The sequence below is a fragment of the Scyliorhinus canicula genome, chromosome 1, assembly GCF_902713615.1.
Source record: "Scyliorhinus canicula chromosome 1, sScyCan1.1, whole genome shotgun sequence".
In the NCBI taxonomy this organism is placed as follows: Eukaryota; Metazoa; Chordata; class Chondrichthyes; order Carcharhiniformes; family Scyliorhinidae; genus Scyliorhinus; species Scyliorhinus canicula.
In genome coordinates, this window is record NC_052146.1 from 139,103,051 (window position 1) to 139,162,312 (window position 59,262).

Here is a 59,262-nt window from a genome sequence, read left to right on the forward strand (position 1 = left end):
CAGGCCGACAATCCTCACATTCTGCAGCCTTGAGCGGTTTTCCAGGTCCTCCAACTTTGTTCGCAGCCCCTGTTGCCCTCAACCACCCTGCGCAGCTCATCCCCCATTGAGGTAAGCTGATTGCTGTGCCGTGACATGGCCTCCTTCACTCCCTTCATCTTCTCGCCCTGCTCCCGCACCTCGGCCAATGTCTTTGCCACAGCCATCCTCACTGGGGCAATTGCCTCTTCCACCAACACCTTCAATTCCACCACCATCCCCCTTCTCAGCAACTCATGTGCTTCGCAAATTGCTTTTCCAACTCCAAGGACATCCCCTCAGTCATCTTCTCCACCGTAAGCAGTACGGCCCCACCCAGCAACCCAGCCTCCGCCATCTTGCCAGCTCCCGGGCTGGCCCTTTCACTCGACGGTGAACCCTCCCTCCCTTCTTCACGGCCGTTTTTCTTTGACTCTTCGACATTCTTTGCCTTCTTTATATTTTCCTACACCCAATCATGAACAAATTTCCCCTGGGACCGGGCATTAATACTCCTAAAAACTAGCCTCGAGCAGGAACCACCCAACCAATATGCGACTTCCCCTCTACATGCCACCACCGGAAGTCCAAATAATTGGCCCGACTCCTGAACCACTCGAGCTAGTATTAATCATGAACTTGTTATTACTTTTTCCATTCAGTTGCAAATTACTGTTACATCACATTGTTAATGATAACTGTATAATTATTAGTCATTACAAATGTAATTGATTCGGTGGTCTCCTCGTTCCAGTTGATCTTCTCAGTGGTATGCAATTGATTTCCCATATTGTCTTGCTGTATTGGTGACAAGTAAGGGAGGAAAGTCAATGCCCTTGAAGATGTCATCTTGATCAAGAACATTTTTGATGTTGAGACGGAACATGATGTTTTATCCGCAACAGTGCTCTTCTATTTCGTCTGAACATAGAACATTGTTCAGTTTGAACTAAGTACAATCTGGGTGCGACTTGGCTTTGAACTTTAGCAATGTGTTGCCATCCACCATCAAGATTCTGTATACGTAAGTAGTCTCCTTCTCTCAATATTGATAGAGGTTTTGTTTGCTTGTCATAGTTCCCTTTTTGTTTCTGTTTTCTTAATCTGATAAGATTGCGTATATCTTGATGATCCATACCTGGAATAGTTATCTCGGGTCTTGTGGTGCAAATGTTTCAACCCATTAACATCTGAGCTGGCGATAATCCAAATGGCAGTGGTGTTGCTCTGTACGTCAAGAGTGCCAAAGATAAGTCATTGATTGCTTTATGGAACAATTTTTTTGATTATTCCTACTCTCTTCTCTGTTTTGCCATTTGATTGAGGATACAATGGACTTGATGTGATGTGATTGAGGTTGTACTTTTCTGCAAACCGTGTCCACTCCCAGCTTCTGAAGCAAGGACCATTGTCAGAGACAACGAGTAATGGTATCCCATGGCGTGCAAACATGGATTTTGCTGCACGCATGACAGATCTTGTTGTTGAATCAATCAGCATCATCACTTCGGGATAGTTGGAATAATAGTCGATGATGTTACTGGTGTTATGGGCCAGGACTTAGAAACTCCAAAGTGCATTATGAAGCACACCTGACCTGTAACCTTTAGGTTGCATTTGGCTAGGATGAGCATAAGAGTCTTCACTTCAGGTGTGATTCATCAGACTTCCTAGATGCGTGTATCAAAACAAAGTGCATTAAAGAATGTAGTTAACATATATAAAACACCTATCAAGAATTTGTTCTCAATTACAAACATGAAGAAAAACACAACAGCTACAGTAATCTATATATATAACTCTTAATTAATCCGCCTTAGCTGTTCGAATTCAATACGAAATCCAATAAAACCAAAATCCCTTTTCAAGGGCATGGCCCAGCGCACTGTAATATCACTTGAATGGGACTGGCCCTTTCCCTGAGATTCTGATCCAGTTTCCAACAAGCAGGTTCTAAACTCCTTCAGTAAAGCAACTCTAGCTTCAAGGTTACTAAGGTGGTTTGCCACACCCAATGTGCTTTCAGTTCGCTGGAACAGATTTAAAATAAAACAGAGAAAACAGGAAACTTCCTGCAGCTTAACCCAGTGCTTTCCAACACTGCTTCCTCGTCTGCAGTCCAAACAAACAAACCAAAAGTGAAACCAAAAAAAACTAAGCTCCCTCTCACCTGACAGCCACAGCCCAGCTCCTTCTTTGAGGTATTTGGAACGTCAAATCCTTTTCTGCTTCTTGTTTGATGATTCATAGTTTTCGTTCAGACACGATAGCATCTCGACAATAAATGAGGCTTGTGCTTCCAGTATGTATACTATATCTGTATCTGATGTGTCAGTATCAGTATTAGCTGTGAATAAGGTATCAACATTAACTAAGTCTTTCCTTGGCTCTTCATGCTGGTCAGTCGAAGTCTTGGTTGTGTGAATCCTTTCAACTCGGTTTAATGTTTTGCAAGCATCCATCCCAATTAGCGGTGACTTATCATCTTCCACTGTCTCAAAGTAGATTGGCATTTTGATGTCGCCATTTCTAATGAGACGGCAGGATCCTCTTGTGGCTATGTTGTTACCATTGTAATTGGTCAGCTGACAAGTAGATTTCTGTAGCGGTGTACTATATGCTAGTCTGAAACTATTTTCTGTGATAATATTTGCGTGTGCTCCTGTATCAATTTTAAATGGTATATCTGAGCCATTTATTTCTAATAATACAGTCCACTCTTTAATTACCTTTGAGAGCTGTTGTACTGGTTTGTTATTACAATCCAGCGCATTAATCCTTGTGACTCCTTCAATCATGAAAGTATCCTTTAGCGTGTATAGTAAGAAATCCTCATTATCAGTTAAGATATTTGATTTTTTATCTTCACGGTGAACACTTTGGATCCTTCTGTAGTCAAGGTAGGATTTTTAAAATTTGGTTACTGGAGATGCTGTTGAGAATCGACACTGTGTTGCAAAGTGGTTGAACTTGTAACAATTGGATCAATGTTTGCCTTTTTGCTGGCCAATTAGTTTTACTGTGGGCGTGGCCACAGCATGTGCACATCATCACACTCGTCATGTCACTCTCAAAATGGCCGCCAGTCATTGTGCGCAGTTTTCTGTGCTGCGACACAGCATTAATGGCATCAGCCAGCCACGTTTCTTGATTGCGCACCTTTTTCGTTTGCCTTGAACTCCGCACATTCAGAGGATGCTCATTCATTCACTTTGAACATATTAATCGCATCTTCTAGCAGTAAATTTGGTCGTCTTAGCACTTTTTCATGCAAACGTTCAGCATTTATCCCAAACGCAATCGGCAGCGGAGGAAAAGTTACATGACTGTGCTCTTAACTCTTACAGCTGTAATGAAAGAATCTACTGACTCCCATTTCAGCTGCAATCTTTTTCTGAACATGTAGCACTCATAGGTCTCATTCACCTGCTCCTTTCAGTGTGCATTGAACTTCTGTAGCACTATATTAAGTTTTGTTTTATCCTTATCAGCAGTAAATTCAAAGGAGTTATAAAGCTCGAATACTTGTGTTCCAGCCAAATTTGGAAGAAGCGCTATTTTTCTCTGATTGGAAGCATTTTCTACCATGGAGGCAGATAGGAAAACTTCAAACTGCTGCTTAAAGAATGCCCAATTTTGACATAGTTTGTCCCGAAGCAGTCAGACTTCTTGAGACTCTCCATCTTATGATTTGCCTTCTGTGTGGATTTTCTGATCTGTGTAGTGGCGTGATTGTTTTCGTCAATATTCTTAAAGCTAATTTGCTTAATCTAACTGCTTATTGCTTGTATAAATAAACTCCAGGTACCATGTGGGAACATGGGTCCCTACAATTTATTTACTCCTGGTACCATGTGGTGGTCTTTGTTTATGCTAAATTTAGGATGCTTGGGGTAGTGTTCACAAAGACCATAAAATAGCTTTAACTTGAACAAAGTTATACATTTATTAACACTACTAATTTATTACTCCTAAATAATACACACTCCTAAATAATACAATTGATAATTAACATATAATCTACACGCATCTCGAACAAATCTCTACACTATTATAAACTATGATCTGCTCTCACTCACACCATCTTTCCTTCAGTCTGTACTCGAGCTATCTTCTTCACTTCCCTCCCCACAAGGCTAAACATCAATGTCTTATATACTTGTAACTCTAGCTCCCTCTCGTGGCTGATCTCGTCATTTCATTGACCCTGGCAGTTCTTACATTCATGATAATACCACACAGAGGAAACCTGCGCACACACGGGGAGAAGGTGCAGACTCCGCACAGACAGTGACCCAAGCCGGGAATCAAAGCTGGGCTCTTAGCGGTGTCAAACAACGGTGCTAAACACTGTGCCACCGTGCCGCCCATCCCATACATCTGCTTACATCCCATAAACAAATAAAATAATGTTTGTGTGATTTTTGATCTGGGCCAGGGCAACATGTTCCTGGTGCCTCCAGTGGGGTGCAGGAGAGGCCAAGGAAAGGAAGCTACACCATTTTTTATGCCACTAGCTGCCACTGTTTAATGGTCCAGCCACTTTGAGAAGCCAAGCAGTACATAAGTGTGTAAGTTAGTAGCATAGGGTTGTCTTGTTATGGTCTTAGTGTAGCATAAGCGGCTTCCTTGATGTGCACTCTGTCAAAGGAAGGTTCAGACGTGGAGATAACTTCAACACGTTTATTGAACTATTTACAATTCTCCTACTCTGAGTCACCTCTACTGTTAATCCTTCTATAGCTACTCAGACTGACGAACCAGTCTGCTACAATCCACGTGGTTGGTGTAATGTTGAATCAACCCTGTGTCTGTACTCACTGAGTGTCTCCACTGGAAAGAGGAAGATCATGTGTGCTGTGTCCTTTTATATGAATTGGTGTGGTAGTGTCACCTCTGTGTGTATCGTGAATGCCCATGGGTCGTGTCCTATCTTACTGACCTATTGGTTGAGTGTCTGGGTGTCATGTCTCTGGTGCTCCCTCTAGTGTCTAGCTAGTCTACGTGTATTTACATTGACCCTTGTGTATCTACAGTGATGCATATCACCACAAGGGTGAGGTGATAAAATGAGTCATGGGGTGGGGGTGGGGGTTGTGTGGCTGGTCCGTGGGAGGGGGTGATTAGCGCACAGTGGGGAGGGGAGTTGGCTGATCAATGAGGGTAGTGATCAGTGGGGTGGTTGGTTCAGAGGGAAGTCGGGGTGAAGGGTTAGGTGTAACATTTGGGGATTCCTAGGGGATGTTCTGGGGATAGTTGGGGGTGGGGGGAGTAGTCAAGAGGTCCGGAGGATAGTCAGGGGTTTGGGACAGTAGTCAGATGTGTTGGATTCGTAATGGGGAGTTCAGGTGGGTAGTCAAGGATGGGGTATTGCTGAGGTGTGGGGGGTAGTCAGGAAAGTATTTAGAGGTCCAATCAAAGGTTGGTGAGGGACAGTACTATAGTTACCCAGGAGTTAGAAATGGTGGACAATTGGAACCAACCAAAGTCACCCATTTACATTTCAAAATGTTTCAACTGGTTCCCAGGGCAGGGGAATTGCCAATAGAAGTTTGAATTTACTGGGCAACTGCTGTGCAAATCTGCTGGTCTTTCACATACCCCCGCCCTCCCCAGTAATGCTCTTGGTCATCTGAAGTCAAGAATATATCATCATTAAGACAGCATTGTTAATTAACATAATTACTAACCCGTTATTCTACACAGAAGTGATACTAATAATGTTGAGATCATCGGACCTTTCACTGAAACCCGGGTGGTGTAAAAAAAAAGTGACGTGCCTTAACTTTGCACGAAGTACTGGGCGTAGCCTGTTGACTTTGGGGCGGGGAAACAGCAACTCTGTGTCCTTAAATTGACAGCATCGCCGATCCTCGGCATTCAAGGTCCAGTATCTACACAGGGAGTGTATGGTCAACTGTGGCTCAGTCCTGTGGGTAAGTCTAACATATATCAGGTTTGATTAGGATATGAAAGAGATATGTGAGGTGGTGATTTGTTGCAGCATTTTTTACATCAATGTGAGACCAATATGTTCAGAAGCTGTGTGTATTTTCGTTAGTTGCTCCGTCGCTTGTGCAATGTTGAAGCTGAAATGAAATGAAAATCGCTTATTGTCACAAGTAGGCTTCAAATGAAGTTACTGTGAAAAGCCCCGAGTCGGGGAGGCTGGTATGGGAATTGAACCGGGCTGCTGGCCTGCCTTGGTCTGCTTTCAAAGCCAGCTCTTTAGCACTGTGCTAAACCAGCTGCTCCGTTACTCAAAAAACAGTAAAATTCCCAACTTTGTCAGCTGAAGATGTTTATCTTCTCCAAAAATTCCTCTCTTTGCATTTTTTTTGGTCTTGGCAAAATCCCTTTCATATCTCTCCGGATATTGTGCGCAGATCAGACACGACCTTTGATCAGATAATAAAAGAATGCTGATGGATATAGTCTTGGCAAAAGTCCCTTTCATGTCTCTCTGATATTAAGTGCAGATTAGACACGACCTTTGATCAGATAATAAAAGAATGCTGATGGATATAGTTAATTGAAATTAGTTGATGAGTGACTGAGAAAAATATCTGACCAACTGACACATCTTCGAAATCTAGTGAACAAAGAAATTGGGAGCAGTGGATTGTGTCATCTTGTACAATCATTTGAGCCAGAATTTCAGCTCGAACATGGAGATGAGGGAAAGGGTCATAGGATTGGGAACTAGGATTGAAATGCTGGTAGAGATAAGTGAAGATGTCACAGAATACTAGTAGTTTCACCCAAGTGATGAGCCATGAGCTCAGATGGGGATTTGGACCAACTATGAGAGATAAGAAAATCACTTTGTTGATAATGGTTCAAGACACTTGTTAGAAATGACCACAGGTGGGCAGGATGATACATGGAGTGGGCGGTGGCCCTTCGAGCCTGCTCTGCCATTTGTCACGATCACGGCTGATCATCCAATTCAATAGCCTACCTGCTTTCTCCCCATATCCTTTGATCCCATTTGCCTCCAATGCCCTATCTAGCTGCCTCTTGAATGTATTCCACGTCTGACCCTCAACTACTTCAGGCTCACAAATCTTTGGGTGAAGAAACAACCCTCATCTCTATCCTAAATGGTCTAACCTGAATCCTCACAATATGACTCCTAGTTCTGGTCACACTACCACCAGAAACATCCTATCTACCATCGGAAACACCCAGGTCCCGCTGCACACTCCCCTCTCCCACTTTACACCATTCGAGTAGTAATCTGCCTTCTTGTTTTTGCTTCCAACGTGAATAACCTCACATTTATCCAAATTATACTGCATCTGCCATTGATTTGCCCACTCACCCAACCTGTCCAAATCATGCCAAAGGATCCATGCATCCTCGTCACAGTTCACCTCCCACCCAACTTGTTATCATCTACAAACTTTGACATGTTACATTTTGTTCCCTCGTCCAAATCATTATTATATATTGTGACTAGCAGGGGTCTCAGCACCAATCCCTGCGGCACCCCACTATTTACTGCCTGCCAATTTGAAAATCACTGTGGCACCAAACTATTTACTGCCTGCCAATTTGAAAAGGACTGTTGATTCCTACTCTATTTCCTTTCTGCCACCCAGTTTTCTATCCATCTCGATACACTTCTCCAACCCCATGCACTTCAACCTTGCACAATAATCTCTTATGTGGGACTTTGTCAAACGCCTTCTGAAAGTCCAAATATACCACATCGACTGGCTCCCCCTTATCAATTCTACTTCTTACATCTTCAAAGAATTCCAATCGATCTGTCAAGCATGATTTCCCCTTCGTGAGTGGAAACGCTTTGTTGAAACTGAGTGAAATGTCAATGTTAGGGCCCAGGTCAGTGAGGAAACCATGTTCTCATTACAGCAGCACATCCATTTGTTGGGAGTGAGAGCAAAGAGCCTGAGACAGCATTACTGACTTGGTGGGGGGTGCGAGTTCAGGGAGAATTGGGGGCTGATTGCAAGAGGCACGGCAGAGCACGATCTTGTTCCGGGACTTGGAGTGAGCATGGAGGAAGGGAGAGCTCTTTCTGGGACTGGCTTATTTGTCCAATTCTTGGTTAAGATTTGGAGAGTATTTTCTTTTTTTAGTTTACTGATTCAGTTTAAAGAATAGACTGATCTATCATTGGTAGCACAGTAGGGCAGCACGGTAGCACAGTTGCTTGACAGCTCCAGGATCTCAGGTTCGATTCCCGCCTTGGGTCACTGTCTGTGCGGAGTCTGCAAGTTCTCTCCGTGTCTGCGTGGGTTTCCTCTGGATGCTCCGGTTTCCTCCCACAGTCCAAAGACGTGCAGGTTAGGTGTATTGGCCATGATAAATTGCCCTTCATGTCCAAAAAGGTTAGGTGGATTTACTGGATTACAGGGACAGAATGGAGGCTCAGGCTGAAGGACGGTGCTCTTTCCAAGAGCCGGTGCAGACTTGATGGGCTGAATGGCCTCCTCCTGCACTGTAAATTCTATGTAAGTCCATACTGACTGTCTGATCCTGCCACTGTTTTCTAAATGCTCGGTTATAAAGTCCATGATGATGGATTTGAGATTTTCCCCGCTACTGCCATTAGGTTTACTGGTCTATAATTCCCTGTTTTCCCTCTACCTCCCTTTTTGAATGTTGGAGCGATATTAGCTACACTCCAGATTGCAGGGATTGCTCAAGAGTCTATAGAATCCCAGAAGATGACCACCAATGCATCCACTATTTTAGAGCGGCTTCCGTAAGTACTCTGGGATGCAGATTATCAGGCCCTGGTGACTTATCAGCCTTCAATCCCATCAATTGTCCCCAGTACCAATTGTCTACTAATACTGATCTCTCTCAATTCTTCCCGCTCTCTAAATCTTGCATTCTCCAACATTTCTGGTTTCTGATTTGTGCCCTCTTTTGTGAAAACAGAACCAAAGATAGAGGGAGTTTGGAAAAACAAGAGTCACATTTAAAGCAACAAAGAGCTTTCAGATACCTATTCACACCGAGATTCAAGAAAATCCGGTCAGAAAGAATCTCCGCAGCCTCATTTTATTATATGGAGGGTGCCCAGAAATGCATGCATGCATGTATGTAATTTGGTCAAATCACATTCACAACATTTTTATCCCAGTGCTTTGTTTTTTGACCCTGCTAACGTGACGTGGTGTAATATTGCATTTGAACACCTGGGACCCATTAGTTTCTTTATCCCACCTAGCCACTCACCTTGGAGGTATTTGGTGATTCATGTAATCTCTCACATCAAAATATAAATATCTGAGCATCATTCAACGGTTTAATTGTTGGATTTGTTAATGCCATTTTTATTCCCCCTTTGTAATTTGAATGGGATCTTCTGTTTCCAGCCATATGTTTTTCCTGAATTCTTAGTTTTTTTAGTCGCTGCATTCTGTAGTTGCACTGAACAGACAGGGACATACTGTTGGATCCAATAACTCCTCTTGCAGCTGTTGGATCATATCACATATGTAGGTCTTGTTTTGTACAATTAAATCACAATGAGGACCTTCAGTTATAATTGGGTTCAGGATTAGGGGCTGAATTTAACATGTCCATGGGTTTGAAGGTTGGGGTGGCCAGGGGTCTCATGAAACTCAGCAGGTGGACTACACATCATCCCTTAATAATTACAGGGGTGGTTTTGGTCCAATTGAGGTCCTGAAGTAGTTAACCAATGCCAATTTAGGAGCTTATCTCACCACTTCCAGGGTTTAACTTACAACAAATGAAGTCCATGCAAAGTGCCCAGTGTGGCTGGAGGTCTCCCTCTTTAACAGGTCCCCTGGAGTCATTAGTAGGTGCCTGCAAGATTTGCCATCCTCGGGTTTTATCCCTAAAATGGGGGCTCAGACCCTGATCTCCCACCCCCCTCAATGCTCCTTCCTGTGGACTATCCGATTGGCAACGGGCAAGAGTCCAGGGCTTGAGTACAAAATTCAAAGCAGGCATGAGAGATAAACTTTGTTTGCATGAGCCAATAACTGGAGGCTCTGTCTGTGCCCTCAGGTGGATGAAAAAGATCCCAGGTCATGGCACTATTTTGAAGGGGAGATGTCCTCGGTATCATGGCCAGTGTGTGATCATGGCCAGTGTGTGTCCCTCAATCAACATCGTAAATCAGATTACCTGTCCATTATTGCATTGCTGTTTGTGGAAGCTTGTCTGCTCAAATTGGCTGCCGTGTTTCCCACATTGCAACGGTGACTGCACTTCGCTGTGCAATGTGTTGAGATACCCAGTGGCTGTAAAGAGGCTATATAAATGCAAGCTTTCCTTTCCAGATAATTGTACCTGACGTTATGAATTCATGGTAATGTATTGAAATGAAAGAACATTAATGATTGGTCTCTGTGTATGTCGGGAGGGGGAAATGAGGGAGGGTGAGATATCTGCAGTATTTGCCCTCATAATGAGGTTTATGGATTGAGTTGAACATGAAACTTTATTGATTTACAGAGTGAAAATCAGCAGAAAATTATGTTGGGAATTGCTGCAGCTGCAACTGCAGGTAAGTCCTATTAAGCATAAACTGAATTCATCTGCCTCTTCTTATTTTACATTTATGGCATGCCAAGAAGACACGAAAGAAAAAAAAATATGGCGCAGTGATTAGCACTGTGCAGCCATCTGGGATGGCCACTTACAACAAGAAACATGGATGTTCGCAAAGCCTAAAGGAAAATATGGACAATATATGATTCAGGCAGGCACAAAGCCTGAATGTATATTTGTGAGCAGAGAATGCAGACAGCATTGAAATCCCCAAACAATTAGCATTTTAATGACCCATCTCCGGAAGGCAAAGGATTGGTACTCGGGTAACCGATACAATCCCAGACATTTTGGCGCCACTCCCTTTACTCAGGAAGCATAAACAGCAAGGTCAATGGCCGTTTACGACACGCCCAGCCATCAAGGTGCCCACCCCTTAATTAGCTCGGATTGAAGGCAGTGATCAAGATCTGCCCAATTAATTGGGTCCAAACGTAAGGACCGCCCAAAAGAGCGCGAAACCCCCCCAGGATAAAGAGAGACACTGCCATGTGTTTGATCTCTTTTGGACCTGGTGCTCCGGCAACGTCCATCTCCAACTGCAGCACCATGGCCAGAAGCAAGTCCAAGTTCAACGCCCGCTACCAGACACATGAGCCCAGCTGAACAGCAGTTACTTCTCCAGACCCAGCAAATCCAGATTCAAACAAAGGCCACTGTTCCTCTGACCTAGGCCGGGTGCCTGAAGTTAAGTACAGGGTGTCATAGTTGTTCGGTGTAGTTTAACTTGTAGTGTTTATGTTGCATGCAGAAGTAATCTTGTGTGTAAATAAAGTATTATGGTTGTTGGGTCTTTGATCGATATCTGGTTGAACCTTGTGGTGGTATCATTTGATACCTAGCGACTCTGAAAGCCATATATCGAAATCTAGATAAAGGAAGGGCAACCTTATTGACTGCCATGTTTATAGCGAATAAAAAGGGCAACAATTACTACCTACGGCGCTTGAGGACCTGGGTTCAATCCTGGCCCTGGGTCAATGTCTATGTGGATTTTGCACAGACCCCCGTGTCTGTGTGGATTTCACCCCCACAACCAAAAAATATGCAGTTAGGTGGATGGCCATGCTAAATTGCCCCTTATTTGGAAAAAATAATTAGGTACTCGAAATTTATTTTTTAAAGTTGCAGGGATGGATGGATGGAGTAGACCTGAGTGGAGTACTCTTTTGGAGGGTTGGTGCAGACTCATGGCCTCCTTCAGACATTTATGGGCAGCACGGTAGCATAAATGGCACTGTGGCTTCACAGCACCAGGGTCCCAGGTTCGATTGCCCGCTGGGTCACTGTCTGTGCGGAGTCTGCACGTTTTCCGTGTGTCTGCGTGGGTTTCCTCCGGGTGCTCAGGTTTCCTCCCACAGTCCAACGACGTGCAGGTTAGGTGGATTGCCCATGATAAATTGCTCTTAGTGTCCAAAAAAGGTTAGAAGGGGTTATTGGGTGTCGGATGGGGTGGAAGTGAGGGCTTAGGTGGGTCGGTGCAGGCTCACTGGGCCGAATGGCCTCCTTCTGCACTATATGGTCTAAATAAAGTATGGTAAGAGGCAAGAATTGCCATCAATTGGATCAAAATAATTCCTGCAAATTGCTTTTCCAATGTGTCTGCTCATATTGAGAGCATCTCGACTATAATTCCAGGCACGGCACTTGGATATGTTATATAACTATGACTATTAACGATATTACAAAATGCTGGATTGAAGTGTTGAGAATTCTGTTGTTTATTTCAGGCTTTCGGCAAACTTTTTATGTGAAAACAATATCACTTAAATCTCTGGTGTCGGTGAGCATGTGGTTAGCACTGCTGCCTCACGGCACCGAGGTCTTCCAGTTTGATCCCGGCTCTGGGTCACTGTCCGTGTGGAGTTTGCACAATCTCCCTGTGTCTGCATGGGATTTTCCCCCACTACTCCAAAGATGTGCAGAGTAGGTGGATTGGCCACACCAAATTGCCCCTTAATTGGATAAAATGAATTGGGTACTCTAAATTTAAAAATAATCCCTGGTGTTTATATATACAGGTGCTAAATGAAGTCAGTGCCATGTTTAAATTTTTGTCTTTCAGCTGGTGCTATCGTTGCTGCTCCAATGGTTCTGGGAGTAGTAGGATTTACCAGTACTGGAATAGCAGGCGGCTCCATTGCAGCAAGTATGATTTCTTCAGCAGCTGTTGCCAATGGAGGAGGTGTAGCAGCTGGAAGTCTGGTGGCTCTCCTTCAATCTGTCGGTAAAGTTCAGGAACGGCCATTTGTTTAAAGCTTTCTGACATTCATGAGTAGTGCTGAATAATTTTCATATCGCACCATTGCCTTGGAAACATCTCTCCACTAAATTACTTTATTTTTACAATAAATGTCCACCTGTTATATATAGGTTTCATAGAACATACAGTGCAGAAGGAGGCCATTCGGCCCATCAAATCTGCACCGGCCAATTTAAGCCCTCACGATAACCCAATAACGTGCAGACTCCGCACATACAGTAACCCAGCAGGGAATCGAACCTGGGACCCTGGCGCTGTGAAGTCACAGTGCTATCCTCTTGTGCTACCGTGTTTAACATCAACCAACAATTGGCTAATGGTACATTGGTTGGCCTTTTCGTGACTGCAAAAGAAAGATCAAATGTCCATTTTTTACTATGTATTGATCCTATCTTTCCCTGGGATGCTGTTTAGTTCTTGATTATAAGAAATGTTAATTGATCTCGGAGTGCAATCAATTCATTGTTATATTTTCCTTTTTTTTTCTCTTAAGGAGCTCTTGGGTTGTCGGCCGGAACCAAAGTTGCTCTGGGTATTGGAGGTGCTCTTGTGGGTACGATCTTCGCGCGCTAAAACAGCTGGAGATGAATAAATGCCTCTTTCATTCTGAATATAGAGGGAGAACATTTTTAACTAAAATTTAATAAAAATGCTCTGCATAATTTAATTTTGGTTTTCTCTTTTTTTTTGGCTGGAGATGAATGAATGCCTCTTTCATTCTGAATATAGAGGAGAACATTTAAACTAAAATTTAATAAAATGCTCTGCATAATTTAATTTTGGTTTTCTCTTTCTTTTTCTTTATGCGGTAGATAATTTTATTTTAATTTGTTCATCAACAATGTGGATGTCACTGGCTACGCCAGCACTTATTACCCATCTCTAATGACCTGGCAAAGGTAGTGGTGAGCCACTGCCCTGAACTGTTGTTGTCCATGTTGTAAGTGTGAGGAACTGAGTTCCAGGCTTTTGACCCAAGCCCAGCAACAGTGCAGAAAGACGTCAGGATGGTGGTGTTCCTGGCAGATGCCAAGTGGAACCCATGAGTGTCAGGGGGAAGGTTATTGCTGGGCAACTGCTGTTTGATAGAACACTGACGACACCTTCCACCACTTGGCTGATTGAGAATAGCCTGATGGAGTGGTAATTGGCTGGGTTGGATTTGTCCTGGTTTCGTTGAACGGGATATACCCAGGCAACATGGCAGATGCCAGTGTTGTAGCTGTACTAGAACAGCTTAGCCAAAGCACAGCTAGGTTCGGAGTACAAGTCTTAAGTGCTAGTTGCCTGGGTCCACAGCCTTTGCAGTATCCAGTGCCACTAGTCATTACTTGATATTACAGAGTAAATAGAATTGGCTGAGCACTGGCATCTGTGATGCTGGGTCTCTCATGAGAAGGCAAAATGAAATGAGATCATTTTCTTGGCACTTCTGGCTGAGGTGGTTGCACATGGTTCAGCCTTGTCTTTCGCACGGATATGCTGGATTCCCCTATCATTGAGTTGGCTCGGGGCCTTTCTGGAGTCTCTTCCTCCTTATTAATTAGATTTTTCAAGCACCATTCACAACAGTGACTAACTGCAGAGCTTAGATATGTTCCATTGATTGTTGGATCACTTGGCTCTGTCTATAACATCCTGCTAATACTGTTTGGCATGCAAGTAGACCTGTGTAGCTTGGTTTTCCTCCTGTGCTCTTCTTTGAACCAGGGATGATCCCTCCACAGTGATGCTCATTGTAGAGTGGTGGATATCTTGGCCCACCATCTCATTCTGCCCGGATTTTTAAAGTTGCTTGATCTGTTTTAAATCTCTCCGAGTTAGCAGGGCTGGTAGTGCCACAACACAATGGAGGATGTCCTGTGAAGATGGGACATTGGCGCCACAAAGCCTGGGCACGTTATGGACAGATGTGAACAGTAGATTGGAGAAGAGGGAAAGTAGGGTTTTCCATCTGTTATAAAACCCAAACTTAGCTTGGGTTTTTAGCACAACCAAGTTCAGGAACTCCAATTTCCGATGGACCTCGTTGTATGCACATACCAGGGGTGTGCTGCCCATGCGCAGTTCCAGGCTTTCATGTACTTTGGGCCCAGTGCAAGAAGGAAAATTAGGCAACAGCTCAGGTCAGGTAACTGGGTGGTGCGCTATTGTCAGCAGGTGTCCCAGGCAGGGGACAGGGAGAGGACCCAGAATGATGTCCCAGGTAGGGGGCAGAAATCAGTTCCAGTTAAGGAGACCAAGTAGAGCAGAGAAGGTTCCCAACAGGAAAAAGGCTGAAGGGAGTAGACTATCTATTTTTAAAAATGCAAACCAGCTGAAGGTTGGTGAATTCATGCTGTGAGCATTGGACAGTAGAACTCTGCTCTGTGCAAGAGCTGAAGCTGTGCCCGTAACCTGGTGCTTGGGTGCACACTCCGGAATCCAGGGGAATGGAATCTCGGGAGACGGAGGTCGGCTGTCATTGATGCCATATGAGTTGGCGTGTCTTTTGTTGAGATTTTTCCAAGGGTTGGCTATGCCATCATTTTAATTGCCTTTGTGAAGGCAGTGGTGAACCACTGTAGTTCATCTGCTGTAGGAAAACTGCAATCGTCAGGTTTGTGAAATTTAAACACCCTACCTATGCAGCCATAGCAAACCCTTAGACACCATTAAAACTCTGGTTACTTCATTTGCACCATCGTTTGATAGGGCACACGTTCTACCTGTGACTTATTAACAACTTCAAAGCACTGACATTGAATCATTGAAACACATACGAGGGCCCTTGCATTCAGTATCAGACCTAACTTTCTGCAGCCAGTTTAAGTTGTTTTAACAGGGCTGATGTAGAATAATTTGACATTCATAAGGGGGTTATAGACAAGCTGCTGTTCTTTGCAGACTGATGACAGAGAACCATAAATCAGCCTGCAATTTGAGTCAGTTTTCAGCTCCCATCATATCACTTCCCAACTACAAATTGATGGGTTAATAACATACCAACATTGGCTCTGCATTAACCTCACCCTCATTTTCTCAGCATACCGGGCAGCACGATAGCACAGTGGGTAGCACTGTTGCTTCACAGTGCCAGGGTCCCAGGTTCGATTCCCGGCTTGGGTCATTGTCTGTGTGCAGTCTGTACGTTCTCCCTGGATCTGCGTGGGTTTCTTCCGGGTGCTCCCACAAGTCCTGAAAGACATGCATACAGTGATAGAGCTTGGGCAGTCGTGCCGAGTGCCCTTTCAGAGGGTCGGCGCAGAATCGATGGGCCGAATGACCTCCTTCTGCACTGGAGGGACTGTCTTTGGATCTACCCCCCTTTCCACTCATAAATGAGATGATTGCCGCCTGGGTGCCACTCTAAGCTTTTCCCTGCAATCTCATTTAAACTACTTCCCTGTTTTTTTTCTGTTTCTGTTGAAATTGTTGACCCGCAACTCGTTTCCATGTCAGTGCGCCCCCACTGGTTTTCTATCCGCTGGTTCAGTTGTGAACCAGACATGAGGAATTGTGATGCATTTCAGAGGAAACGAAACTGAAACTCAGGTTTGCATTCTTGATTATCTGGTTGACCGCGATGTTGTTTAAAAATTAGACAATGCCAACTAAAGTGACCAATTGGCTTTCTCTGCTAAGCTGCATAAAGTGTGTGCTGCGGCTCCATTGAGCACTGGGAACGAGCAGAGAGCTGCATATCTACACTTCCCTCAGTGTGCGGCTGAATTGAGACCGGCTGGAGGTTCAAGTTGAGTTTGTCCAGTCTCAGGTCAGGTAACAACTAAGAATTTCAGAGAAATTTGGGATAATGATTCAATGCAGTATAACTATACAGTTGACAGTTTTATCAATATTGTTGTCCTAGAATAACAATTATTGCAGGTAAGTATTCATAAGATATGAGGGCATTTTCTTCAGTGTTAATTGACCTATTGTGCGGTCTTGAATATGATACTTTCAAACACGAAATCTCCTAGCTTTGTTTTTTCAACTATGAGGAACCTGACTGTGATGATTGTCCCCTGAAGGGCTGGCTTGAGCTGACAGACATGTCGGGACCTTGGAGCAGTTATGCTGCTGCTGCTGAACAATTCTTATTAGTAAATCCTTTTCTGTTTCTAATGAAGTCTTTGGTTCCCCATTACAAGGTCCCTCTGCTGAAATTTCCCTCTTTGCAATTTTTGACAGTTTTCAAGAATCCCTTTCATATTCTTAATTCACCAGTATAGCAAAGGACATGATGAACTTTCATTGAATAATAAAGAATGCTGATGGAGTTTATCACAGTAAACTGAAAAGTGTCTATGGATTGAGTTGATTAAAGTTAGCTAATGGGCGAGGTTTCATCTGGCTGTTGTTCAAACCTATTTCAGACTGTAAACAAATGAAGGAATTGGGACATCTTGCACAATCATTGTACAATCATTGATGGGGAAGTTCAGCTCGAACACTTGAGAACGTTTTTGCAAGTCATGGAGATGAGGGAAAGGGCAATAGAATTAGGGGCTAGGAGTGAAATGTTGGTCGTGATGAGTGAATTGACAGCAGATAGGAAGTGACCGCAGGTGGGCAGGGTGATTAAGAGAAACCATGTAAAAACAAAGAGTTACATTTAAAGCAACACGGTGTTTTCAGGCATACAGTTGCACCAAGAGATACGGGAAAATGTGGTCTGGAGAGACACCCTCTGCAGTTGTCCAATAGGTTTGAGGTTCTTTCAGCTTGTCTGGATGAGAGTGGGCTGCACTGCGGGTGAGCTGACTGTGGTATAGGATGCCATTCAGATGTGGGGAACACATAAGCATAACACATAATTCGTGGTAAGAGGGGGCAGTATGGTGAGGGTGCTTGACACTATTCTCTGTAGCAAGGAAAGAGTCCAGATGGTTGTGCTGATTGGTACCAGATCCTGGGACATCGCTCAGGGTTGGAAAGGAACTTGCAGTGGGAGGGGGAGGATCCAGTGGTGGTGGTCCAAGTAGGTACCAGCGACATAGACTGGAAGAGGAAGGAGATTGTGCACAGCCAGTATGAGAAACCAGGCATCAAATTAAGAAGCAGGGCTTTAGGGCAGCACGGTAGCATTGTGGATAGCACAATCGCTTCACAGCTCCAGGGTCCCAGGTTCGATTCCGGCTTGGATCACTGTCTGTGCGGAGTCTGCACATCCTCCCCGTGTGTGCGTGGGTTTCCTCTGGGTGCTCCGGTTTACTTCCACAGTCCAAAGATGTGCAGGTTAGGTGGATTGGCCATGATAAATTGCCCGTAGTGTCCAAAATTGCCCTTAGTGTTGGGTGGGGTTACTGGGTTATGGGGATAAGGTGGAGGTGTTGACCTTGGGTAGGGTGCTCTATCCAAGAGCCGGTGCAGACTCGATGGGCCGAATGGCCTCCTTCTGCACTGTAAATTCTATTATCTATGAACCTCAGAGGTATTAATTCGTGGATTATTACCTGAGCAAGTTGCAGATTGGCATAGGACAATATACTCAGAGAACATAATGCATGGCTCAAAGACTAAATCAGCAGGTAAGGCTCGGTGCCAGTAAATGATAAAAATGACAAAACTTAAGGTTCTATATCTGAATGCCCTCGGCATTCGAAACACATCAGATGTGATTATGTGCGATCAGGATGACGAGCCTGAATATTAAAGGGTATGTAACACTTCGGGGACACAGGTAATCGGGGCCAGTTTAGCTCAGTTGGCTGGACAGCTGGTTTGGGATATAGATACGATACACAGTGGGGTTAACAATGCAGGTTCAATGCCCATAACCCCTGAGAGTATTCATGATGGGCCTGCCTTCTCAACTTTGCCCCTCTGCTGAAGTCAAATCACCACCAATCATCTCCCCATCTAAAGGGAAAGCAGCCTATGGTATTGGATCAAGTGGAACCCTTGAAGAGTATGGAGGTTGTCAGAATAGCGTTATGAAAGAAATCAGGAGGGCAAATATGAGACATGAGATTACTTTGGCAGATAAGGCAAATGAGAATCCAAAGAACATCTTCAAATACATAAAGGGCAAAAGAGTAACTAGGGAGAGAGTAGAGGCTCTTAAGGATCTCAAGGGTCATCTATGTGCATATCCACAAGAGATGGGTGAGATCCTAAATGAACATTTCTCATCGGTATTTACTATTGAGAAAGACATGGATGAGGGGCAGCACGGTGATGCAGTAGTTAGCACTGGGACTACGGCACTGAGGACCCAGGTTCGAATCCCAGCCCTGGGTCACTGTCCGTGTGGAGTTTGCAAATTTTCCCCGTGTCTGCGTGGGTTTCACCCCCAAACCCAAAAGATGTGCTGGTTAAGTGGATTGGCCATGCTAAATTGCCCCTTAATTGGAAAAAAATAATTGGGTACTCAAATTTTTTTTAAAAAGAGAAAGGCATGGATGTTAGGGAACTTGGAGAACTATATAGGGATGTGTACATATTACAAAGAAGGGAATGCTGGAAGTCTTAAAGCGCATCAAGGTAGATAAATCGCTGGGACCTGATGAAAAGTACCCAGGACGTTGTGGAAGACTAGGGAGGAAATTGTGGGCTCCTAGCAGAGATATTTGAATCATCATCAGCCACAGGTGAGATTGAAGGGAGGATAGCAAATGTTGCAACTTTGTTTAAGAAGGGCTGCAGGGAAAAGCCTGGGAACTACAGACGGATGAGCCTAACGTCTGTGGTGGGTAAATTGTCAGAAGGTATTCTCAGAGACAGGATCTACCAGCATTTAGAGAGGCAAGGACTGATTAGGCACAGTCAGCATGGCTTTTGTGAGTGGAAAATTATGTCTCACGAATTTGATTGAGTTTTTGAAGGGGTAACCAAGAAAGTAGATGAGTGCAGTGCAGTTAATATTGTCTACATGGACTTTAGCAAGGCCTTTAACAAGGTACCGCATGGTAGGTTGATGCATAAGGTTAAATCTCACGGGATCCAGGGTGAGGTAGCCAATTGGTTACAAAATTGGCTTGACAACAGATGACAAAGGATGGTTGGAGAAGATTGTTTTTCAACCTGGAGGCCTGTGACCAGCATTGTGCCTCAGGGATAAGTGCTGGGTCCACTGTTATTTATTATTTATATTAATGATTTGGATGAATGGCAGATGGAGTTTAATGAGATAAATGTGAGGTGAGCCATTTTGTTAGATCGAATCGGGGCAGAACCTTCTCAGTTAATGGTAGGGTATTGGGGAGAGTTATAGAACAAAGAGATCGAGGAGTACAGGTTCATAGCTCCTTGAAAAAGGAGTAACAGGTGGACGGGGTGGTGAAGGCGACATTTGGTATGCTTGGTTTCATTGGTCAGAACATTGAATACAGGAGTTGGGACATCTTGTTGCAGTTGTACAAGACATTAGTAAGGTCACACTTAGAATTCTGTGTACAGTTCTGGTCACCCTATTGTAGAAAGGATATTATTAAACTAGAAAGAGTGCAGCAAAGATTTACTGGGATGCTAATGGGACTTGATGGTTTGAGTTATAAGGAGAGGCTGGATAGACTGAGACTTTTTTTCCCTGGAGCATAGGAGGCTTCGGGGTGATCTTATAGAGGTCTATAAAATAATGAGGGTCATAGATAAGGTAGATAGCCAACATCTTCTCCCAAAGGTAGGAGAATCTAAAACTAGAGGGCATAGGTTTAAGGTGAGAGGGGAGAGATATAAAAGGGTCCAGAGGGGCAATTTTTTTCACACAGGGGATGCTGGTTGCCTGGAACGAGCTACCAAAGGCAATAGTAGAGGCGGGTACAATTTTGCCTTTTAAAAAGCATTTGGACAGTTATATCGGTAAGTTGTGCATAGAGGGATATGGGTCAAATGTGGGCAATTGCGACTAGCTTTGCAGTAAAAGCTGGGTGGCATGGACAAGTTGGGCCGAAGTGCCTGTCACCATGCGGTAAACCTCTATGACTCTATTAAGAACAGCTGGAGGGGTGGCTGTGGTAAGAATGCTGGTATCATCACACTAGAGAGGGATGACCTCAGTTCAGGAAACCATGATGTCGAAGTTTGGATGAAGGTGCCAAATTATAAAGGCAAGAATCATGCGTGTGAGTGGTGTACAGGCCCCCTAATTGTAACTACATGGTCGGAAAGAGTATAGAGGAGATAAGGAAGCTTGTCAGAAAGGTACTGCAATTATCATGGGGGATTTTAATCTAAATATAGATTGGAAAAATCAGATGAGCGAAAGTAGCGTCAATGAGGAGTTCATAGAATGTCTTCGGGATAGTTTTTGAGAACAGCACTTCCTGGAGGCAATGAGATGGCAGGTTATACCAGACCTGGTATTGTGCAATGAGAACGGAATAATTAATAACTTCATGGTGAAGGCACCCCTAGATATCAGTAATCATAATGTGATTGAATTTTACATTCAGTTGGAGGGAGAGAAGAATTATTCAAGACGAGCATTTTGAACTTGAATAAAGGAAATTATGAGGGCATGGAAGCGGAGCAAGTTAAACTGCACTGGCAAATATGCTTCAGGGATAGATCAACAGAGATCCAGTGACAGGCATTTAAAGGGATATTTCAGAGTACGCTGAATAGACACATTCCAATGAGAAAGAAAAATCCCAAGGGGAGCTGGGGAGGGGTCCATGGCTAAATAAAAAAAGTTAAAACATTTAAAAGAAAAATCATATATGTGCGCAAAGATGAGTGGTGAGTCAGAAGATTGGGAAGAATATAAAGAACATTAAAGAATGGCAAAAAGATTGACAGGGGTGGGGGGAGGGGAACTAGAGCATGAGAGGAAGCTAGCCAGTAATGTAAAGACAGACAGTAAGTGTTTCAATAGAGTTTATATAAATGACTTGAATAAAGTGGCAGAAGGCATGAATGCTACATTTTCTGATGACACAAAGGTAAATAAGAAAGTAAATTGTGAAGAGAGTGTAAGGGAGCTATAACGGGACATAGATAGGTTCAGTGAATGGGCAAAACTCTAGCAAATGGAGTATAACGTGGACAAATGTGAAATTGTCCATTTTGACAGGAAGAATAAACAATAAGCTTATTATCTAACTGGTCAAAAAGGTTTCAAAGTTCTGGGGAGCAGAGGGATCTGGGTGTCCTAGCGTATGAATCACAAAAGGCTTGAATACAGGTACAGCAAGTATTAGGAAAGCAAATCAAATATGTGCAGGTTAGATGGATTGGTCATATTAAAATGACCCTTAGTGTTTAGGGATGTGCAGATTAAATTGCGGGGTTATGGGGATTGAGGGGGGAGTGGAGGAGTGGACATAAGAACATAAGAATTAGGAACAGGAGTAGGCTATCGGGAATTTCGAGCCTGCTCCGCCATTCAATAAGATCTTTTGTGGACTCTACTCCACTTTCCCGCCCAAACACCATAACCCTTTATTCCTTTGACTTCCGGTTGCGGCTATGCGGAGCTAAGCCGCACGTTCGGCAGCTCCCGCTTTAAAAGGACTTGTGGGCTCTTTTAAGGGCCCCAAACAGCGCTGATTCGACGATTCCCGGTGGATAAAGGGGTCTGGAGCAAAACCCCCCGGGATTTATGGTTCGGACTTGAAGTGGGGCGAGGAGAAAAACGGCAGCAGCTCCCCTGGAAAAGCGGGGGAAGGTGGACAAAATGGCGGCCGGTGGAGCCCCTGAGGAGTGGAGGCAGTGGGCTGAGGAGCAGCAGGCGGCCCTTCTGCGCTATTTCACGGAGCTGAAAGGGGAGTTGTTGGAATCCCTGAAGGTAACGACTAGTAAGCTGCTGGAGACCCAGACAACCCAGGGTGCAGCGATACTCGAGTTGCAGCAGCAGGCCTCTGAGCGCGAGGAGGAGGTTTCGTCCTTCGTGGGGAAGGTGGAGATACACGAGGCGCTTCATAAAAAGTGGCAAGATCGGTTCGAGGAGATGGAGCTTCGGTCACGGAGGAAGAACCTGCGGATCCTGGGCCTCGAGGAGGGGTTGGAGGGGTCGGATCTGCCGGCCTATGTGGCCGTGATGTTGAACTCGCTGGTGGGGGCAGGATCCTTCCATCTGCCCCTGGAGCTGGAGGGGGCCCATAGAGTGCTGGCCAGGCGGCCTAAGGCGAATGAACCCCCGCGGGCGGTGCGGTGCTGGTGCGGTTCCATCGGTTCAGCGACCGGGAGTGTGTTCTCCGATGGGCCAAGAAGGTGAGGAGTAGTAAGTGGGAGAATTCGGTAGTGCGTATCTACCAGGACTGGAGTGCAGAGGTGGCCAAGCGGAGAGCCGGGTTTAACCAGACGAAGGCGGTGCTCCATGGAAAGCAGGTGAAGTTCGGCATGTTGCCGCCTGCGCGCCTGTGGGTCACCTACAAGGACCGGCATCACTACTTTGAGTCCCCGGAGGAAGCGTGGGCCTTTGTGCAGGCTGAAAAGCTGGACTTGAACTAAAGATTGGGGGCTGTGGGAGTTTTACTACTCTATTCATGTATAATTGTTTAGGTTGTAGCGGGTTATTCCGTTTGTTTTTGTTTTTTCTCTCGCTTTCGAATGATGTTAGCTATGGTTTTGTGTTTTAAGGAGGGTATTGGGATTTGTGGTTGATCTGTGTCTTTGTTGGTACGGAGTTGGTGGTTGGGTTGGGACTGCTGTTTGGGAGCTGCGTTGGTGGGGTGGGGCTTTGCTCTGGTTTCCCGCGCTGCGGGACGAGGGGGTGGAGCTGATGGCGAGGGGCATGGCTATTAGACCGGGTTTCCCACGCTGAAGCAGTGCCCAGGAGCTGATGCAGGGGAGGAGGGGAGGAGGGGGAACCTCATATCGGGAGGGGTCGGAGTTAGAGCGGGGGCTGCCGGGGTCAGCAGAAGTCAGCTGGCTCACGGGAGTACAGTGGAGGGAGAGTCGCGGCTAGGAGGGGTCCTAGCCTGGGGAGGGATACCGGGTTGCTGCTGGATTGGCCAGGGAGGAGTTCGGGGGGGGGGGGGGGTCGGGGTGAGGTTCTATCACCATGGGAAACGGGCCGAATGGGTGATGGCCAGGGGCGAGCAGTCGATGGGTTATGGCTAGTCGAGGGGGGCGGGGTGCCTCCTGATCCGGCTGATTACGTGGAACGTGAGGGGGTTGAATGGGCCGGTTAAGCGGGCCCGGGTGTTTTTGCATCTGAAGGAGCTGAAGGCGGACGTGGCCATGCTCCAGGAGACCCACCTGAAGGTGGCGGACCAGGTCCGTCTGAGGAAGGGGTGAGTGGGGCAGGTTTTCCACTCAGGGCTCGACTCGAAGAACCGGGGGGTGGCGATCCTGGTGGGGAAGAGCGTGGCGTTTGAGGTGTCTGAGGTTGTGGCTGATAGTGGCGGCAGATATGTGATGGTGAGCGGTAAGCTGCAGGGGGAGAGGGTGGTGTTGGTTAATGTGTACGCCCCAAATTGGGATGATGCTGGTTTCATAAGGCGTATGTTGGGCCGCATTCCTGGCCTGGAGGTGGGGGGCTTGATCATGGGGGGGGACTTCAATACGGTGCTGGATCCCCTACTGGATCGTTCTAGTTCAAGGACAGGCAGGAGGCCAGCGGCGGCCAAGGTATTGAGGGGGTTTATGGACCAGATGGGAGGAGTGGATCCCTGGAGGTTCGGGAGGCCGAGGGCTCGGGAGTACTCCTTTTTCTCCCATGTGCACAGGGTTTATTCTCACATTGATTTCTTTGTTCTGAGCAGGGGACTGGTCCCGAGGGTGGAGGAGGCCGAATATTCGGCTATCGCGATTTCGGACCATGCTCCGCACTGGGTGGATCTGGAGATGGGGCAGGCGCGGGAACAGCGCCCGCTTTGGCGTCTGGACGTGGGGTTGTTGGCTGATGAGGAGGTGTGTAGGAGGGTTCGGGGATGTATCGAGAGGTACCTCGAGGTCAATGATACTGGGGAGGTCCAGGTGGGGATGGTGTGGGAGGCTCTGAAGGCAGAGATTAGGGGGGAGCTGATCTCCATCCGAGCCCATAGGGAGAGGAGGGAGAGACTGGTGGAGGAGCTGTTGAGTGTGGATAGGAGATATGCGGAGGCCCCGGAGGAGGGTTTGCTGGGGGAACGGCGTAACTTGCAGGCCAAGGTTGATTTATTGACCACCAGAAAGGCGGAGACACAGTGGAGGAAGGCGCAGGGAGCGGTCTATGAGCATGGAGAGAAGGCGAGCAGGATGCTGGCGCATCAGCTTCGTAAGCGGGATGCGGCTAGAGAGATTGGTGGAGTGAAGGATTGAGATGGAAATGTGGTGCGGCAAGGGGTAGAGATCAATGAGGTCATTAGGGACTTCTATAGGGAACTGTACCGGTCGGAGCCGCCGGCGGTGGGAGGGGGAATGGAGAATTTTTTGGACAGGCTCCGATTTCCAAAGGTGCAGGAGGAGCAGGTGGAGGGACTGGGGGCGCCGAGCGAGTTGGAGGAGCTGGTCAGTGGGATTGGCCACGTGCAGTCGGGGAAGGCGCCGGGACTGGATGGGTTCCCAGTTGAATTTTATAAGAAATATGCGGACCTGCTGGGCCCCCTGTTGGTCAGGACCTTTAACGAGGCATGGGAGGGGGGTGTTCTGCCCACGTCGATGTCTCGGGCACTAATCCCCCTGATCCTGAAGCGTGATAAGGACCCCTTGCAGTGCGGATCATATAGGCTAATTTCACTGCTGAATGTAGACACCAAGTTGCTGGCGAAGATCCTGGCCACTAGAATAGAGGACTGTGTGCCGGGGGTGATACATGAAGATCAGACGGGTTTTGTGAAGGGGAGGCAGCTGAACACTAACGTGCAAAGGCTGCTAAATGTGATAATGATGCTGGCAGCAGAAGGAGAGGCGGAGATTGTGGTGGCATTGGATGCGGAGAAGGCCTTTGACAGGGTTGAGTGGGGGTACTTGTGGGAGGTGTTGGAGAGGTTCGGGTTTGGGGTGGGGTTTATTAAATGGGTGAGGTTGCTGTATGAGGCCCCGATGGCGAGTGTAGCGACAAATGGGAGGAGGTCCGAGTACTTCAGGCTCCACCGTGGGACGAGGCAGGGGTGCCCCCTATCCCCCTTGCTTTGTGCGCTGGCAATAGAGCCTCTTGCCATGGCTCTCAGGGAGTCGAGGAGGTGGAGGGGTTTGGTGCGAGGTGGGGAGGAGCACCGAGTGTCGCTGTATGCAGACGACTTGCTGTTGTATGTAGCAGACCCAGTGGGGGGAATGCCGGAGGTGATGGAGATTCTTGCTGAGTTCGGGAGTTTCTCGGGATATAAATTGAACCTGGGCAAGAGCGAGCTTTTTGTTGTACACCCGGGAGATCAGGAGGAGGGGATTGGTAGGCTCCCGCTAAAGAGGGCAGTGAGGAGTTTTAGATACCTGGGGGTTCAGGTGGCTAGGAGCAGGGGACTCCGCACAAGCTCAATTTTACTAGGTTGGTGGAGCAGATGGAGGAGGAATTTAAAAGGTGGGACATGCTGCCGTTGTCGTTGGCGGGTAGAGTACAGTCCGTTAAAATGACGGTGCTCCCAAGGTTTTTGTTTTTGTTTCAGTGCCTCCCCATTTTCATTCCGAGGGCCTTTTTTAGGAGGGTGAACAGCAGCATTCTGGGATTTGTTTGGGCGCATGGGACTCCGAGGGTAAGGAGGGTCTTTTTGGAGCGGGGCAGGGATAGAGGGGGGCTGGCGCTGCCCAACCTCTCTGGGTACTATTGGGCGGCTAATGTCTCGATGGTACGCAAGTGGGTAATGGAGGGGGAGGGGGCAGCATGGAAAAGGATGGAGATGGCGTCCTGCGGAGGCACGAGCCTGAAGGCACTGGTAACGGCTCCTTTGCCGCTCCCTCCAACGAGGAACACCACGAGCCCGGTGGTGGCGGCCACCCTCAAAATTTGGGGGCAGTGGAGGCGACACGGAGGAAGTGGGGGGCTCGGTGGAGGCCCTGCTGCGGGGGAACCACCGGTTTGTCCCAGGGAACATGGATGGCGGGTTCCTGGGGTGGCACAGGGCGGGCATTAGGAAGTTGGGAGACCTGTTTATTGACGGGAGGTTCGCGAGCCTTGGTGAACTGGAGGAGAAGTTTGAGCTCCCCCCGGGGAATATGTTCAGGTACCTTCAGGTCAAGGTGTTTGCTAGGCGACAGGTGGAGGGGTTCCCTTTGCTGCCCCCGCAGGGGGTAAGGGATAGGGTGCTTTCGGGGGTGTGGGTCGGGGATGGGAAGGTGTCTGACATCTACCAGGTGATGCAGGAGGTGGAGGAGGCGTCGGTAGAGGAGCTGAAGGCTAAGTGGGAGGTGGAGCTGGAGGAGCAGATTGAGGAGGGGACATGGGCGGACGCTACAGCTTTACCCTTGACACCATGCATATTTATCTTATGCAGCAACCTTTTGTGTGGCACCTTGTCAAAAGCTTTCTGGAAATCCAGATATACCACATCCATTGGCTCCCCATTGTCTACCGCACTGGTAATGTCCTCAAATAATTCCAGTAAATTAGTTCGGCATGACTTACCCTTTATGAACCCATGCTGCGTCTGTCCAATGGGACAATTTCCATCCAGATGCCTCGCTATTTCTTCCTTGATGATAGATTCCAGCATCTTCCCTACTACCGAAGTTACGCTAAGTGGCCTATAATTACCCGTTTTCTGCCTACCTCCTTTTTTAAACAGTGGTGTCACGTTTGCTAATTTCCAATCCGCCGGGACCACCCCAGAGTCCAGTGAATTTTGTAAATTATCTCAAGTGCATTTGCAATTTCCCTAGCCATCTCTTTTAGCACCCTGTGATGCATTCCATCAAGGCCAGGAGACTTGTCTGCTATTCGCCCCATTAGCTTGCCCATCACTATATCTCCTAGTGATAACAATCGTTATGAACCTAGGTAGAGTGCTCTTTCGGAGGGTTGATGCAAACTCAATGGGCCGAATGGCCTCCTTTTGCAGCATAGGAATTCTATGATTCCATAATCCTAATAAAAGATTATCATTTATTGTGATGGGAATTACAAAAGTAAGGATGTTTGGTTTGGGTGTGCAGGGCATTAATGAGATCACTTCTGGAGCATTGTGTACAGTATTAGTCTCCTTATTTAAGTAAAACTATAAATGCGTTTAGGAGCAATTCTGAGAAGGATTACTAATACCAGAAATGGGCCTTATGGGCAAGTTGCCTGATGAGGAAAGGTTGGAGAGATTAGGATTGTATCCACTAGAGTTTAACAATAATAATAAACTTTATTATTGTCACAAGACGGCTTACATTAACACAGCAATAAAGTTACTGTGAAAATCTCCCAGTCGCCACGGTCCAGCGCCTGTTCGGGTACACAGAGGGAGAGTTTAGAATGTTCAATTCATCTAACAAGCACATCTTTCGGGATTTGTGGGAGGAAACCAGAGCACCCAGAAGAAACCCACGCAGACACGGGGAGAACGTGCAGACTCCGCACAGACAGTGGCCCAAGCCGGGAATCGAACCTGAGAATTCACCCCAAGATGGAATTTGACAATTTGCTATGTTATTAATTTCACTCATTGATTCCTATAAGGATCGGGCAGGAGATAAAAAAAAGTCTGAGAACACGCACGAACAGACTCAAAAACAACTTCTTCCCCACTGTTACCAGACTCCCAAAGGACCCTCTTATGAACTGACCTCATTAACACTACACCCCTGTGTGCATCACCCGATGTTGGTGCCTATGTAGTTACATTGTGTACCTTGTGTTGCCCAAGTATGTATTTCTTTTATCTTCTTTTCATGTACTTAATGATCTGTTAAGCTGCTCGCAGAAAATACTTTACACTGTACCTCGGTACACGTGACAATAAACAAAATCCAAATCCATCTTACTCCTTGTCTTGTCCCATTATTATTCTTGGTCACTTCCTTTGTTTTCTCTAGCCCTTGAATGGGGTGATCTGCACACAAAAAAATAACTTTTTCCATTTGAGCTTCCTCTTTCCATAATTTGTGTTAAATTCCATTATATTTCATAATCCATTATAACTTGGGGGAGATCTCTGAATAATGACAACTTAGATTGATGTTCCTTTCTGTCTACCACTCTCCACCTGCAGATCATCTCACTCAGTGGGCGGGATTCTCCAATCCCGCGGCAGAGTGTCCACGGCATCGTAAACGTCGTCGCGTTTTACGACGGCATGAATGGGCCGCTCCCACGTCTAATTCTGGCTCCTATGGGGGGCCAGCACGGCGCTGGATCCCACGGCAGATCCCGGCGCGAACTGTACGCCGTGGGATCCGTGCATGCGCAGTTGCGCTGGCGCCAACGAGGATATGCGCAGTGGCGCCGGCGCCAACGCGCGCATGCGCAGTGGCCTCCTTCAACGTGCCGGCCGCGACGCAACATGGCGCAGGGCTACAGTGGCCGGCGCGTCGGAAAGGAGGCCCCAAACCACAGAGGCTGGCCCTCCATGGAGTATGTGTCAGTCCCTTGATCATTTAAAGGTGTTGTTTCACTCTGCTGGCCCCATTAATCATTTCATGCTGTGCTGTTTGTCAAGTAGTGTGCATGCCTGAGGCCTTTTTTACCATGCATTATTCCAAGTACTTCCAAACCTTTGAACCAGTCCATTTTGCACTGGTTTCCTGCATATTAGTTACTTCACACATAACTCATCTGCACACTTTTGCAGAGCCCCATGTGTCATGGCATACATTCTTGAATTCCATGTGATCTTATCAAAAGATCTCAAAGCTATTGCTTATCTTTCCACCTATGGTGGCCAGAGTATCAAATTCAGTTCTCTTAAAAAATTATATAGACAAGGACAAAGACATGGCCATGAGAAAACTATCAATTTACTGGCCTCATTTGTACTTTCCTTTCGCTGGAATAAATATCAATAGCCAATTGAAATATTCCATTGAATTGCACCCAGTATCCCAATTCCCATTTGCTGTTGTGATTTCCTGTCTCTGTTTTCTACCCTCAATTACTAATTCTATCCAGTTTGATGCATCCCACTAGCTATTATTCCATCCCAGTCACAAGACCTGGAGACATTTTGCAGTCCAATAAAATATTCTTATATCTTTAATACGGAAATTAAATATTTCTATTGAATACCGGGCATTAACATGTTTTGCTTGATTGTTCTTTATGTAGAATCCAATGGCAGAGATGCAGGAATGCACGGTAGAATAGGGATAAACAAAGGTTTATTACGGTGTACACAAAATCACAAAGCTATAACTCCTCTCCTCAACGGGCCACCCTCCTTGACCTGCCTCCAGGTCACAGAGAAGTTCCCCCTTGTTAAGGGGAAGTGCCACTCCCAATTACTGGGGGGAGTTCATACTCTGAGTCGAAAGGGGAAAATCGTGTAGAACACAGTCCTTGGCCCCCAAGGTTGTCGTAACACCTTATCTTAAATGACATCATCATTTTTCAAAAGTAACTTGCTAAATTACTTTGCACTTCTCACATCTCAGAATTGTCCCAAATTCAAACCGCAGTGTTGTTCAGCTGACGGATTTCCATTAATGTTTATTTCATCTCCTCTTCAAAATAAACTTTGTTCTCGTATCCATAGAAACCATCCAGAGTGTGTATGTGTGGCCTTTTAAAAGTTTGTTTTCTTCGAATCCCTTTAAATTTCAAGTAGTTTATCGCTCAATAATTAAACCATCAATTCCATTTTCCTTGAGCCCAGTCTTGGTCATTTTTAGAAGACTGATACTCAGTAGTCTAATGCATGTCGATCAGACGTCCCAGAAGCAGTTACTTTGCTTCTCTGATGAGCAAATGTCCTGAATAGGTTACGGTCTTTGTTTGTTTAAAACAAAACAAAGCCTTCAGCTCACGAATAATACTGTGATATTGAAAATCTGCAGATACAGTCTGGAAGGCACTTCAAAACTGGATCCACTTGCAGTTACCTGTAAAACAAAGCACAGAAGATCCAATCTGCTCAGGGCAAAATGTATTAATTCATCTGAACATATCTGACAATTCAGAAATTAAACTTTTTGTAATTCCCAGCTCCTGTAAAAACATCAATGCAGCGTCAGCTTTGATCAGTTTATGTTGTTCGCGGGCAAGAGTTAGTCCTCTGCTTGTCTAAAAAGGGGTGGAGCAAAACTTCTCGGATGGATATCATTCAGTTACCACCCTTTTATTTTAATCTAACATGAATACGCCTCGGGACTCATTTTTATTTGTTAATCACTCCTTTAAAATTTATTTTTGATTACCCAATCTTAAAATTTTCCTTTTTCATTGTGACAATTGTGTCAGGAACAACTTTTTAAATCTTCCACAAAGTTTTTAACCCAAGATCATTCCAACACTGGATTAGGCCTAATCATATCAAATATCCCAAATTCCAATCAACCCTATCAAATTAAAACTATCTTAATCTCACATGCACAAATTTGTATCCAGATTAGAATTCCCACTTGATTATCAGAATGCCATGGACATATGATTCTGGCCAGTAAGCATGATTCCAGGTTCATAACTTGAAAAAAAATGATTACACTTCGTTTTTTTCAACTTTTTGACTGAAGACACCTAAACTGCTATCACAAAATCACAATATCAGACAGGAAAGCATTAAGGCTTAAAGCATACACCACACAAATATCCATACACAAGCAGAGAAACATAACACATTCTTTAAAACAATGATAATCAAAATGAATTGCCTCAGCGTTCTTGTGGTTCTGTTTTTGAACCTTGAATATGCCTGTAATTAAAATCTCACGGTGAGGTTAATTCCCCAGAAAAAAAAATAAACCTGAACAATTGTAGTTCAGAACAATGATAAAAAAAATCTGTTGACATCCACATGAAACAAATGAAACACACAGGACACGATTCAGCGAACCCGTTGTGCCCGGCGTGGATCCAGACGCAATGGGTGGATGAAGCATGAGCCCCAAATTGGGCGCCATGTCAGGCCGATAGTGAGACACCCGATCATCAGCAACACCTGGGAGAAGTCGCCAGGACACCGTTTAGTACTGGTCCACACAAACGTGGACCAGGCGTAACTGCAGCGGGACGGTGCGGGGTGGAGGGGGAAGCAGGGGTATTTATTTTGGTGAAAACCAACAAGCAATACATTAAACTAACAAGAGATGACAGCCCCTGGTGAGGGACTGTAACATCATTGAAACTTACAAAAAGAAACTTAACAAATCAAATTAACATGGGGTTAAATGTCTCTTTTATATGTGGTAAAGTCCAATCAGTGCCCTGTACCTGTCTGTATTTAATGTGAATTGATAAAATGAACAATTGCAGACCCAGGGCTTTCTCAGAGAAGTATGCTCTGTCAAGCCATCTTCAGTTATTTTCCTTTGTCATCAGGCCAGGAATGGGGATGTCAATTGTGCTCACTTGCTAACAGAGCAAATCTTGCCAGCCCCCAAACACAACCTAGGTATATCCAGACCTGGGCTGAAAAATGCATGAAACATCACATTGCCAAATGCCATATAATAACCATCAGCAGTAAGACCTTTAATAGCATCACTTTAGACCAGAAGCTTAACTGGTCCCACTATATTAACACTGTTACAAGAGTAGAACAGAAGTTGGGACACCAATATGTGGCTCATCTCCTGAAACCCTCAGTGTCTTTCCACTAGAAGGTGAGCGACAACATTCAAATGCTTGACATCATCTTGTAAAGACTTATTCACTTGATTAGCACTTGGGTTTTACATCCAATATCCACCCTCCTCATCACCAGAATTCTGTGGTTGCAGTCTGTATGGTTTACAAGATGCATTGCATCAACTTACCAAGCTTACTTCGACATCCAACCGTGTTACTTTCACAAAAGTTAAGAGCAGCCAGATTAGAGGAACAGCTTCCTCTTGAAGCCGTGTATCATTCTGGTTTAGATGTATACCGCCATTAATTCTATATTGTTACTGACTCGAAATCCAAAATTCCCTAACTAACGCCATTTTGGGAGCACCATCACTGAAAGGACTGCAACGGTTCACGTGAAGGATCTTGGGGCAACGAGGAATGGGTATTAAAACTTATTTGCAGCATTTCTCATATCTCAGGAATAAATAAGAAAACACAACCTATGGCAGCAGCAGTGTGACTACACTTTTATTGGAAGCTAACCATTGATATATCCCAGTAAAATTGAAACACAGTTTAGTTTTTATGTACCAGTCACTTAATAATAAAGAGTTATAATTTCACTGAAGATTACTGCAGACAAAATTTGCAACTGAGTTTCCTGATAACAATTTGAACCAAAGTTCCATGTAGTTAAAAATTTGTTGCCAGATGAAGTTACTGCACATCACAGTGAAGACTATCCTCGTAGCCTTTTCAATTGAAATTGCTTCTTGTCTTGATCTATGCAGGAGATTGGTATTGTATTCCAGCTGTCACTGCAACTGCATTTCTTATATTTGTCATTCTTCAAACTATCGGAAAGATGCTCCACCTGGTCTACATCTTGTTGATCTTGTCTGCTTCTTTCAACACAGGTAAGAGGTGGATTTATCTGGTAATGCTGATGGCTTTCCAAGAATGGCAATGTTATGCTTGATCCTCCTACAATCTTACTAAACAATCTTTTTGTATAAAAGGAACTTCCATTTGAGAAACAAGTGAGCAAAAATGGTTCATTCAGTTCCTAGGAAGTCTGGAAACTCTTGAGTAGGTAACATTAGACTCTGAGATTCAAAGTTCAACACTGCAGAAGGAAGAAACTACACGCATTTTGAGGACATGATCGGGGCTAAATACTTGCTTGGATCCTAGGGAGTCAAGGATCTTGGGCGCGATTCTCCACTCCCCCCCCCCCCCCCAAATGGCGTGTCGCGTTTTGCGACACGCCGCTCGGAGAATCACCGCTCGCCGTTTCTCACGACGACCGGCGATTCTCCGGCCCGGATGGGCCGAGCGGCCTGGCGAACCCGACCGGTTCACGCCGGCATCAACCACACCTGGTCGCTGCCGGCGTGAACATAGCGCGACCGGTAAGAGTGCGGCCTGTGGGGGGCGGAGGGATGATCGAGCACCCCGGGCGTGCTCATCAGATGTCTGGCCCACAATCGGTGCCCACCGATCGTCGGGCCGGCGTCTGTAAACGACGCACTCTTTTCCCTCCGCCTCCCCGCAAGATCAAGCCGCCATGTCTTGCGGGGCAGCGTAGGGGAAGACGGCAACCGCGCATGCGCGGGTTGGAGCCGGCCAACCTGCGCATGCGCGGCTGATGTCACTTCGGCGCCGCCGGCCGCGTCATTCCCGGCGCACCGCTTTGACGCAAGCATCAAGGCCGGGCGCTCGGGATTCACGCGCCGCCGCTCCTAGCCTCCTGGGGAGGGGGGGGAGAATAGGGGGCGAGGAGCGGCCTCCGATGCTGGAGTGAAACACTCCGGGTTTCACTCCGGTGTCGGCTGCTTCTCTCCATTTCGGAGAATCGCGCCCCTTGTTCCTGGCTCAAAATGAAAGTATCTTATGGGAAGGAACAATTAACTTCCCTGAACCTTGCGGAATATGAACTCCCCTGGTAACATCTAAAAAATGTCTAGATGTACGATATGTAAAGCTGGCCAGTTAGGTCCCGGCAAGGTAGATCCAGTTGAGATCTGCCGTGTGATGTATATAATAGTTATTGTAAATAAACTAAATGGACTCCTTCATGGCCTTATAAAAGATCTATTACACTTGAAAGAGATAAAATGTCAATGTCAGTTGAACAGGTAGAAAAACGAATTGCTGAAAAAAAGAGACATATTATCAAAGCTTTTCATTTTGTACTCATCAGGGAAGCTCACAAGTCAAAGGAACAACAAATTATACTGCATGAGAAGATAGTGCTGATTGATTGGCAAGGCCTCTACCAATCAGAGTCCCTTTGGCAACCAATCACCACTCTCCTCTCATGGTAATGATTTCTTCATCCTGAGAGTGGTGAGCCTGTGGAATTCTCTAACACAGAAAGCAGCTGAGGTCAAAACATTACAGGTGGGATTCTCTGTCCGCTAAACCTGTTTTCTGGCATGGCGCACCCCCACCGGCAGTGGGATACTCCCTCCCGGCAGCTGGCCAATGGGGTTTCCCATTGTAGCCACTCTCACCCCGTTGAAAAATGCCCGGGTGTGAGTGTGCTGCCGGCAAGGCAAAGGATCCGGCCGACGGAGAATCGCGCCTCTCATGTTTTCAAGAAGGAGTTTGATATAGCTTTTTGGGCTAAAGGGGTCAAAGGATATGGGGGAAAGAGGGAACAGGTTACTGAGTTGGATGATCAGCCATGATCATAATAAATGCCAGAGCAGGCTCAAAGGGTCAATCGGCCTACTCCTGCGCCTATTTTCTATGTTTTTAAGATCAAATGTGGAGCAGAAAATTAAGCCCAAAGTAAGAGCTAGAGACAACACCATCGGGATGGTGGAGTGGTGGAAAGGAAAATTGATGGAGATTGTCGGAAAGTGACTAGAAAGAAGCACACTGAAATCAAGAAAGAAACTCTATAAGCTGCTTTTCCAAAATATAAAAAAATACATCTGGCAATTGAACCAGTTAATTTGGACGTTTATGAGCTCAAATGAGAATGTAGTGGTTTGACACAGAGTCATCGGACTCGAAACGTTAGCTCTTTTCTCTCCCTACAGATGCTGCCAGACCTGCTGAGACTTTCCAACATTTTCTCTTTCGTAGAAAATGACCAGGCTTGGGCTGACAAGTATCAAGTAACATTCATGTCACACAAGTGCCAGGCAACACCCATCTCCAACAAGAGAGAATTTTACCATTTCCTTTTGACTTTCAATGGCATTACCATCACTGAATCCCCCATTATCAACATTCTGGAGGTTACCATTGACCAGAAACTGAACTAGACTGCGATATAATTAGTGTGGCTACAACAGGTCAGAGGATAGAAATCCCATGGCGAGTAACTCACCTCCTGATTCCACAAAGCCTGTCCACCATCTACAAGGGATAAGTCATGAATGTGTTGGAATAATCTCCATTTTCTTGGATGAGTGCAGCTCCAACAACACTCAAAAAGCTCAACATAATCCAGGACAAAGCAGCCCGCTTGATTGGCATCCTTTCCACAAACATTCTGTCCCTCCACCACTGATGAAAAGTGGTAGCTGTGTGCACCATTTACAAGATGCATTGCAGCAACTCATCAAGGTTCCTAAGGCAGCACCCTACAAGTCCATGACTACTACCATTTAGAAGGCCCAAGACGGCAGGTACCTGAGAACACCATCACCTGGAGGTTCCCCTGCAAGTCACTCGCCACCCGGATATGGAAGTATATCGGCATTCCTTCACCATCACCAGGTCAAAATCCTGAAAGTTTGTCCCTAATATGTATACCTGCACCTCAGGGACTAGCGATTCAAGAAGGCAGCTCACCACCACCTTTTCAAGGGCCACTTGGTGTGGGCAATAAATGCTGGCTACTCAGCGATGTCCACATCATGCAAATGGATTTTTTTTCATAAATCCTCTTGCTATATATATTATATCAAAAATCTTCGACATACCAGTGTCGAATTCCAGACCAGACCTCAATTTTTGTTAGAATATGGACCAGACCTCAATTTCTGTTAAGATACTGGACGAGAAACCGCAAACAATTTGCAATTTGTAAAGCTGAAGATACAGTAAGTATCTTTTATGAAAAAACAAACTTTAATTTATTTACAGAATCAATCACATTAACTTCAAAGAAATGGTATTACAATTAACAGTTAAACAAAAGGAAAAACTTTAACTTACTATCTACATCTGCCACTATAATATTACAACAAAGGTGTCCAAAATTATATGTGGACAAGATAAAATTGTTTCCCTTGGTGGAGAATTCTAGAAGCAGGGGACATAGATTCAAGGTTAGTGGCAGAAGGTGTAGAAGGGACAATAAGGAAGAACGTTTTATGCAGGGGGTAGTGGAAGTCTGGAATTCGTTGCCCAAGTTGGGGGTGGAGGCAGAGATCTTAAACTCCTTTAAAAAGTATCTGGACCTGCACCTTAAGTGCTCTGAACTACAGGGCTAAGGACCGGAATGTGGGATTAGAAAGGGCACCTGGGTGTCCTTGGGCTGGCATAGACAAGATGGGCCGAATGACCTCCGACTGTGCTGTAACTTTTCTATAATAATAATAACCTTTTATTGTCACAAGTATGAAGTTATTGTGAAAAGCCCCTAGTCGCCACATTCCGGGGCCTGTTCGGGTAAGCTGGGACGGGAATTGAACCCGCGCTGCTGGTCTTGTTCTTCATCACAAACCAGCTGTGTAGCCAATTGAGCTAAACCAAGAGGAAAGGGTAGGGCCCATTAGGGACCAAGGGGGAATACTTCACATTTGATTTCACCCAAGAGAATGACGACATAGATACTGAACTCAGGGAGAGAGACTGAAAGGTTCTTGAACACATTGACATAGGGAGTGATAAGGTGTTGGTAAGCTTAAAAGTAGACAAATCCAAGGTCCGGATGAATTTTGTCCCAGGCTGCTGTGGGAGCGAGGGAGTAGATTGCAGGGCCTCTGAGGACTGGGGAACAGCTAATGGGGTACCACTCTTTAAGAAAGGATGTAGAGATAAGCCAGGGTACTACAGACCAATGAGTTTCACATCAGTGGTAGGAAAACTATTGGCGAAATTCTGAAGGAGAGAATCTACCTCCACTTGAGGAGGTAAGGTTTGATCAAGTATAGTCAGCATGGTTTTGTCAGAGGGAGGTCATGCCTAACAAATTTGATAGAATTTTCTTGAGGATTCTGCAGGTCTGCAGATGAGGGGAGTGTAGTTGATGTAGTTTATATGGATTTCAGCAAAACCTTTGACAAGGTCTCACATGGGAAGAAGGCAATAGATGGTAATTTGATGAGGTGGACTCAAAATTGGATTAGTTGTCGGAATCAGAGGGTGATTACAGAAGGCTGTTTTAGCGACTGGAAGCCAGTGCCCAGTGGCAGACCACCGGGATCTATGCTGGGTCCCCGATTATTCGTCATTATTCATCATTGATATAAATGTCACAGGTGACTATGTGGAGTGTACGATTAGTAAGTTTGCCCATGACACAAAGATTGGCTGGGTGATTTACAGTGAGGTTGAGTGACTTGGGTTACAGGAAGATGTAAGCGGGATGGTCAAATGATTAAATAAATGGCAAATGGAATTTAACCCTGAAATATGTGAGGTGATACACTTTAGAGGAAGTAATTTGACAAGTAATTATTCAGTGAATGGCATGACAATAGGAAGTTCTGAGAAACAAAGGGACCTTGGCGGGTTTGTCCATAGATCACTGAAGGCAGAAGTGCAGGTTAATAGTGTGGTGAAAAAGGCATATGGGACACTTGCTATTATCAATCGAAGCATAGATTACAAAAGCCGGGAGGTGATTTTGTGGTTGGTAAGGCCACAGCTTGTGTACTGTGTTCAGTTCTGGCCCCCACATTGTAGGAAGGATGTAATTTCACTGGAGAGCATGCAGAGGAGATTCACCAGGATGTTGCCTGGGACGGAACATCTCAGTGGGCTAGACAGCTAGTTTGTGATGCTGAACAAGGCCAGCAGCGCGGGTTCAATTCCCCTACCAGCTGAGAATTCTCCCTCTGTGGACCCGAACAGGTACAGGAATGTAGCAATTAGGAGCTTTTCACAGTAACTTCATTGCAGTGTTGATGTAATCCCACTTGTGTCAATAAAATAAACGTTGGATTAGCTTGGGTTGTTTTCATTGGAGCAGAGAAGATTGAAGAGTGACCTGATCAAGGTGTCAAGATCATGAGGGGCATGCACAGGGTGGATAGGGCACAGCTGTTCCCCTTAGTTGAAGGGTCAGTCATGGAGCACAAGTTCAAGGTGTGGGGTAGGAGTTTTAGGGGGATTCGGAGAAAAACCATTTTTATGCAGAGGGTGGTGATGGTCTGCAATGCACTGCCTGTGAGGGTGGTAGAGGAAGATATCCTTTGAAAAGTGCCACAATTAGCACTTAGCACGTCACAACATTCAAGGCTATGGACCAACTGCTGGCAAATGGGTTAGGTAGGTAGGTCAGGTGTTTTTCACATTTTGGTGCAGACTCAATGGGCTAAAGGATCTTTTCTGCACTGTGTGTTTCTGTGATTCTGTGAATGCAACACAATGTGGTTCCAAAATGCACTCTTGAATAAAATTAGCAATCAGTGTTATTTACTGTTCTCTATGTAGACCTTTGGTGAAAGACCCTTGGAGGAACAATCTTTCTGTCATCTCAGACTCAAATCCGATGGCACAGCTGCCAAAAACCATAGACAGACTTGGCTCCTCCCACTGACGTCTGTAACCCACTTAGACATCCCATGACCTGCTTAGCGAAGACGAAGCATCATTCCTCCTTAATTATCTACACCCCAAGGAACCTCCGTTCTATAAACAATATTCTGTTAGTCAGCCATATGCAAACAAATAAATGGTTAGAATCGATCATTTTAACATCTTAATAATGGCTTTAGCAGATACACTGCCTGTATGTATTAAACCTAGGCTTTAAAAAAAAATTTTTTATTGAAAAATTTTGAATTTATACAACATCAAACCATACTAAAATACCAACAATAACAATAATGACAACAATCATGAACCTTCGACCCTCCTCAATGAACAACCCAACATATTAACAACAACTTAAATTAGCACAATGTTAAGTAACATAACCGTAGCGAGAGAAATAAAATAGAAATTATTATAAGGAACACCCCCCCCTTTATAAATCCCGCCATGTATCTGCTCCCCAAGTTCCCCCTCCCATTTAGCCTTCAGCTCCTCCACTGACGACTCCTCCACCTCCTGCATTACCTTATAGATGTCAGACACCTTCCCCTCTCCGACCCACACCCCAGAAAGCACTCTGTCCATCGTCCCCTGCGACGGCAGCAAAGGGAATCCCTCTACCTGTCGCCTACCAAATGCCTTTACCTGCAAGTATCTGAACATGTTCCCTTGGGGAAGCCCAAATTTATCTTCCAGTTCCCCCAGGCCCACAAACCTCCCGCCAATAAACAGGTCCCTCAATTTACTGATGCCCACCCTTTGCCACCCCCTAAATCCCCCATCCTTGTTCCCCGGGATGAACCGATGATTGCCACCCAATGGAGCCTCCATCGAGCCCCCTGTTTCCCCCCTATGCCGTCTCCACTGTCCCCAGATTCTTAGGGTTGCCGCCACCACTGGGCTCGTGGTATACCTCTTAGGGGAGAGGGGCAACGGCACCGTTACCATGGCACCCAGGCTCGTACCTCTACATGACGTCATCTCCATTCTTTTCCACGCCGCCCCGCCCCCTCCATCACCCATTTACGCACCATTGACACATTGGCCGCCCAATAGTACACCAAAAGGTTGGGCAACGCCAGCCCAAGAATTCTTGGGGCTCTGTCTGCAACCCTGAGCAACTCCCTCCCCTTCATTGACCAAAACCTACAGAAAAAGGAGAAACCTGGGCTCTGTTCTCCGGCACCGAGATTCAAGAGTGTCCCCAATCAGTTTCTTATCCAGTGTGATTGCGGATAGGGAGACTGTGGAACTCCTGGAGTTGTAACATGTGCTGCTTATTGGATTTAGTTTGCAACCTCTGGAAGGACCCCCATCTTTGGCTGAGATTCCTGTCTTGGGGCCTGTAAGTTTGAACAGTAACATGCCCCTGATATTAGTAGTGCCAATGTTGAGAAGAACTATTTTTTGTGCATTGTGAATACATTAGGAAAATGTATGATATTTAACTTGAATGATTTAGGGCTTCCCAGACCACCCCCACCTGAACCTCCCCCGTATCATTCACCCTCCCCGCCAATGACAATGGCAGCATGTCCCACCTCTTGAACTCCTCCTCCACCTGATCTACAAGCCTGGTGAAATTATGTTTGTGAAGAGTACCCCAGTCCCTGGCCACCTGCACCCCAGGTACCTAAAACTCTCCCCTGCCCGCCTAAGCGGTAGCCTACCAATTCCTTCCTCCTGGTCTCCAGGGTGCACCACAAACACCTCACGCTTGCCTAAATTTAGTTTATAACCTGAAAAGGTCCCAAATTCAGCTAGCAGCTCCATCACCCCCGGCATCCCTCCCACCGGGTCCGCCACATACAGTAACAGGTCATCGGCATACAACGACACCCTATGTTCCTCCCCACCTCGCACCAAACCTCTCCACCTCTCTGAATCCCTCAACGCCATCGCCAGCGGCTCGATTGCCAATGCAAACAACAAGGGGGACAGGGGGCAACCCTGTCTGGTCCCTCGGTAAAGCCGGAAGTACTCCGACCTCCTCCCATTCGTGGCCACGCACGCCATCGGGGCCTCATATAGCAGCCTCACCCATCTAATAAACCATTCACCAAATCCAAACCTCCCCAACACCTCCCATAAGTACCCCACACCACTCTATCGAAGGCCTTCTCCGCATCCAGCGCCACCACTATCTCTGCCTCCCCTTCAATCGCCGGCATCATGATGACATTCAACAATCTCCGCACATTCGTGTTCAGCTGCCTTCCCTCCACAAACCCTGTCTGGTCCTCGTGTACAACCCCTGGCACACAGTCCTCTATTCTGGTGGCCAGGATTTTTGCCAGCACCTTGGCATCTACGTTGAGGAGAGATATGGGCCTGTATGAACCACACTGCTGGGGGTCCTTGTCCTTCTTTAAGATCAGCGCCCGCGTCATCGTCGGGGGCAAAGTCCCCCCTTCCCACGCTTCATTAAGTGTCCGCACCAGCAAGGGGCCCACTAGGTCCACAAACTTTTTATAAAATTCCACCGGGAACCCATCCGGCTCCGGTGCCTTCCCTGACTGCATCTGCCCGATCCCCTTAACTAGCTCCTCCAGCTCAATCGGCGCACCCAACCTCTCCACCTGCTCCTCCTGCACCTTCTGGAAAGAAAGCCCGTTGAGGAACCTCTTCATTCCCCTCCTCTCCCCCGTTGGCTCCGACCGGTACAGTTCCCCGTAAAAGTCCTTGAAGACGTCATTCACCTCTACCCCCTTCCGCACCACATTCCCACTCTTGTCTCTCACTCCAGCAATTTCCTTTGCCGCATCCCGCTTGCGGAGCTGATGAGCCAGCATCCTACTCGCCTTTTCACCATGTTCGTACACTGCCCCTTGTGCCTTCCTCCACTGTGCCTCTGCCTTTCTAGTGGTCAGCAAATCAAATTTAGCCTGCAGGCTGCGCCTCTCCCCCAACAGTCCCTCCTCTGGGGCCTCTGCGTACCTCCTGTCTACCTCCAGCATATTTCCCACCAGTCTATCCCTCTCACTCCTCTCGCTCCTCTCCCTGTGTGCCCGGATGGATATCAGCTCCCCACGAATCACTGCCTTCAGGACTTCCCAGACCACCCCCACCTGAACCTCCCCCGTATCATTCACCTCGAGGTACCCCTCAATACTTGCCCGGACCTTCCTACACACCTCCTCCTCCGCCAACAACCCCACATCCAACCGCCACAACGGGCGCTGGTCCCGCACCTCCCCCATCTCCAACTCTATCCAATGTGGAGCGTGGTCGGAGATTGCAATGGCCGAATACTCGGCCTCCTCCACTCTTGGAATCAGTCCCCTACTCACCACGAAGAAGTCTATCCGAGAGTAGACCCTATGTACGTGGGAGAAGAAAGAGTACTCCCGTGCCCTCGGCCTCACAAACCTCCATGGATCCACCCCACCCATCTGATCCCTAAACCCTCTCAGTACCTTGGCCGCCGCCGGCCTACTACCCATCCTAGAGCTGGACCAATCCAGTGAAGGATCCAACACCGTATTGAAGTCCCCCCCCATGATCAGACCTCCCGCCTCTAGATCCGGGACCCGTCCCAACATACGCCTCATAAAGCCCGCATCGACCCAATTTGGGGCATACACACTAGCAAGTACCACCTTCTCTCCTTGTAGCCTGCCCCTAACCATAACATACCTACCCCCCTTATCCGCCACCACCTCCGATGCCTCAAAAGACACATTTTTCCCCACCAGAATCGCCACTCCCCGGTCCTTCACATCCAACCCAGAGTGGAAAACCTGCCAGGTTCTGTTAGCCATCTTTATGTAAACAAGTAAATGGTTAGAACCAATCATTCCCACACTTTTACACCACCTTAATTACAGCTTTAGCAGATACACTGCCTGTATGTCTTAAACCTAGGGTATTTAATAACATTACTGCAACAAAATATAAAATAAAAGACACAACAACTGCCTACATTTATCATACCAGACACTCTATAAATAACAGTGCACATACAGAGTAATCCATTGGTCGTAAAATGTTTTAGGTCATTCTGAGGATGTGAAAATAAGATGTTATATAAATACAAGTCCCGATGTGCAATCTGACTGTGTATGTCTGTGTGTGACATATATATATATATATAAAAGAAAAATATTTTTAGAAGACAAAAATATTTTTACTGTTATTCATTTTCATCCCTCTGCAGGTTTGTCTTCATCTTCAAGTGATTCAGGTAATTCCCTCCACCCTAAACTCTTTGCCATTGCATCCATAGGGATTGTAAACTACTGTTATTATTTGTGTTGCGAAGAGGAACTTCTTGTTTTCTCTTGAATGATTTATCTTTTTCCCTGTGCTCTGTAAGGTGGGAGATGGCATGGTTGGGGCTGGAACATTTTCCTACTTTGCCTTTGCACCAGTATTGTTCACTGATGGAGCAAAGTGTCAGTTGGACATTTGCGGAGATATTTGTACCCAAGGGCTTGATTGTTTTTCTTAAAGCCAGGTCCCCAGACACTAACCTTTCCCAAATATTGCCTGTAGCTGCATGAGAACTGGTGTCAATAGTTTCACAGTTAGTAAAACAAAATATCTTAATCAGGGCCGCATTAAGAATTCTTGGGGCTCTGTCTGCAACCCTGAGCAACTCCCTCCCCTTCATCGACCAAAACCTACAGCAAAAGGAGAAACCCTGGCTCTGTTCTCCGGCACCGAGATTCAAGAGTGTCCCCAATCAGTTTCTTATCCAGTGTGATTGCGGATAGGGAGACTGTGGAACTCCTGGAGTTGTAACATGTGCTGCTTATTGGATTTAGTTTGCAACCTCTGGAAGGACCCCCATCTTTGGCTGAGATTCCTGTCTTGGGGCCTGTAAGTTTGAACAGTAACATGCCCTTGATATTAGTAGTGCCAATGTTGAGAAGAACTATTTTTTGTGCATTGTGAATACAGAGGGCAGCAGAGCTGAGCTACTGATCAGCTGTTCTGGGAAAATTTGCATACGTGCAGTGCGGTCAGCCTAATTTGAAGGTGAACCTGCGAAGGAGACCCAAGGAGTTTGAGTGAAGGCAAGCATCCAGCAGAGGGCAGCAGAGCAGAGCTACTGATCAGCTGTTCTGGGGAAATTTGCATACGTGCAGTGCGGTCAGCCTAATTTGAAGGTGGTTTGTGGAGGGGCTGTGGTCAAGTGACAGTTATGGGGTATGGGCCTCTGGCACGGAGTCTGTCCCTGTTGCTCTGAAGGGAAGGGGGGAAAGGAGTAGAACATTAGTAATTGGGGACTCAATAGTCAGGGGCACAGATAGGAGATTTTCTGGGAGCGAGAGAGACTCACGTTTGGTATGTTGCCTCCCAGGTGCAAGGGTACGTGATGTCTCGGATCGTGTTTTCCGGGTCCTTAAGGGGGAGGGGGAGCAGCCTCAAGTCGTAGTCCACATTGGCACTAACGACATAGGTAGGAAAGGGGACAAGGATGTCAGGCAGGCCTTTAGGGAGCTAGGATGGAAGCTCAGAGTGAGAACAAACAGAGTTGTTATCTCTGGGTTGTTGCCCGTGCCACGTGATAGTGAGATGAGGAATAGGGAGAGAGAGCAATTAAACACGTGGCTACAGGGATGGTGCAGGCGGGAGGGATTCAGATTTCTGGATAACTGGGGCTCTTTCTGGGGAAGGTGGGACCTCTATAGACAGGATGATCTACATCTGAACCTGAGGGGCACCAATATCCTGGGGGGGAGATTTGTTAGTGCTCTTTGGGGGGGTTTAAACTAATTCAGCAGGGGCATGGGAACCTGGATTGTAGTTTTGGGGTACGGGAGATTGAGAGTATAGAGGTCAGGAGCACAGATTTGACTTCGCAGGAGGGTGCCAGTGTTCAGGTAGGTGGTTTGAAGTGTGTCTACTTCAATGCCAGGAGTATACGAAATAAGGTAGGGGAACTGGCAGCATGGGTTGGTACCTGGGACTTCGATGTTTTCAGAGACATGGATAGAGCAGGGACAGGAATGGTTGTTGCAGGTTCCGGGGTTTAGGTGTTTTAGTAAGCTCAGAGAAGGGGGCAAAAGAGGGGGAGGTGTGGCGCTGCTAGTCAAGGACAGTATTACGGTGACGGAAAGGATGCTAGATGGGGACTCTTCTTCCGAGGTAGTATGGGCTGAGGTTAGAAACAGGAAAGGAGAGGTCACCCTGTTGGGAGTTTTCTATAGGCCACCTAATAGTTCTAGGGATGTAGAGGAAAGGATGGCGAAGATGATTCTGGAAAAGAGCGAAAGTAACAGGGTAGTTGTTATGGGAGACTTTAACTTTCCAAATATTGACTGGAAAAGATATAGTTCGAGTACATTAGATGGGTCGTTCTTTGTACAATGTGTACAGGAGGGTTTCATGACACAATATGTTGACAGGCCAACAAGAGGCGAGGCCACATTGGATTTGGTTTTGGGTAATGAACCAGGCCAGGTGTTAGATCTGGAGGTAGGTGAGCACTTTGGAAACAGTGACCACAATTCGGTGACCTTTACGTTAGTGATGGAAAGGGATAAGTATACCCCGCAGGGCAAGAGTTATAGCTGGGGGAAGGGCAATTTTGATGCCATTAGACATGACTTAGGATGTGTAGGTTGGAGAAGTAGGCTGCAAGGGTTGGGCACACTGGATATGTGGAGCTTGTTCAAGGAACAGCTATTGCATGTTCTTGATAAGTACGTACCAGTCAGGCAGGGAGGAAGGGGTCGAGCGAGGGAACCGTGGTTTACCAAAGAAGTGGAATCTCTTGTTAAGAGGAAGAAGGAGGCCTATGTGACGATGAGGCGTGAAGTTTCAGTTGGGGCGTTTGATAGTTACAAGGAAGCGAGGAAGGATCTAAAGAGAGAGCTAAGACGAGCAAGGAGGGGACATGAGAAGTCTTTGGCAGGTAGGATCAAGGAAAACCCAAAAGCTTTCTATAGGTATGTCAGGAATAAAAGAATGACTAGGGTAAGAGTAAGGCCAGTCAAGGACAGTGGTGAGAAGTTGTGTGTGGAGGCTGAGGAGATAAGCGAGATATTAAATGAATACTTTTCGTCAGTATTCACTCAGGAAAAAGATAATATTGTGGAGGAGAATGCTGAGACCCAGGCTATTAGAATAGATGGCATTGAGGTGCATAGGGAAGAAGTGTTGGCAATTCTGGACAAGGTGAAAATAGATAAGTCCCCGGGGCCTGATGGGATTTATCCTAGGATTCTCTGGGAAGCCAGGGAAGAGATTGCTGAGCCTTTGGCTTTGATTTTTAGGTCATCATTGGCTACAGGAATAGTGCCAGAGGACTGGAGGATAGTAAATGTGGTCCCTTTGTTCAAGAAGGGGAGTAGAGATAACCCCGGTAACTATAGGCCGGTGAGCCTAACGTCTGTGGTGGGTAAAGTCTTGGAGAGGATTATAAAAGATACGATTTATAATCATCTAGATAGGAATAATATGATTAGGGATAGTCAGCATGGTTTTGTGAAGGGTAGGTCATGCCTCACAAACCTTATCGAGTTCTTTGAGAAGGTGACTGAACAGGTAGACGAGGGTAGAGCAGTTGATGTGGTGTATATGGATTTCAGTAAAGCGTTTGATAATGTTCCCTACGGTCGGCTATTGCAGAAAATACGGAGGCTGGGGATTGAGGATGATTTAGAGATGTGGATCAGAAATTGGCTAGTTGAAAGAAGACAGAGAGTGATAGTTGATGGGAAATGTTCAGAATGGAGTTCAGTTACGAGTGGCGTACCACAAGGATCTGTTCTGGGGCCGTTGCTGTTTGTCATTTTTATAAATGACCTCGAGGAGGGCGCAGAAGGATGGGTGAGTAAATTTGCAGACGACACTAAAGTCGGTGGAGTTGTAGACAGTGCGGAAGGATGTTGCAGGTTACAGAGGGACATAGATAAGCTGCAGAGCTGGGCTGAGAGGTGGCAAATGAAGTTTAATGTGGAGAAGTGTGAGGTGATTCACTTTGGAAAGAATAACAGGAATGCGGAATATTTGGCTAATGGTAAAATTCTTGGTAGTGTGGATGAGCAGAGGGATCTCAGTGTCCATGTCCATTGATCCCTGAAAGTTGCCACCCAGGTTGATAGGGTTGTGAAGAAGGCCTATGGTGTGTTGGCCTTTATTGGTAGAGGGATTGAGTTCCGGAGCCATGAGGTCATGTTGCAGCTGTACATAACTCTTGTACGGCCGCATTTGGAGTATTGCGTACAGTTCTGGTCGCCTCATTATAGGAAGGACGTGGAAGCTTTGGAACGGGTGCAGAGGAGATTTACCAGGATGTTGCCTGGTATGGAGGGAAAATCTTATGAGGAAAGGCTGATGGACTTGAGGTTGTTTTCGTTAGAGAGAAGAAGGTTAAGAGGTGACTTAATAGAGGCATACAAAATGATCAGAGGGTTAGATAGGGTGGACAGCGAGAGCCTTCTCCCGCGGATGGAGGTGGCTAGCACGAGGGGACATAGCCTTAAATTGAGGGGTAATAGATATAGGACAGAGGTCAGAGGTGGGTTTTTTACGCAAAGAGTGGTGAGGCCGTGGAATGCCCTACCTGCAACAGTAGTGAACTCGCCAACATTGAGGGCATTTAAAAGTTTATTGGATAAGCATATGGATGATAAGGGCATAGTGTAGGTTAGATGGCCTTTAGTTTTTTTCCATGTCGGTGCAACATCAAGGGCCGAAGGGCCTGTACTGCGCTGTATCGTTCTATGTTCTATGTTCTATTAGGAAAATGTATGATATTTAACTTGACTGATTTACTGTATTACTGATCTCGCAATTAAGAAAGTTATCGAATGTGTAGCCCTCTCACTGTTGAACACATGTCTAATTTTTGTGTTTGGCTCATGTAATTACAGCGTGGACAACCGCTGCCTGGATTGCAGGAGGAGTAGGTAATGAAACAATTTGCATTGATACAGTCTCTTTACACTTTGCTTGGTTTGTCGGAAAGTGCTTCCTAATCAGTTGATTATATGCAGTCATTGCTGTTATGTAGAGAAAGTGGCAACCAGTTTGTACATAGGAAAGTTCCTCAATCATCAAGTGAATGGATAAAAACTGAAAATGCTGGAAACACTCAACAGGTCTGTCAGCATCTTTGGAGAGGAAAACATGATTAATGTTTGAAATCCATATGACTCTTCGACAAAACTAGATAATCTGTTTTCAGTTGTGTTTTGTTGTGTGAAGAATGTTGCTCAGGGCACCAGGAGAACTCTGCTTCTTCAAACAGAGCCATAGCACCTATTTGAAGAAGCACCCTTTGGTTCATCCACTTGTAGAAGCAGATGGTACTGAGGCATCTCTGACAACTACGCACACTCTCAAATGACACTAAATGTTCAACCTAGATTGAGGGTGGTTGACAAGAGAGACTTTGATGCCCATAGAGACAAAAATTTCCCATTCATTTCTTCCCATACCATTATTGGATTTGCTGCAGTTGTGATCTCTGTAGCCAACAGCCCAAACAGAGTGTGATTTCACTATGCTCATTTTTCGCCCTCTTATCAACTAACTTTATTGTTGAATGACTTTATTGTCCTATGTTTCAGGTGTTACCCTGGTAGCTGCCCCCATTGTGGTCTCTGCAGCTGGCTTTACTGGCGCTGGAATAGCAGCTGGATCTTTAGGAGCAAAACTGATGTCTGCAGCTGCACTGGCTAATGGAGGAGGTGTAGTAACTGGTGGTGCCGTATCAATTCTCCAATCTATTGGTATGATTCTGCGTTGTTTTCTAAAGAATAGAGGAATAGTTCTGAACATTGATCTTGTTTGGAGGTTCTACAATTGGTCTAAAAATTAGGGCCAGACCATTCAGGAGAGATGTTAAGACGCACTTCCTCACACAAAGGGCGTCAAGGTTTGGAACTCTGTCCCACAAACAGCAGTTGAAGCTGGAACAGTTGTTAATTTTAAATCAGAGATACGTTTTTTAAGAAAAGATATTAAGGAATATGGAGTTAGGCCATAAACCAATCATGGTCTCATTGAATGGCAGGACAGACTCAAGGGACTGAATGGCCTATTCCTGTTCCTATGGTGAAGTTTTGATTGGGGTTAAGGGTCTATGGAAGGAACCTGTGGTTTCTCACAGGAAGTTATTGCCTTGACTGGGACTGAGATGGAGATTGCTGAAAGAGATCTACCATGCGGATCTAGTGGCACTTGCGAACACTAAAACTCAGTAGAAATTTGAGTTAAAACTTCTCGGGTGCAAACAAGAATCGTTTATTGCCTCTATTTGATTACAACTGAGAATCACTTAAATCTTATTTTCTAATACGTCCGGCTAGCAAAAAGGACTTAAAGAGAAGCAACTTGTATACCATTTAACTTTTTAAATAATACAGACATGGTTTCTTGCTTATGGCACAACAGCTTGCATTTACTTCAAGAGTTAGAGTGGAAAAGTGAAAGTAGAGAGATAGAGAATAGTTTAGATCAAAGTATAGAATGATCCGAATAAAGATGGCCGTACAGACTATCACGGTTATACTAAATCATATCAGTCTTTAGCCATCTATCTACACCCTATATAATCCTAATTGGTTTGGGTTAGAATCAAATGAGTTTGATTTGACGGTTAGCTGTCAGTCTTTAACGTGCAACATTAACTTGAAATGTTTCATAAATGAATTCTTGTATGTGTTATGGAATGCGATTCTATGCTGTTATCGTGACCGGCTTCAACTGACTTCTTGCTGACTTAGTTTTTATCAACATTGAGAACAATGGTGACTTGATATTACAATGTCGTTGCTATGCTGTTGCCATGGAGCCTACCCTGTCCTTGGACACTGTCTTGTCAAAGTGTTTGTTTTAATCTATCAGGTTCCTTTGTGTTTCTGTTGAATTATGTGTTTTATGTTGTAGAATTTATGCTGTGTCATGCTGTTTTGTAAGCTGTATGTTTTGAGATGACCTGAGGTTATGACTGAATTTAAAATGGGTATTTAGTAAGACAGGGGCTTAATATTTAGCTTTCTTTTACCTATTAGGTGTGTTAGAAAACAGTTGGCTTCTACAGTTGCCTAACAGTTAATGCTGGATTGCTGTTTAATAAAACTCCAGTACCACCAGGTTTGTTTAATATGAAGTGAAGCTGGAGCAACCGGAGGAAACCCACAAAGTCACGGGCAAAATGTGCAAACTCCACGCAGTCATCCAAGGTTGGAATCGAACCCGAGTCTCTGGTGGGCTGCAGTGCTAACCACATTCATATTATCATGGTTGGCAGTGGAGAGTATGTAGCTTCACCGGGGTTGATTTTGAACCCACAGTCGCCTTCAGTGAGAACTACAGCGTGGGCTCCTCGCTGGCCAGCTGAAGGGCTTTTGCTTATGTGGGATGAGGTTCGGGAGCTCTCTCATGCCTCTGGAAGGCTGTGCCCTCTAACTCCAGTTGTGTTCAATTTTGTCCTCAGGAGTTACGGATGAGGAGAGGATCGGTCTGGGCTCAAAATCCCTCCGCTCCCCTGCTCTCTAGTGCAGCAATGCCAATTATGCCGTGGGAGCCCGGAAACCTAATTTTAATACATTAGCATGTCATTAGCGAGCACTCACTCCAGACCTTTGTCCCTCACTAAATCTTCAGCAGGCGCCCTGTGACATCATAGCGGCGCCATTTCCAATAGGTTAACACAAAAGTGATTCTGCCGCACTCAGCTCTGAGAGGGATATCGGAGGTGAGCTCACAGGCAGGCATGAATATCCAGAATCCTCAATGTTCAGAGTGCACCGGAGAGGGCACGGGAGATACAGATATGTTCAAAATGGGGCTGGGGCTGGGGTTCAGTCTGTCAACTACCAGACCTTAACTTCCCTTCACTTTGGGGTTCCCCTTGCTTTAAGGGTATCTGGGGGCTGGCATAAAGGCATTGTTTCCTGTGTCCTCCTTGCTGGGCTTCTGGCCACATCATTGCTGAGCGCCCGGCCTTGGGTAGGAGCTGCAAAGTGGGTTGGAGGAGGTGAAAACAGAGATTCAGCACTTGGTGGGTGAGGCTGGGGGGGGGGGGGGGGGGGGGGGGGGTACTGTAAGTCTCCTGGGTGGGGTGTCATGACAGGCCTGGCTGCAAGGACAGAATGTGGGACTCAGAGGAATGTGTTGCGTTCCTGCCTCATGAGGAATGAAGACCTCACTTTGGGAAGCACGGCTGCAGTGTGATTAGAACTGCACTCTCAGGCAGCAATGTGAGGACAAAGGGGTTAAGCTCCATGAAATTTCAAGTCCACTTGTCTCGGACAGTAGTCTGTTGGGAATTAGTGTGTAGGGCTGTGAAATAGGCGAACGAGGTGCCCACTGGGCATGTGCTTGTCACGCTAATTGCAGAGTTACTCTAATCATCTGTGCTTTGTCTGCCACAAGAGGCAGTCATTTGCCTGATATACTACCTCTAACTTCACTGACTCGTCAATTGTGCCAGTGAAATCTGAAGAGCTAAACCTCACTGCCACTGATTGGAGTCCGAAGCATTGAACTCCAAAGCTCGCACAAGAGTTAATATCACACAAGATACATTGATACCCTAATTCAAGGCTTCATGCTGACGTTTATTATCACTGACTCCGTTCTAGGTCATGATGTGGGCATCTTTGAGGAGCAACATGAGGATACAGGCATGGATCTCATGCATCCACTCAGTGGGGGGGGGGGGGGGGGGGTGCGGTTGGGGAAATTTGGGAGAAATGTGCTTGTGAGACTCTCGAGGGTCAAGTCTCCTAATCCCGGTAGAGTTGACAGGCACAGGTGTGGGGACGTGTCAGTGTGAGAGGGGAGGGTGTGAGTCTTACTGGAGAGGCACTCACTGAGGGGAACCGCATGGGTGGAGATCCCAGAGGAGTGGACGGCTGAGGGGCAAGGTATTCTTCTCTTTTCAGTGCACAATTCTGGAGTCTGCACCGAACCCACTGAAAGAGCACCTAGGCCCACTCCCCCGCCCTAACCACATAACCCCACCTACCCTACACATCTTTGGATATTTGGGGCATTTAGCATGGCCAATCCACCTAACCTGCACATCTTTGGACTGTGGGAGGAAACCGGAACACTAGAGGAAATCCATGCAGACACGGAGAGAAAGTACAAACTCCACACAGGCAGTGGCCCAAGACTGGAATTGAACTCATGTCCCTGGTGCTGTGAGGCAGCAGTGCTAACCGCTGTGCTAAGTCCATAGCTGATCCAGCCACAGCACCACAGAGAGGTGATAAATTCATAAGATATAGGAGCAGAATTAGGCCATTTGGCCCATCGAGTCTGCTCCGCTATTCTACCATGGCTGTTATGTTCCTCATCTGTTGCCTACAATGCTGCAGACCAAGAGCTGGATTGCAAAATCAGCCAGAGCATCTCCTCCCTGGAACACATGACCTCAAAGCAGGAGTAGGCAATTTAACCTCCCAAGCTTAAACACCTTCAATGTGATCATGGCTGATCCCCTCATGGCCACAACTCCATTGTCCTGCCCGTTCTCCATTACTCTTCAACCCATTACCAACTACCAATCTGTCTAACCTCTCCTTAAAATTACTCACTGTCCCTGCATCCACCGCACTTTGGGATAGCGAATTCCACAGAGTCTCAATCCTTTGGGAGAAATAGTTTCTCTGCAAATCTATTTTAAATTTGCTAAAATTAAAAATTGGCTTTCTTATGCTACGATTAAAATGCCCCACAGAAGGAAGAACCTCGATTTGATCTCCCCTCATTATTCTAAGCTCTAATGAGTAGAGGCCTAAACTGTCCAATCTCTTATACAACAAACCCACCATCCCTGGAATCAATCTAGTGAACCTCCACTGCACTGTCTTCAATGCTACTACATCTTTCCTCAAAAAAGGGGACCAAAAACCGTGCACAATACTCCAGTCGCAGTCTTACCAATGCCGTGTACAATTGCAACACCTCCTTACTGCTGTTTGGGGACCTATACTCCTACCAAGGATTTCTTCCCTTTGTTAATTCTTATTTTCCCATACTGATTCCACATCTTGATCTCCAGTGCTGATGTTATTTCTCTGATCCCTTTCCTCACCACCTCCTTTCCCCTTTACTCTATTTTTCCAAAATACTGCGTAACCTTGGATAACCAGGGCAGCACGGTAGCATGGTGGTTAGCATAAATGCTTCACAGCTCCAGGGTCCCAGGTTCAGTTCCCGGCTGGGTCACTGTCTGTGCGGAGTCTGCACGTCCTCCCTGTGTGTGTGTGGGTTTCCTCCGGGTGCTCCGGTTTCCTCCCACAGTCCAAAGATGTGCGGGTTAGGTGGATTGGCCATGCTAAATTGCCCGTAGTGTCCTAAAAAGTAAGGTTGAGGGGGGGATTGTTGGGTTACGGGTATAGGGTGGATACGTGGGTTCGAGTGGGGTGGTCATTGCTTGGCACAACATCGAGGGCCGAAGGGCCTGTTCTGTGCTGGACTGTTCTATGTTCTATATTCGATCCCAGACCTAATCTCCCGGTTACCAATTTTCAGTAATCCCCACCAAGTCACAACCTTTTGTTTCTATTTGTGACGTTAGCTCATTAAGTTTGTTATGAATGCTTGTTGCATTTAGAATCAAAGCTTTTGGGCAGGATTCTCCGAGCACGGCCGAGAATCGGTGTTCACGTCAAAACGGCCTGCGACACCGTTCCGACACTGTTTTGCGAATCTCCGCTCCCCCAAAAATTGAGCGATCATTGCAGACGTCACACGGCCGGAGAATCGCAGGAGTGGCCCAACGAGCAATTCTCCGGGCCCCTAACGATGCTGCGTCCCGGATGGGCCTAAGTCCCAACGGCATGATCAGAAGTCACGACGGCGTGGTTCTAACCACCTATAAAAAATCGTCAGCCAGACATCTTGGCTGATGAGGCGTCCAGAGGAGGTAGGGGTCAGCGTGGGGAGACCTCGGGCTGGCGAAACGGGCACGGCCGTGGCTGCGCGGGGGGGGGGGGGGGCAGTGGGGGCAGGCCTTCCTGCGTCAGGGGGTTTTGGGGAACGGGGGGTGGTGACAGTCGCGGCAGCCGGGAACCACCCGCTATGACAGTGCGGTGCCAACGGCACGGACGCCATTACGGCTGCCATGCTGATGGGCACCCACACCAGACACTGGCTGAACGCAGGCCGTCTGTCTGTTTGGATGGGTGGCGGATCCCTCACGGGGCACCCCTCTCAGCTGGCGGCACCCGCCGGCAGGTAGATCCAGCGCCGCACCCACGGCAGCAGCCAGTGAAGGCAGTGCCATTAAACGGTGACCTGGCAGGAGGGATGGGCGACAGGAGCCGAGGCACTGAGGTGGCGAGCGGTGGTGGGGAGCATGCCTGGCTGGGTCACAAGCTGCCAACTGGAGTGACCGTGTAGCCCATGGCACCTGGTTGTAAAGGGGGGTATGTGCCATGATGAAATTTGTCTACTGCCACCCCCTGCAGATCATAATGTTTGGGCATCTTCCAGCGATGTTGGTCAACGTGGCAGGGGTCAGTGCCCTGCATGCAGCCATGTGGGAGCTGGAGCAGGGGCGTCACAGAGAGGAGGTGGAGGCTGCAGCACAGGAGCGGGCTTCAGAGGGGCAGGTGCCAGCCGCTTAGGCTGGAGGGCCACCCGCCCGACAGACGCAGGAGGAGGAGGAGGAGAACCATGACGAGGGGGAGTCACAGGTCGAGGATGCCGATCAGGAGGAGGGGGAGGAAGAGGTGGTGCCACAGAGGCACCTGATGAGGCCTCGTGTGTACCGGCACCACATGTCCTTCCAGGAACTCCCGGACCGGGCATGCTGGCGGAGACTCCGGATCAGCAGCGAGACCATTGCCCACATCTGCCACATGATGGCACACCTGGCACCGCGTGGGACTGGGGGTGTCATCTTCTCCCGGTGGACGTCAAGGTGATGGTTGCTTGAACTTCTGTGCCACGGGGTCATTCCAGTCGCCGAGCGGGGACCTGTCGGGCATCTCGCATGCACCGGTGCACCGGTGCATCCATGCAGTGACTGGCGCCCTGGATGACATCGTGGACTGCAACATTCAATTCCCTGTGGACTGCGCCCACCAGGATTTCCGGGCAGAGGGCATGACTGCCGTGGCCATGATACGCATGATACAGGGAGTAATTAATGGTGTGCACGTTGCCGTGTGGCCACCATCATATAATAGGCCGATGTTCATGAATAGGAAGGGGTCCTACTTCATGAATGTGCAGGTGGTCTGTGACCACTGGATGAAGATCCTGCACTTCTGCGCCCGGTACCTGGGCAGTGTAAATGACTCATTTACCCTGGTGCAATCATTCATCCCCAGCATGTTCGAGGGACAACCCCCCCCCCCCCCCCCCCCCTCCGCCTTGGGGCTGGTTGCTGAGCTACAGGGGTTACCCGTTGCGGTCGTGGCTGATGACGCCTATACGGAGGCCACGGACCAAAGCGGAGAACCGCTACAATGATGCCCATTGTTCGACCAGGGGTGTGGTCGAGAGATGCTTTAGGCTGCTGAAGATGTGCTTCAGGTGTCTGGACCGCTCTGGAGGGGCCCTCCGGTACCCGTCGGAGAGGGTTGGCCGCATCATTGTGGTCTGCCGCTTCTTGCACAATATAGCACAGTAAAGGGGCGATGTGCTGGAGGAGGAGGAGGGTGAGGGGGAGGATCACGATCTCCAGATGAGAAGGAAGGGGATGGGTCAATGTATGAGGCACGGGGGCTGCACATGGACGGCAGGCTGCACTACGCCACCGGTAGGGCCAGCGAGCACGGGACGCGTTAATAGCCGCACATTTCACCAACGGGTGGGGGTTTGCTGAACAGGGGCACGGACACCACAGTACGACACCACTCACCGCCCCGCACCCCCACCTCCCACAACACCAATGAGACTCACCTCCCCCACCACCGACCAACTTTAGCTCCCATACCACCGAATCACCCGTATGCACACCACCCCTCCATTACACATCCACCTGCGGCACAACGAGCTGGGCTCACACGGTTGCGAGTGACAGCTCCCACCAGAGCTCAATGCTCCATCACCCTGACCCACAGTAGTACTTAGTTCCCACCCCACCCCCGCACAAACGTTATATACATGTACCCAAGCCCCTATATCCAAGCTGTGCCCTGCACCCATGCCAACTTACTCAGTGTCAACCTTTCTGGCCTTACAGGCCCTCTGACTACGTCTCGGTGTTTCTGCAGATGGTTCAGCAGAAGTGGAGATGGGCTGCTGAGACTCCTGCCCTGCCACTCGGGTCCCTTGCGGCGGCCCGGCCTGGGTGAGCCAGGCTGCACCTCGGGCTTCTTAGATGGCAGGCTACCACCCTGTTCTGCCCACCTGATGCACCAGGGACGGTGGAAGGTGGGAGACGGAGGTGCCACGGTGTTCTGGGACCTCCCCTGCAGGAGTCACCGGCATGGACCCCAACACCTTCTCCTCCCTCTAGCCCTATAGCCCCCGGCCTTCTCCATGGGACGGGTGTGGGAGCGGAGCCATCCCCTGAGGCACCGCCGACACCTGCCAGTTCTGGAGGCCTGCTCTGGTATTGACCTGGGTCTGTACAATATCAGCCATGGAGCTCAAGGAGTTGGCCATTCCTGTCTGTGTCTGGGCGATGCCGGCCCAGTGATTAGGTTTCCCGGGGGGTGAGCAAATCAGTGGGAGTCTGCAAAAAGCACGACGTGATTCACGTGGCTATAAAAAACCTTTACTTGAGCGGCTCAAAGTTTCATGAGAATTCCCACCAACGCCGTCGGCCAGATTCTCAATAGTTTTCTCACCGGACATGACCTTGTCATTTTTTGGTCAGAATTCAACCGCTGTTTTTTATTGTTTTGAAGAATGTTTACCAGAATCACAGAATTGTTGCAGCACAGAAGGGGGCCATTTGGCCCATCATATACGCACCGCTTCTCCGAATTATCAATTCACTTAGTGGCATTCTCCCACCTTCTCCCTGTAACCTTGCACATCCTTCCTTTCTGATAAGTCTAATTCTCTGATGAACGCCTCGGTCGTGCCTCGCGCTCAAACAGTACATTCCAGGCCCTGATCGCGTGCTCTTTGAAAGTTATTTTTTGGATATTACTGATGGAACCATCGATTCAGCGAACACGTGTAGTTGGATCTGAACAGAGGCTTTAATACACTTACAACAGAGCCAGCCTATTCGTCGTTGAACTCCAGATGGACTGCAGGCTGGCTCTAAGGCATTGATCTTTATACATCGGTCCCAGGGGGAGGAGTCCTGGGCGGAGCCAAGGGAGGAGCCCAGTACAAACTCTCGCGTACTCCCAGAGCGACTCCCCTGGTGGTCGGATAGTGCAACTGCACTTACAATGGTGGATAGTGAACATATATACACAGAGTTATATTGGCAACTATATACAGCTTTGATCTTACAACGGGTAGATAACGAACATATATACATAGAGTGATATTGGCAACTATATATAGTGTGAATCACATTCACCACACCTGTATTACAGGTACAGCCATACATCCCCCTACTGCAAGTACACATATCTACAGTGGTTATATCACCACACTTCCTGAACGTCCTGTATCCAGGAATATTTCATGATCAGTCCTGCACTTATTTGAACCAGGCCTCAGTTATAGCCACATGATAATGGCTGGAATTGTCCAGTCCCACTGTGCTGAGTCTCCTCCACCCTGCAATCAGAAGATGCCGTGAGCTGTTTTAATCTCCATTCAGTTCAGGATCATAATATCCTGCTGGATGTGAGGGGCCGTGACATCCTAGCCCATATCACCAGATGGCAATCTGTGTCTGTAACTCACTAGTTGTATTTAACATGCTCTATGCATTCACATGCAGGCACTGTAACCCTGATTTAGACCCTTTCTTTCCCTCTTACTCTAACCCCACCTATTAATTTATTATTACCTGCTCTAGTGCTATTTGTCTCTCCCAGTATTCTGTGTGCCTTAGTATTCATCTCTGATAATTCCTCCGGGCTCCCACACCTGTGCCAAGTTAATTTAAACCCTCCCTCATAGCACTAACAAATCATCTCACAAAGGAACTTAGGTGCAACCCATCCAGTCTGTCCAAGTCTCCAGCAGCCCCAGAGCCAATCCCAATGTCCCAAGAAAGTAAAGCCTTTCTTCACCTTTTCCTCCCATTTTTATGCACACTTGCGTGTGGTACTGGGAGTAATTGGAGATGATTACTTTTGAGGTTCACAGAACAGAATAAGGTGAATATAATCAGTTTGGGGAGGGAGGCCGGCTTAAGGAAGGTGTTATAGATATTGCTAAATATTAAACATATTTTTTTCTTTTTTATTCACAAAGGAGCTGCAGGACTCTCTGCTACGGGTACTGTTATTGTTGGAAGTGTTGGTGGTGGTGCTGGCTTTGTAGCGAAAAAGGTTTTCGAAAAAGAAGTCTGAAGACAAACCCTAAAGTCTGCATGCTGCTTCAAAATAGATGCTGTGCAGGAGCTGGGCAACTCCAGGAGGCTTTACTTTTGCAGTGAATAAAGTAGCATTTTGTGATCACCTGTTGCCTATTCCATAGACTGGGGAAATTGCAAATAATTTAAATTTGGGTATAGATGGTTCTGTCTCTTTGCTACTGTTTAGATGCATTGTTATCAATTCTCTCAATTAGAATTGGGCTGAACATTCTACACTTGTTCGAGCCCCAGATATTGTCGTTCTGTAACTGGTCACTGAGTGAATGGAAACATTGGGTTCTGTGACTACATTTCAAATGACAAGCGTTCTGAGGATGCTGTAAAAAGTACACCATTGAATGTAATACCAATGTTATTATGTTTTACTACAGCTTGTCAGCTGTAGGTAAGGGTGGTGTGTGATATATATATATCCTCTTTTTAAGATGTTCCTTAAAATATACTTCTTTAACTCAGCTGTATCAATATCTTTGTTCAGTTTCACGTGATGTCTGAGAATGCTTTTGTGATACCACAAGCAAGGCTATATTAAATTAAAAATGTAATCTAAACGCAAGTCATTGTTGTTGTCATATATTTCAGGCAGGATTCTCCGTTGGCCGGATCCTCCGCTTCGCTGACAGCGCAGTCACGCCCGTGGATTTCCAGATGGCGTGCGGGTGCCCACAATGGGAAACCCCATCGGCTGGCTGCCAAGACGGAGGAGAAATTGTTGGGCGGGATTCTCTCAGCCCAGGCCAGGTTGGAGAATCGCCGGGACGGGCTCGAATCATGCGACGCCGCCCCAATGCCGGTCTGCCAATTCTCTGGAGAGCCGAGAATCGGCGGCATTAGGTGCCGGTGCGG

At 46.8% G+C, this 59,262-nt stretch overlaps 2 protein-coding genes across 2 annotated transcripts; both read left to right on the forward strand.

The window, feature by feature from the left end:
- The first annotated feature begins 5,817 nt into the window (after positions 1-5,817).
- Positions 5,818-13,508, forward strand: LOC119967901 (interferon alpha-inducible protein 27-like protein 2A). The gene is made up of 4 exons (XM_038801001.1): positions 5,818-5,954; positions 10,483-10,534; positions 12,644-12,805; positions 13,335-13,508. The coding sequence occupies exons 1-4, from the start codon at positions 5,928-5,930 to the stop codon at positions 13,412-13,414; spliced, it is 321 nt and encodes a 106-aa protein (XP_038656929.1). The 5' UTR covers positions 5,818-5,927; the 3' UTR covers positions 13,415-13,508.
- Positions 13,509-16,370: 2,862 nt separating this feature from the next.
- On the forward strand, positions 16,371-58,972 carry LOC119967911 (interferon alpha-inducible protein 27-like protein 1). Its single transcript, XM_038801011.1, has 6 exons — positions 16,371-16,595; positions 33,104-33,229; positions 43,192-43,218; positions 47,861-47,896; positions 48,560-48,721; positions 58,293-58,972. The coding sequence occupies exons 2-6, from the start codon at positions 33,178-33,180 to the stop codon at positions 58,388-58,390; spliced, it is 375 nt and encodes a 124-aa protein (XP_038656939.1). The 5' UTR covers positions 16,371-16,595; positions 33,104-33,177; the 3' UTR covers positions 58,391-58,972.
- The last annotated feature ends 290 nt before the right edge of the window (positions 58,973-59,262 follow it).

Coding starts and splice junctions, on each gene's coding strand:
- LOC119967901 (XM_038801001.1), top strand. CDS start 5,928: ATGGTCAACTGTGGCTCAGTCCTGTGG. Junction 10,535..12,643: donor TGCTGCAGCTGCAACTGCAG/GTAAGTCCTATT, acceptor TTTGTCTTTCAG/CTGGTGCTATCGTTGCTGCT. Junction 12,806..13,334: donor GGCTCTCCTTCAATCTGTCG/GTAAAGTTCAGG, acceptor TTTTCTCTTAAG/GAGCTCTTGGGTTGTCGGCC.
- LOC119967911 (XM_038801011.1), top strand. CDS start 33,178: ATGCTCCACCTGGTCTACATCTTGTTGATCTTGTCTGCTTCTTTCAAC. Junction 33,230..43,191: donor GTCTGCTTCTTTCAACACAG/GTAAGAGGTGGA, acceptor ATCCCTCTGCAG/GTTTGTCTTCATCTTCAAGT. Junction 47,897..48,559: donor CTGGATTGCAGGAGGAGTAG/GTAATGAAACAA, acceptor CCTATGTTTCAG/GTGTTACCCTGGTAGCTGCC.